The 72089-nt window shown below is 40.4% G+C and overlaps 1 protein-coding gene and 1 non-coding gene across 2 annotated transcripts; one reads left to right on the top strand and one right to left on the bottom strand.

Annotated features, from left to right (window-relative positions):
* Positions 1-57785: 57785 nt before the first annotated feature.
* LOC133085198 (high mobility group protein B1-like) lies at positions 57786-58550 on the top strand. The gene has a single exon (XM_061182129.1). The coding sequence runs from the start codon at positions 57799-57801 to the stop codon at positions 58444-58446; it is 648 nt and encodes a 215-aa protein (XP_061038112.1). The 5' UTR covers positions 57786-57798; the 3' UTR covers positions 58447-58550.
* Positions 58551-65829: 7279 nt separating this feature from the next.
* On the bottom strand, positions 65830-65936 carry LOC133086288 (U6 spliceosomal RNA). Its single transcript, XR_009700047.1, has one exon. It is a non-coding gene; the product is annotated as a U6 spliceosomal RNA (small nuclear RNA).
* Between the last annotated feature and the right edge of the window lie 6153 nt (positions 65937-72089).

Raw genomic sequence — 72089 nt, 5'->3', positions numbered from 1 at the left:
ACGGTAGCGGATGCAAAGTATGCTCCTGAGTCGACAGCTATCCCAATGGTAAACATATGATGGGCCCACAAGAGAAATCCTAAAAAGCCAGTGGACATGACTCATACTAGTCCCAAATAGCTGAAAGGCACTTTTTGTCCTAAGTAGTATGTAATGATATGTGAGTTTATAACAAACCCTGGTAGGCCATGAATACAGACTTCAGGGTGACCAAAGAATCAAAATAGGTGTTGGTATAGGATTCGGTCTCCTCCTGCAGGGTCAAAGAAAGTAGTGTTTAGATTTCTGTCTCTTAACAGTATGGCAATTCTGGCTGCTCAGACTGAGAGTGATAATTATAATAATATGGCTATAGTTGGGGAAGATTAACCAAATACTGGTGTTTGGTATTGGGATATGACTGCTGGTTTTGTATTAAAGACTATGGTAATAAAAGTAATAATACCAAGAATTGAAGAGACACCTGCTAAATGTATGGAGAAAACTGTTAGGTCGACAGAGGCTCCTGCGTGGGCCAGATTGCAGGCTAGAGCTGAATACACGGTTCCACTGGTACCAGAACCAGCTTCTACTATTGGTGATATGAGTAGGAGTAAGAATGATGGGGGAAGTAGTCAAAAGTATATATGATTTATTTGGGGAAATGCTACCTCAGGTGTCAGTGGCCCAACTCTGCTACCTCAGAGTTATTAGTGGCCCAAGTCAGTTTTCAAAGCCTGCAATCATAATGGGTACAACTATAAAGAAAATTATTACAAGTGCAGGGACTGTTATGACTACCTTACAGATTTGGGCATCTCCAAGTAGCGCTCCAGGTCAGCATAGCTCAGCCTGGATTAATATACTTAAGGTGCTGCCTGCTACTCCAGCTCAAGCACAAAATAGTAAAGATAAAATGCCGATATCTTTGTGATTTTTTGAAAATAATCAGCAGTGTATGAGCAGAGGTAAAATGACTGAGTTAGCATTAGACTGTAAATCTAAAGACAGAGATTGAGCCCTCTTTCTGGCAAACCCTGTGGTGAATCAACAAATTGAATTGTAACTTCAGAGAAGCAGCTTCATTTCTGCCAGTGATTTTCCTGCCTTTTTTTTTCTTTTTTTCTTTCTCAAATGAAGGAGAAGTAGACTGAAGCCAGTTGACTAGAGGATTTGCCTGTTAACTAAAGTTTCCTGGGGTTAAATCTCATCAACCTCGTAAAGATTTGGCTTAATTACAATGTTTGCTTTACATTCAATTGATGTAGGATAAAGTCTTGCAATGCTTATTTTTAGGAATTAAGTAAATTTTACTTGTTTAGGGTTTTGAAAGCTCTTGGTCTGAACTAACCTAAATTCCTAGTCCAGCACCAATAGAATGGGTGTTATGTGTAGTAATCGTGTGGGTATTATGATTAGTAATGATAGGAAGGTTATTTGTTTGTATGTTCAAATTGTTTTGTTTTTGTGTTGTTTAATGAAGGGAATACAGTTAGTGATGTGGAGTGTATTAGCTGCAAGTAGAAATATATGCTGAGGACTGCTATGATGGCTATTAGTGTTGGTAGAATGATGTTGTCATTTTTGTTATCTCTTGGATAATTATTCATTTGGGTAAAAACCCTGATAGTGATGGGTGATGTCCTAATGATACTATAATGGTGAGGAAAAGGATTGTGATGGGAGGTGTTTTATCTCATGTGTGTGATAATGATACTCTTGTAGTACATGATCTGGGCATAAATAAGAAGAAGATAGTGTTGTTATGATATAAATTAGTATGTTTAGGATTGTTATAATCTGAATATACATTATAATAGCTGTTATTCATCCTATATGGGCAATTGATGAGGAGGGTGTAATTTTTTCCAGGTGAGCATGACTAAGTCTGCCTCAGCCTCCAGCTATGATTTATAGTATCACTATGATTAATAGTATATTTAGGTTGATGGATGGTGACATGTGGTATAAAACGGATAGGGGTGCAATTTTGTCATGTTGATAGCATCAGGTCTGCTGTTCATGGGATGCCTTGTGTGACTTCAGGCACTCAGAAGTGAAATGGGGAAAGTCCTACTTTTGTGACTATTAAGGGCGATTGTCATGAGGGTGGATGCTGCTGGATTAAAGATTTTTGTTATTCATTGTGTTCTTTGACCAGAGTATATTAGATTAATGATAATAGCCATTATAAGTAGTATTGATGTGGTGGATTGTTTTAGGAAATATTTGTTGGATGCTTCTGTAGCTTATGGGGATACCATTAACCAGTGTAAACTTGTTATACAATTATATTTCCTGAGATAATGGTCAGTAGAATGATAGTAAAAACAATGAGAGTTTATTAGTACAGGAAGGATATACAAAAACATTTTGGGGGTATGGGCCTGAAGTTTACTTAGAGAACCTTACTCTATAGTATGTGGTGTAATGTGGTAGCATGGAGAATGTAAAATTCTTAGGAAGAATTCAATTCCAGGAATAAGAGCATTGAAACCTCTATCATTTACTCTATCAAAGTAACTCTTTTGTCAGACATATTTCTTAAATTTGTGCTGGGTTGCCTGGTATGATGACAGGTAGTAAAAACTCTCATATACATAGGGCTAATGGTAGTATTAAAAAAACTTTTTATAAGAGATGTATACTTTGATCATATCAAAATTGTGGGTAGGATGCTCAAATTCATAGAAAGGAGATTGTTAGATGTGTTTTAATGATGACTTGGGCTGTATATAATTCTGGAACCTAGGGATTGTCGAATGCTCCTAAAAATAGATTGCTGTGGAAATGTTTATTGTAAGGAAATTGACATATTCTCTAGGAAGGACGGGGTGAATGGGCCTGCTACATTTTCTACATTGAAGACATATACTGGTTTTGATTCTACTTCTGTTAAATCAAGTGCGGCTTCATTGGATTTCTGCTACTGCGGAGATACATTCTGGGTAGGGGTCAGGAGAAAATTAGTCATAGGTGTTCTTGTGTAATAATTACTGTTGAAAGTGTAAATGATCCATTTATCAGTAAGACTGAGAATAGAATAACTGGTAAATTACTTCATATGAGATTGTGTGTGCTACTGTCCCTAGAGCGCCAGTGAGTGAGTATTTTGAATGTGAAGCTCATCCAGATCTGAGGATGGAATAAATGGCTAGGTATGATATGGCTAATATAAATAATATGCCTACATTTATATTAATTAGTGGATAAGATATGGGAAGAGGAATTCATGTTGTGAGAGCCAGGGTTAAGGCTAGCATTGGGACAATAATATATATATTGATGATGTTGATGGACATAGTGGTTCTTTAATAAGTAATTTGAATGCTTCAGCAACGGGTTGTAATAATCCATGGGGGCTGATGATTTTTGGCCCTTTCTGGATTTGTATATAGCCTAGGATTTTCCATTTAGTTAATATGAGGAATGCTATAGTGAATTAAATTGGGTAATTTGTAAAAGAATGTTGATTATAAACATATTCTTAGGAAGAGGACTTGAACCAGTGCAGATAAAGGTTTTAGTTTTACGTAATTACCGGGCTCTGCCACCGTAACAAACCCTGTTCTACAGTAGGGTATGTATAAATTAATTGAATGTAGATTATGTCATCATTTACTTTGAAGATATTTTGTAAAGTAAGCCATATTGCTCTTGTCCTTTCATACTGGAAGAAATCTGCAATAGACAGAAACCAACCAGGATGACTCCAGTCTGAACTCAGATCACGTGAGACTTTAATCGTTGAAGAAACAGACAATTAATAGCAGTTATACCATTGAAATGTCGTGATCCAGCATCAAGGTCATAAACCATATTGCCGATATGAACTCCAGAATACAATTACACTGTTATCCCTAGTAAAACTTGTTCCGTTGATCAGTGTTTTAGAAGAACAGGTGATAAAGCATTTTGACTAGCTGGTCTAAACATTAATCATTCAGAGGTGGTTTTATTCTCCAAAAAGTAAATGGCACACGGGCTCAGGGCACACCGGCTTCAGTAGTTGTGGTGCACAGGCTCAGTAGTTGTGGCCCACTGGCTTAGTTGCTCTGTGGCACGTGGGATCTTCCCGGACCGGGGATCGAACCCCTGCATTGGCAGGTGAATTCTTAACCACTGCATCACCAGGGAAGTCCCAGAATTGCAGTCTCCCTTTTAATATACCTTAAGCCCAAATAATCCATGGAAAATTGTTACAGAAAATAAGACAATAAAATATTGTAAGGACTATAACAGAAGCATATAGTACACAGTTCATATAGACACATCCCAAGCAGTTACAAAGTATATTAAAATGGAGGCTGCAATTTTAAAAGAATAAGATAAATTATACCCACAAACTCCCCATCTTTCCTGAAATGTTGCAATCTGAAACCCTATTGTAGGAAGCAGAAGATTCCAGGAGACATTCTACAAATGAAGGACTCTAAACCCTGTGGTTGGATAAGGAATACTGGAAGGAAGGTATCCTCACCCAAGGAGAGCAGGTTCTTATACTTCTCTAACATCACATCCCTGTACAACTCCCATTGATCTTGGTCCAGGCATTCTCACTCCTCTTGAGAGAAATCTATGGCCACATCTTGGAATGTCCGCAGTCCCTGAAATTAAAAGTACACATGCCATGTGGCCACAGGAAGAATTCATAATGTGACCCAAGCAGAAAACAGAAAGTTAAGAGAACTGGTTTTAATTTAGAAGTGTCTTCAATTATCCACGAATATATATACATATATATATATATACATATACATATATTTTTTATTTTTTATTTTTTTACAAAGTAACTTTCTCTACCTTATTTCTAACTACAAGAAAAGAGTATGGCATGTGATCCACAAAACCAGTATAGAGACTATACTTATCTGGAAAAGAAATGATAAAATGATGGTTTCAACACAGGCATATGCATTTTTGAGTGTTTTATTTATATCAAACTGGATAAAATGTGTGTATTTCTCAGACAGAAAAGAGATGTCGAGGTAGAAATGTACCTTTCAACTATTCGTGGGTACACAAGTACACTGGGGAGATTGTAAAAGTTCAGATTGTGATTCAGTAGGTCCGGTAGGCCTGAGTTCTATTTTTTTAACAAGCTCATTTTAACTAGTGATGCCACAGTCTCTGATTCATTAACCTCAATTGTGAATAGCAGAGACATAATTAGAAAGGTAAAAATTCATATTTAATTTTGAACTTAAACTGTTTTATGGATTGTACACCTTTAATAGAATAGTAAGCACAGCAGCAACAATCATTTGTGAATATTTACTATAGACCGTGTATCTTTCTAACTTTTTTGTGTAGGATTCCAGGAAAAAGGCCTGGGCTGCAGTTGCAGTGGATGGGGCCCCCAGGCCGGGCCGCCCCTCCAGGACCCCCGTTGAGACCTTGCGCTCCTGGCGGCTCCCTCCCCCTGCGCCGCCCACCCTCCCGGAAGGCCTCAGGGCAGAGCGGTCCCACCTCCTCGCCCAGAACCGAGCCCGCGTTTCCACAGAGCTGGAACTCCCGGCTCGGGGTCTCTTCCCTCCGCCGTCACGGAACTGCCCCGGAGCCCGAGGGGAGGGCGTTCTCACTGAGGCTGCCGGCTCTGGAGGGGCCCAGGCGGCCGAAGCCGCGACAGTCGTGGGGACGGCGGTCTGGGTAAGTGGGAGCCGACCCTCCACCTGGTCCGGTGTCCGGGCGGCAGCGCAAGACCAGCTTCTGAGGGGCAGGGGTTCGCTGCCACCCGCCGCTGCTGTGTAGAAAGAGCGGCCCCCTGCGTCTGGTCCTGGGGAACTTCGGTCCCTCCTTTCGCCACTGCCCTCGGCCTGGCTCGCGGGGCCTGGGGGGCCTGGGGAGGGGGTCGGCCTGAGCGTTCTGAGGGGAAACGGGGCAAGGGAGGCACAGGGTCCTGCTGCAGCGTCAGCGCCCCTCCTCCCGACTGCGGGGAAAGTGGCTGAAAATTCCTCCCAAGGCTCGCAGGCCCCTTATTCACTGAGTCCCTCTGCGCTCCTTCCTCCCTGAGCTAAAGTACCGGGGAGAGGGGACAGGGCAGGGGACTGGCGCAGGTAATGGGGAACATCAAAAGGTGATTGTTAACTAAGGAAAACCAGCTCTCCCAAGGTGAGGAATGTAGCACTTTTCTTTGTATGGGAAGATGCAACAGTCTGGGCTCACTGGAATCCTTCCTTTAATATGCACCTCAGCTCTCTGGGGCCTACATTCTGTATCTGCATATCCTGAGTTCCTCAGGGCCTGCCGGCTCACATTGGAGGGCTGCAAGTGCTGATGTCTGTGACATCCTTTGTTTACTGATATGGCAAGAAATATTCCATTTCTCACAGGTTTGAGGGGCAGACAGTGAAAAAGAGTAGAAGAATCTCACTCGGCATGTACTTTGGTTTACGTATAGATAATATTTATACTTAACTGTGGTAATAGAGGTTCTCAAGTCCAATCAGCTTGTACTATTGCCCTCTATGTATTAATTTCATCAATATCATAAGATAAATGCCTATAGAATTGACTTAATCCATTTAAATAGGATAATGATTTTTAAAGGAAACATAATAGAAATATAACAACTAAACCTTTACCACTAAAGGCTGGGTCTGGAACAACCTAAATAAATGTTCCATTGTTAAAATATTGAAAGATGTATTCAATAGAAATATCAACAAAAATGACAAATAATAAGGGCAGCAGAATGTTGAAATGTTCTATCTTTATCATTAAAGTGGCAGAAAATCATTTATTAGTAGGCACTGGGGGCAGAAGATGCCTGATTTTATATCTTTGTCATATTTGTACAGTTGTTTCAACAAGTAACTTAAAGACAAAATGGAAAAACAAGGTTTGTGCCTGAGATCATGTTGATGTGAAACCAGGGATGGCCACCTTGTGCCAGGTGAGTTAAGTTTACCTGGCAGGTAGACCGCAGAGGTCCTGAGAAGCAATGGTTGGAATTTTTCTGCTTGATGCCCCTTAGGTTCTGTGACTTGATTGATTGTGAGTCATGTTGGGGGAAAGACCTGATCACAGGAAAAGGGTGGGAATACAGTGATTTGGGGAGCAGCTAACAACATTCATCACAGCTCATGGCCTGAATGAGTTTTAAAGAATCAGGAAAACAAATGCTTCTTATGGAATCAGAGAATGTGAGGGCTGGACAATCCCAGAAAATGAGGAACACCCATCCCATTTTCCAGATGAGAAAACAGAGGCCCAACAAGGTGAAATCCCTCACCCAAGTTGCACCTATCTCTCCTCCCCACTACATGGTTCATGAAAGCAGGACTCTTCCTGTCTTGATCACTGATGAACCCCAAAATGGGCCAGGCATCTAGCAGCTGCTCCAAAATTTTGGTTGACTGTAGGAACAATGCTATTTCTTTCTTTCTCACTCTTATTCAGGATTGTGCCAAGAACTCCCCAGGTTGCAATGTAATTCGATAAATGTAAATATTAATTGAGTGTTGTTGTGATGAGGACTTAGGCTTTGAAGGTAACAGACTTGGTTCAGATCTTGGTTCTGCCACTCAATAGTTGTTTGGCTTTGGGAAAATTACTAAACCTCGCTGAGCTTATTTCCTCCTTTGTAAAGTGGGGATAAATCTATCTGAGCCAGCGGAGCACCTGCATGAGAGATGTGCTCTAAATATTGGTCTTTCTCACTCTCCCATGCCATCTCTCTGTTCTTCCCAGAGAAGTTGTACAGAAGGATATAGTACGTTTTTAAAATAATTAATTAATTAATTAATTAATTTTTGGCTGCGTTGGGTCTTCGTTGTTATGCGCGGGCTTTATTTAGTTGCTGAGATCAGAGGCTACTCTTTGTTGCGGTGCCCGGGCTTCTCATTGCGGTGGCTTCTCTTGCTGCCCTTGTTGTGGAGCACCGGCTCTAGGCGCGCGGGCTTCAGTAGTTGTGGCCTGCAGGCTCAGTAGTTGTGGCGTATGGGCTTAGCTGCTCTGCGGCATATGGGATCTTCCCTGACCAGGGCTCGAACCCATATCCCCTAACTTGGCAGGCAGATTCTTAACCACTGGGCCACCAGGGAAATCCAATACAGTACTTTTTAAAGAGGGGTTTTAATTTACTTCAGATAGTGTACATTTTTTTTGTAGAAAAGATTATTCCACTATAGAAACAGAAACACGCAAAACCACTACAAATGCTGTATCTTATGGGTTAGATATTATCAGTCACATTTTATAAGTAATTGGGCAAATGCCAAAGCACTAGGTACTAGGGAGTAAGGAGACTCAAATCTGCGGTGACCCCCACCCCAATTTCAAGAGCAGCGTGTGTTTTTCAAATCCATATTTCATCTGGTGTTTGTTTCTCATCCATCCTCTGTGTCTGCCTTTCTCAAGAAGGCTCAGGTCCTCCGCTTTCACGCCTTCCCGGCTGGCTGTGCCCCAGCTCCCGTCCTGGAACCTGTAAATGCCTGGGTGTGCCTGCTCCCCCTTTGCATCACCAGCTTTGCCACGGAGCTGCTGCATCGTGCACTGCTTGCTGTACCCCAGAGTACCTAGACCCTTCTTGTACATGAAGTACACCCTCATCACCATGTGTGCACGCCCATCCCCTTATCTTATATCCTGCCTCTAAGCCAGGCTTGGGGGTGACTACAGTGTGCATTCAGCTGTGTGAGGTGCTGAGATCAAAGTGAAGTTCCCAACTTTTGAAGTTGCAGGCTTGAGGGGCACACAGTGATTTAAAGTCGGGTCACCTGACTTAAAGGGAGGGCTGATTGATTTAAAGCCAAGGTAGCTGACTTAAAGCCTGTGTCCCTCAGCTGCAGGACGATACCAAATTTGGCGGTGCACGGGTTCGCCCCAAGCCAGCACTGCTGTTCAGGAAGAGCTTCCAGCGACGCCTTAGTCCACGGGGACTTGGTCCGTTGTCTTGCCCCTGCCCTCAGAGGGGGGCCACCTGCTCTTCTGGAGGAGAATCAGGGAGGGGGAAGTGCAGAGTCCCGGCTGGAGTTGCAGCACCCCTTGTCTGATGGCCGGGAAGGGCGGCGGGGCAGTGTGGTGTCCTGGGGCTGGACTCACCAGGTCGACTCAGCCTCTCAGCCTCCTAACCTCCCCCCACACACCCCACAAGAGTTTCCAATAATGTGTAATTGAACCTTAGGTTCTCGGTCTTCAAACTCATACCCAGGCTCCCAGGTCCCTTGATTCAGCCAATTCCTCTGTGCTCTTTCTTCTATTAGATACAGTCCCAGAGGGAGGGGCTGGGGGATGGGACTGGAGGGACCCTGGCAGCACTGGCTCAGCTGACTGAAGAGATCTGGGACCTGCGCTATCACACATGTGTGAGGACCCTTAAGGTGGAATCGAGCGGCCAGTTAGAGTCAGTCCTTGCTGCCTCAAGTGAGTATGGATCACCGTCGGGTTGGGAGCACGCTGACCCCTGAGAAGTACTGTTAGGAGGATGTGTTCCTCCCTCGGCTTCAAGGACTTGGGTGGGCTTCAGGACTCCAGTTCCCCTCCAGGCCTCCAGGTCTGAATGCACCCCAGCGGCCTTGCAGATCTGCCTTCCTGTCCCAGAACTTGCCAGGCTCCAGGAAGAATCCAGACTGCAGAGATGGTGCCTGAGCGATCCAGCTTAAGAAGTGCTGTCCCTGGGGACCCAACAGTGGAGGGAGGAAGGGTGAAGGGAGTTGGGGGGTGGGGTAGGGAGGGGTGGCTGCCCTGGGAGATGTTGAGAGAGAAATATCACCCCCCACAACTGCTGCCCCTGCAACTGACCCATTGATGCCATAGGATCTCAGGGCCTTTTAGTCAGAGATGCCTCTGCTTCTTTACTCCTGTGTTCAAAACTATGCAAAACCAACTCTTCATCCTCTTGCTGCCTTGCCAGTACTTTTAAAGCACTCTTCTTTTGAAGCACTCGTTCCCTAAACTGCAGTTTGGAGCTGCCCCAGCTATTTAAAAGTGTTCTCCTTAAACCGATACTAAATCCTACTCTTTTGGAAAAAGACCTTCACTTCATTGGAGATCATCTTTTCTGCCCATTCCTTCCTTCTACTGCCCTCTTAAGAACCCCTGTGCTCAAAGAGCTTGGTGATTTATTTTTTGCTTGATGTCAAAAAGAAACCTTCCCCATGCACCCTAAAAAGTTTTCCTGGATCATAGTTGTTTCACAACCATGACAGTGTTTTGCAGTTAGTATACACTGGGTAGACTGCCTAGCAATCCCTCCAAGAGCCAGAGGTGAGCAACACCTTTACTTATTTGATTGGATGTCCTTCAAGTTTAGGAAGGTCCCATTCTTATGACCCAGCAGAGAAGACAGAGCCCTGGATGGCTGTGGCTGTGATTAGATAACTTCTGATGATTTTATTTCCCTTACTGAGCTGCTGCTTCTAGGTTAAATTCATTTTATTACCTGTCCATTTTTAAAGAAAGACTGACAAAGTCACTGGAATAGGTCAGGAGTCTGAGCTCAGGGTTGGTCAAAGGTACTCACAGGGAGGAAGGTGGATAAAAATAGGTGGGTAAAATAGGAGGGTTGGCAAGTACAGCCAGGACACCCGTGTTCATCGTGCATACTAATAAAGGCCAGAATCTCCTCTTTTATCTCTGGTGGGAAGTTCTGATTGTTTCACAGGATCAAACGCAAATCATATTCAAACTAGGGGATTTCCCTGAGCATAAAAGGAAGTATCCATCCCTAGCAGGAGTCGCTGAAGAGGAATAAAGATGCAGACGTAGAGAATGGACTTGAGGACACGGGGAGGGTGAAGGGTAAGCTGGGATGAAGTGAGAGAGTGGCATGGACATATATACACTACCAAAGGTGATATAGATAGCTATTGGGAAGCAGCTGCATATAGCACAGGGAGATCAGCTCAGTGCTTTGTGACCACCTAGAGGGGTGGGATAAAGAGGGTGGGAGGGAGACGCAAGAGGGAGGGGATATGGGGATATATGTATAGGAATATCTGATTCACTTTGTTATACAGCAGAAGCTAACACAACATGGTAAAGCAATTACACTCCAATAAAGATGTTAACAACAACAACAAAAACCCAATAAAACTAAGTCAATCAAGCCAATGGAGATATTGTATGTGTTTACTTTTCAAGAAATCCACAAAAGAATCCTTTATTGTGTATGCAATGAATGGCTGTCAATTTGAAAAGAAAAAAACATTCTAAAATGTTGTTTTTCCATTTATTGTTCAGAACATTATTTTTATACCTCTGCATTTCTTACTATTCAAAGCCAAGTCACGTGAGTTAAAGGGAAGTAGCTGATTGATTTAAATTTGGGTCATGTTATTTAAAAACCAGTGGCAGCTGATTGATTTAAATCCTGGTCATATGTCATGAGGAGGGAGTGCTAAAAACTGCTTTTTCATCTCTGGGTCAGAATATCATATTTATAACTTGGTTTTTCTTATTATTTAGAAAACTTGAGTTGTCTCTCCTTGAAATCATCAGGAGAAAAATACAGTATTTCAGGTTCATTCTTGAAACCGACTTCTCATGGTTAAGGTGTATTGACTAAAAGAACTTCCTTCTGGGCTTCCCTGGTGGCGCAGTGGTTGAGAGTCTGCCTGCCAATGCAGGGGACACGCGTTCGAGCCCTGGTCTGGGAGGATCCCCCATGCCGCGGAGCGACTAGGCCCGTGAGCCACAACTACTGAGCCTGCGCGTCTGGAGCCTGTGCTCCGCAACAAGAGAGGCCGCGATAGTGAGAGGCCCGCGCACCGCAATGAAGAGTGGCCCCCGCTTGCCGCAACTGGAGAAAGCCCTCGCACAGAAATGAAGACCCAACACAGCCAAAAATAAATAAATAAATAAATAAAATTTTTTTAAAAATGCCAACATTGCCATCAAGTTTCCTTTAAAAAAAAAAAGAACTTCCTTCTTCAAGAGATTCCAAACCTCTGTAAGACTCTTCATTGTAATTGGAGGAAAAAGAAGAATGGAATCAGGCCAGCAGGTGCAGGAGGCCAAGGCAGCCCCCAGGACTAGGGAAGGAGGAGGAGGAAGGGCTGAGAGTTGCCATTAGAACAGACAACCTCCAGAGGGCGCTGAAGCACCGGCAGAGCCCACCTGCCACTCCCAGTTTGGCGCTCCAGGGTCAGATTTGGGTTTGGAGATGGGGTTGCTGTAACCCCAAGGAGGTAAGCAGAGAGGAGGAGTTGATTATCGGTCTCCTCTGACTCTGTGACCCAAATTGCCTGGCTTCACAGGGGGGACAGAGTTTTGCTTTCAGCAGCTGATGGGGCACTTCCAGGCTGGTCGGGTTGCCCAGTGGCCTGACATCTTGACAGGCTGACTGCGGTGTGACCGCCCTTTGTTTCTCCAGAATCTGTACATCAGGAGGTGCATGGTTGTGGGAGCCCATTCACCGCCACCCTCCCCCAAGTGGGATGACACCTTCCCTGGCTGTACCCTATGATCACCAGGTGCTTGAAATGAATGCAAGTTTTTTGAATTCAAGGAAAAGCTCACATAACTGCTTCTGCCTCATAATGTGTGGGATTTACTATAATGGAAGGACATTATAAAGAACAGGTAGAAAACTCACCTGTTGGTCTCCATGTAGGAGTTTATTTTGCATGAATCCCTCCTACATGAGTAGATAGCAGAGGTTTATTTTTGTTCCTGTGTGTGTAGTTGTGGCAGAGAATGTAGGTATGGTGATTTGAAGCCCTCAAAGAAATATTCTCAGAACTCTCAAGACTGTTGATTGGAACCGAAAGAGACGTGGAAAAGGAGGAAAAGAAAAGGAGGAGGGAGAACGAATGACTGTTTCTCAGTAAGTTCACCTTCCTGGTTGATTGTTCTGTCTTCTCATTTCTTTTAACTTCTATGTATGTCTAATGGAATAATGTAGAAAGGCTGATTTTTATGCTTTGAAAGATTTTACATCACAAAGAAACTAGAAGTGGCTAACAGAACTTATTCAAATCAATTTTACATAGAGACTTTGATATTAAATTTGTATACTAAAATGGGTTAATCCAAATTTTCTCTTTCTTTTTTAGTGAATATTTGTAACATATTTTTGTAGATAATAATTTATCCTAGATGTACAAAATTGTGAGAATGGGTACCATTTTTTACCACTTAAATGACTTCTTTTAAATGAATAGATTGTACACTTCAAACGACAATGTTATCTCTTACATGTTGTTTTTTAATTCCTTGATTTCCAAAACTTGTGTGTTATTTAATTGATTTCTATCTAATAATCTGTCTCCCCTTTATTGTTTCTTACTTTATATTTTATTGATCTATAGTTAATTTACATTATTATATTTATTTCAAAGGTACAACATAGTGATTCATAAATGTTAAGGTTCTTCTCCATTTATAGTTATTATAAAAGAGTGGCTATATTCCCCATGCTATACAGTACATCACTGTAAATTATTGATTTTATACATAGTGAATTATACCTCAAAATCTCCTACCACTCTTTTGCTCCTCCACCCTATCTCTCCCTGCTGGTAACCACTAGCCTGTTCTTTAATCTGTGAGTCTGTTTTTTTGTTGTTGTTGTTGTATTCAATTTTTTAGATGCCACGTGTAAGTGATAACATACCATGCTTGTTTTCTCTGTGGCTTATTTTACTAAGCATAATACCCTCCACGTCCATCCATGTTCTTGCAAATGGCAAAATTTCATTTTTTGCTGAAGTCATAAAAAATCTTTTTTATCCACTAACCTATTGATGAACACTTAGTTTGACTCTATATCTTAGCTATGGCAAATAACACTGTTATGAACATTGGTGTGCAGTTATTTTTTTGAAATAGTGTTTTTGTTTTCTTCTGATATACCCAACAGTGAAACTGCTGGACATTATGCTAGTTCTATCTTTAGTTTTTTGTGGAACCTCCATTCTGCTTTCCACACTAGCTGCACTAATTCACATTCACATCAAGAGTGTACAAGAGTTTCCCTTTCTCCACATCCTCACTAACCTTTGTTATTTGTGATCTTTTTGATGACAGCCATTCTGACAAGATATATCTCATAGTTTTGATTTGCATTTTACTGCCGATTAGCTATGTTTAGCATCTATGTGAGTTCTGGCTGTCTATCTGTATTTTTTCCTTGGAAGAATGTCTATTTAGGTCTTCTCATTTTTTAAAAAAAGATTTTGGCTGTTTTTTTGATATTGAGTTGTATGTGCTGTTTCTGTAGTTTAGATATGAACCCATGCTTGGTCATCTTTTTGGTGTTAACCTCTTATCATGTGCAAATATTTTCTCTCCTTCAGCAGGTTGTCTTTGGTTTCCTTTGCTGTGCAAAATCTTTTAAGTTTAGTGAAGTCCCATTTGTTTATTTTTGATTTTGTTTCATTTGCCTTAGTAGACTGAACCTAAAACTGTTGATATCATTTATGTTGAAGAATGTTTGATATTTTCCTCTAGGGGTTTTATGGTTTCTGGTCCTACATTTAGGTCTTTATTCAGTTTTGTGTTTATTTTATATATGGTGTGCTGAAATAAGAGAATTTTATTCTTTTCCATGTAGCTGACCAGTTTTCCCGGTACCACTTATTGAAGAGACAGTTTTTTCTCCATATTGCCTGCTTTGTCATAAATCAATTAAATATAAGTGTTTGGGCTCATTTCTGGGATCTCTATTCTATTCCAGTGATCTTTGTGCCTGTTTTTGCTCCGGTATGATTCTCTTTGATTACTGTCTCTTTGCAGTATAGTCTGAAGTCAAGGTGTATGATGCCTCCAGCTCTATTCTTTCTCAAGATTGTTTGACTATTTGGGGTCTTTGTGTTTCTATACAAATTTTAAAATTACTTTTTCAAGTTCTGTGCAAATGCTTTGGTATTCTGATAGGGATTGCATTAAATCTGTAGATTGTCTTTGGCAGTATGGTTATTTTAACAGTATTAATTCTTCCTAGTCCATGCACATGCTATATTTTTCCATCTTTTTTTGTTGCCTTCAACTTCTTTCACCAATGGCTGATAGATTTCTGAGCACATGTCTTTTACCTGCTTAGGTGTGTTTATTCCTAGGTATCTTTTTTTTTTTTTTGATGTGACTGCATCTGGTATAGTTTTCTTAATTTTTCTTTCTGACGGCTTTGAGTTTTGTTTTTTCTTCTTTTTCTAATTCCTTCAGGTGTAATGTTAGGTTGTTTATTTGATATTTTTCTTGTTTCCTAAGAATAAGCTTGTATTACTATAACTTCCCCCTGTGAACTGTGTTGGCTATGTCCCATAGATTTTGGATAGTTGTGTGTTCATTTTCATTTGTCTTGGGTATTTTTAGAATCCCTCTTTAATTTCTTCAGTGTTCCTTTCTTCCCCTTTAATTCCCTTCATCTGTGATGTGAGGACTATCTTTAATATTATGTTTGGATTTCTTTTAGTTGTGTGTGTGTGTGTGTGTGTGTGTGTGATTATTTAAGTTGCTGAGCTCTTAATTTCACATGGACACTACCAACCCTGCATTGTTACTCTGCTCCCCCACAGTTACTGAATTTGACCTTATATTTTACATCTACTTGTTTTGTGTGTCCCTTAACTTCTTATTGTAAATTTAGATGATTTTATTACTGTTTTCTTTCATCCTTCCTATTAGCTGTGTCCATGGTTGATTTACTACCTTTGTTGAATATTTGCCTTAACCAATGAGGTTTTTCCTTTAGTAAGTTTCCTTTCCTAATTTTTATGTTTCAGTCGTGGCTTTTCTTTTTCACTTAGAAAAGCCCCTTTAAGATTTCTCATAAAGCTGGTTTGGCGATGCTGAGCTCTTTTAGTTTTGCTTCTCTGTAAAACTTTAGCTCTCTCCATCAAATCTGAAGGAGAGCCTTGCTGAGTACAGTATTTTTGGTTATGGGCTTTTCCCTTTCATGACTTTAAATATACCATGCCACTCCCTTCTGGCATGCAGAGGTTATCCTGAAAAGTCAGCTGATAACTTTATGCAAGTTCCCATGTTTGTAACTTGTTGCTTTTCCTTTGCTCCTTTTAATAGTGTCTTTTTATCTTTATTTTTTTGCCATTTTAATTACAATGAGTCTTGGTGTGGTCCTCTTTGCTTGATCCTGTTTTGGCCTTACTGTGTTTACTGGACTCAGATGTCTGTTTTCTTTCCCAGGTTAGGGAAGTTTTCAGCTCTTATATCTTCAGGTATATTTTACACTGCTTTCTCTTTCCTTTTTGCTTCTGGGACAAGTATAATGCAAATATTAGTACACTTGATGTTGTTTCACAAGTCTGTTCAACTTTCCTCATTTCATTTTAATCTATTGTTTTACTGTTCAGCTTCAGTGATTGCCAGTACTCTGTCCTTCAGTTTTCTGATTCATTCCTTTGTATCATTTAGTCTACAGTAGTTTCCTTTAATGTATTCTTCATTTCAGTTATTGCATTCCTCATCTCTGTTTTGTTGTTCTTTAATGGTCTAACTCTTTTTTAAAAACTTCTAACTTCTTGCTCTGGTCGTCCATTCTTCTCCTGAGTTCTTTCATCATCTTTACAGTCATTACCTTGAACTCTTTGTTGAGGAGATTGGCTATCTCCACTTCACTTGGATCTTCTGAGTTCTTATCTTGTTCCTTCATTTAGATCGTGTTTCTGTGTCACCTCATTTTCCTTAACTGCTGTTTTTATTGCTATGTGTGTAGTAGGTTCGTTACATTTCCTGACCTTGGAGAAGTGACCTTTTGTAGGAGAGGTCCTATGTGTCCCAGCAGCCCACTGTCCCCTGGTCACTAGAACTATATGTTCTAGGTGTACCCCCTATGTGGGCTGCTTGGGCTCTTCTGTTGTGGTGGACTGACTACTGTGGGTGGTCTGGTAGGCTTGGCTGCCCCCAGACTGCTTGTTTGCCAGGCTCTGCCTTGTATGGAGGCTGTCTGTGCTGCTTGGTGAGACTAAATCATAAGGCAGCTGGCTGCACAACTCTGGGGGACACCAAATCTAGTGCTGGTTCACTTATGGGTAGAATTGCAGTCCAGGTGATATCAGAACTAGTGCCCAGTCACTGGTCCTGGGGCTATGCTGGCTACTGGGAGGAAGAGACAGGTCCTGAGTTCTGGCTGCAGGGCCCAGGAGTCGCAGAGTTGGTGTTGGATCACTGTTCCTGACACAGCTATCTGCAGCGTCTGGGGTATCCCTAATCTTGTGTTGGCATTCTGATGGGCAGGGTCAGGACCCAGCTGAGTCTGTGGCTGCTTCTGGCCTGTAAGTGAGTGTTCTGGTCACACAGGCTGCTGCGCTGTGGTATTCCTGGAGCTGGTGTGTGCTTGTTGGTGTAAGAGGTTGATCCCATTGCTAGAGCAGGTTTGCTGTTGGGTAGGTCCAAGCTCCATCCAGTCCCTGTGCAGTTATCACCTGCCAATGGTGAGGCTGACTCCAAGGCCAGAGTAGGCTCACTTGTCAGAGGGGCCAGGGACTCTGGGGCTGGTGCCTGTCCACTGAGTTGTGGAGGCTGGACCTGGGGCTTTTGGTGGCTGGGCCCATGTCCAGGGGCAGCTGTGCCTTGAGAGGGTCTGAAGGCAGCCTGTTTGCTGGTGGATGGGGCTATGCCCCTGCTCAGTTAGTTGCTTGGCCTGCAGCATCCTAGTACTTGTGTCTCTAGTCTGGTGGAAATGGTTAGGGCTAGGTCCTGAGGCTAAAAAGATAGAGGGAGGATTCTGAAATTATGTTTGCTGATAGCAGTGTCCATGAGGTAGAAGGAGCTCCCCCAAATGGCTGCTGCCAGTGTCTATATCCCTGAGGCTGTGCTGTAGTTGCCTCTTGCCTCTCTGGGAGACTCTCCAAGATCAGGAGGTAGGTGTGACCCAGGATCCTTTCAAACGACTGCTTCTGTTCTGATTATCGGATCATGTGGGATTTTGTGAGCATCTTTTAAGAGTGGAATCTCTATTTCCCACAACCCTCTGGCTCTCTGGAAAATAAGCACTACTGGTCTTCAAAGCCCAACTTTCTAGGAACTCTTCTTTCCAGCACAGGATCCCTGGGTTTGGGAGCCTGATGTTGGGTTCATACCCCTTGCTACCTGGGAGCACCTCTGACATTGTAATTATTCTCCTATTTGTGGGCCACCCACCTGGTGGTATGGGTCTTGACTATATTGAGATTTTGCCCTTCTTTCCTGTCTTGTCGTGGTGCCTTCCTTATGTCTTTAGCTGTAAAACATCTTTTATGGTAGGTCCCGGCCTTTTTCATCTATTGCTGTTCTGTAAACCGTTGTGACTCTGGTGTGCCCATGAGAGGTTTCAAGCTCTGGGTCTTTGAATGCTACCATCTTGGACAATCTCTCCACTTCATTCTTAAATCATATTATTTAATTTTTCTTAGTATTTTATTTGATTAGTGACAGTTTGAAATTTATTATCACTCATGTTTACTTCACCTGTTTTAAAAAATTGTATAGTGCATTCATTCATTTTGAAATGAAGGTAGTGACCTGTGAATTTCCATACCTCAAAAATCAAGGATAGGACAAAAGCCTTTTCTACCTGTGTTACCCTCAAACTCTGCACCCCACCCCAGCCTGGAGATTAACCTCTTGTACCCATACTCACCTTCTGTTTTTGGACCGTTAACCATTACTGCATCTGTATGTGTGTTGACAAACTGAACTCTAGTCTTTGCAGTTTTTGTGTTTTGTTTTTTGGTTTAGGGAACAGTCTTACTATGAATGTACATTTACTGCTCTGCTGAAGTTCATATATAAACCTGTCAAACACATTACCAGAATTGAAATTGCTTGTATATACACTTTGATAAATTTTAGAGAGAATGGTAGAACAGAAGTAAATTGTATTTCAAATCCCACAATATTCTCACACCATGAAAACCCTTCCCTTTTTAATATATTTGTGTGTAGTTTATCTTTATGCCCATACTGTATTTCCCAGAGATGGGTAAGTGTTATGTTTCTTGCTAGCACATTTACCATATTGTTCAAAGTCAGGCGTTTAGTGGTTTTAGCATGATCATATTTCCATGAACTCGCAAATACAAGATCTTCTCTCACAGTCTTTTACTCCCTTCTGTTTTATATTGCACTTCTAATTCTCAGTCCTGGTCTTTCTCTATGTTTTTCATCAACCTGGTTAGGTTATACTATTTTCTCCCTTATTCAAGACCAGAAGAATAGAATAGAACACGCAGAAATAAACCCTGATATATGGCCAAATGATTTTTGACAAGTTGCCAAGACTTTTCAAAGTAGAAAGGATAGTATTTTCAACAAATGGTGCTAAGTCTTGTTGTCAACATGCAAAAGAAGGAAGATGGTCCCTTACCTAACATCATATGCAAAAATTAATGAAAACGTATCAGGAAACTAAATATAACACCTAATAAAATAAAAAAGTCTTAGAAGAAGACACAGGACAAGAGTTCCTTAATGACATTGCATTTGGCAGTGTTTTCCTCAATATGAAATGAAGGAACAACAAAGGTACAGCTAACAAAAAAAATAATTTGCAGTACATAATTTTAAAAAATGTGTATCAAAGAAATGTAAACAGAATAAAATGGCAACCCACAAGATGAGAGAAAATATTTGAAAGCCATCTATCTGACAAGAGATTTCTATTCAGAATATACAGAGAACTCCTACAACTCAACAAAAAGCAAACACCCTGATTCAAAAATGGATAAAAGACTTGAATAGATGGTTCTTCACAAAGACGTACAAATGACTAAGAACTTGAATAGATGCTCCATACCACTAAATGAATATTTATATATTTGTGTGCATGCATACACGCACAAGCACACACACACATACACAAGCAGAAAAGAAGTATTGGTGAGGATGTGAGGGAGATGGAACCATTGTGCTATGTCAGTGGGAATGTAGAATGATACAGCTGCTTTGCAAAAGAGTATGGCAATTTTTCAGATATTGAAAAATAGAATTACTACATGATCCAGGAATTTTACTATGAGGTATACCCAAAGTAATTGAAATCAGGGTCTTAAAGAAATATTTGTACTCCGGTGTATAGAGCAGTAATAATCAGAGTAGCTAAAATATGAAAGCAACCTAAGTGTTCATCCACTAGTTCCTGGATAGGCAAAGTGTGGTATACCCATATAATACAATATTATTCAGTGTTAAGAAGGAAAAGATCTAGGAATATGCTACAACATGGATGAATCTTGAGGAAATTTAGCTACCAAAAATGCCATTTTTGTGACTTTTAGTGAGTCATAACAATACAACTACTTATTTCAATTATATGGGGTACTTAGTGTAGTCAAAACCATAGAAATGGGGAGGGTAATGATGTTTTTCAGGTGGTTATGGAACAAAAAGGAAAGTTATGTTTAAAGGATATAGAGTTACAGTTTTAAAACGTAGAAAAGAATTAGATAAATGGTGATGTTGATCACCCAATAATATGAATGTATTTGATATCACTGAATGGTGCACTTTATAATAATTAACATGTTATATTTTATGTTATTTGATTTTACCAACATACACAATTGGGAAAGAATGTAATATCAGGGAAGGGAGTGGACCTGGGATAGAGCAGAGAGTAATCAGAAGGGTGAGACACTGCATATGTTGAAGAAGAAGAGCTGAGAGTCTTCATTGGCCAGAAGAGACTTTATAAAAAAGAAAAGAAAATTACTCTGAGGGTGTATTAGATAGATATCTGTGGGTGTACTGCTATCTCCCATGGGTTATCTTAAAGAGTTTTTAATAAAGTCCATAAGGCTTGCTGAGGCTTTTTTAAAAACTGGATTCCCTAGGAGATAATTAGAGGGTGGTACTTAAGTCTGTGTCTAGGTTGATGGATTTTGCAGGGAAGACGAACCTGAGAACAGTGGAAGTCTTAAGAGCGTACGTACATGGAAATTAGAAAAAAAATAATAAAGGGAATTAGGAAAACTTTGGACTTCGAAGGTCATGTATTATTACTGAGTCAGACCTGAGGTTTCTAAGGAGTTATATACACAGTTGCTATTTGGATTACTTGTTGATAAAGATAAGTGGAACAACTAGAGTCGTTCCCAAGTGTAGGTAAGATATAATGAGAGGATGGAGGTGGACAGGAGGGAGGCCCAGAGAGAAGTGGGAAGGTCATATTGGGCCAAGATGGTGGTAATATCCAGCAGAACAGATGGTAAGGTAGACTATGGATTCATCTTTTTTATTTCGGCTCCCCACCTCATCCTTAATAATTCTTTGGGAATATTTCATTGCTCTGTGATGCAGGTACAGAATTCGAGTGAGGAGACTACACCCTCAGTGTCCAGCTGTCTGAGTCCTCAGTGTGCTTCAAGTGATGGAGAACTATTGCTTCTTTATGAGAAGAGTTAGTACCTCGTAGCTAAGCTTAAGCTGGAGCTTATGCAATATTGATTCCATTTTATATATACTGTTGGAATGCAGGTTCCTCCTCCTCTTTTCTTGAACATTATGAAATGAATCTATATTTATCAATATTTGGGTATATCAGATATATACATTAAGTAAAGATATCTTATATATTGCTCCCTGCATAGTTTGCTCTTTCTTGTTTCTCTTTTACCTTTACTAAATTAGCACAGGGAGAGACCTTGAAATGTTCTAACCAGGAGAGATTAGAACATCATATTTCTAGAGAGGTTGGTTGGACAGAGCAGGGGTCCCAGTGAGAATCCAAGCTTCTGTTTCTACTTGGAAGTGTACCTGTGTAGAATAGAGGGCTCCAGGAAATATCCTAGTATATTCCAATGTCCCTCCGGGAGATCATTAAGAGAGGCAGGATCTGGTACCAGATCAGTGTACTATGACATGTTTGTCAGTCATCTGATGTGAGATTCTCAGAGCCAATCCCCTATGGTAGGGCTGAGTGCAGAGTGATGAAGAACCTGTGAAAGCCTTTGATTGCATGTTAAAGATGAAGCTCTGATTTCGGGGAGAATTTTCTTACCTGACTGAATGTCACCCTTCTGTGAGGATGAGATTCTGTGCTTTTCCTCTGTTGATGACCACTGACTGAAAATCATTAGAGGATCATGTCTAGAAAGCATTCTTTATTTAATTTCTTAAAGAAGAAAACATAGAAAATATTTTTATCCACTTTCAAATTGAGGATCAAGGGGAATGACATCAGTGAAAATGTCAGAGTAGGGAGCTCTGGCTTGTGTCCATCCCCAGAAACACTGACATACGTGGTAAAACATGTCAAAATGATCTTATCAACACATGTAATTTTTCTTTTCGCCCTGTAGATTTATCTTTCATTGAAACTTTACTTACTACAGGATGTGGAGAATAAACAAGGAAGTAGAAACTATATTTCCTGATGAGAGAATCACTAAGTCACATTAGCTGTTCTGAGCTATGTCTTGCTGACCGTAACTGTAATTAAAACAAACAAACAAAACACTTTTTTTTTTGTAAGTCAGTTCTGACATTTCCTCGTTAAAGACATGGTAACATATACAGACTTAGATCTACCAGAATTAAGCAAAATTTTTATTGTACCTGTGTTGAATATATGAGCATGACCTGCTACAAAACTTCATTATACTTATTGCCACAACTGACAAATTCCCTTTTTCCACTCCTGATATGTTGCATGTAAGGAATGCATAGGTCACTAACCACAGCTGGTCACAGGTAAACTCTGCCACATGGATTACTGCATGTTTTCCTGCGAGAAGACCATACATTCTCGAGTATCATGCCTGCAGAGTATCTGGGCTCTTCTTGATACGATTTCAATTTTCTTAAATTTACCAAGGCTTGATTTGTGGCCCAAGATATGATCTATCCTGGAGAATGTTCCATGAGCACTTGAGAAAAATGTTTATTCTGTTGTTTTTGGGTGGAATGTCCTATAAATATCAATTAAGTCCATCTTGTTTAATGTATCATTTAAAGCTTGTGTTTCCTTATTTATTTTCATTTTGGATGATCTGTCCATTGGTGAAAGTGGGGTGTTAAAGTCCCCTACTATGATTGTGTTGTTGTCAATTTCCCCTTTTATGGCTGTTAGTATTTGCCTTATGTATTGAGGTGCTCCTATGTTGGGTGCATAAATATTTACAATTGTTATACCTTCCCCTTGGATCGATCCCTTGATCATTATATAGTGTCCTTCTTTGTCTCTTGTAATAGTCTTTATTTTAAAGTCTATTTTGTCTGATATGAGAATTGCTACTCCAGCTTTCTTTTGATTTCCATTTGCATGGAATATCTTTTTTCATCCCCTCACTTTCAGTCTGTTTGTGTCTCTAGGTCTGAAGTGGGTCTCTTGTAGACATCATATATATGGGTCTTGTTTTTGTATCCATTCAGCCAGTCTGTGTCTTTTGGTGGGAGCATTTAATCCATTTACATTTAAGGTAATTATCGATATGTATGTTCCTATTCCCATTTTCTTAAATGTTTTGGGTTTGTTATTGTAGGTGTTTTCCTTCTCTTGTGTTTCTTGCCTAGAGAAGTTCCTTTAGCATTTGTTGTAAAGGTGGTTTGGTGGTGCTGAACTCTCTCAGCTTTTGCTTGTCTGTAAAGGTTTTAATTTCTCCATCAAATCTGAATGAGATCCTTGCTGGGTAGAGTAATCTTGGTTGTAGGTTTTTCTCCTTCATCACTTTAAGTATATCCTGCCTCTCCCTTCTGGCTTGCAGAGTTTCTGCTGAAAGATCAGCTGTTAACCTTATGGGGATTCCCTTGTGTGTTATTTGTTGTTTTTCCCTTGCTGCTTTTAATATGTTTTCTTTATATTTAATTTTTGACAGTTTGATTAATATGTGTCTTAGCGTGTTTATCCTTGGATTTATCCTGTATGGGACTCTCTGTGCTTCCAGGACTTGATTAACTATTTCCTTTCACATATTAGGGAAGTTTTCAACTATAATGTCTTCAAATATTTTCTCAGTCCCTTTCTTTTTCTCTTCTTCTTCTGGGACCCCTATAATTCGAATGTTGGTGCGTTTAATGTTGTCCCAGAGGTCTCTGAGCCTGTCCTCAGTTCTTTTCATTCTTTTTTCTTTATTCTGGTCTGCAGTAGTTATTTCCACCATTTTATCTTCCAGGTCACTTATCCGTTCTTCTGCCTCAGTTATTCTGCTATTGATCCCATCTAGAGTATTTTTAATTTCATTTATTGTGTTTTTCATCATTGCTTGGTTCCTCTTTAGTTCTTCTACGTCCTTGCTAAATGTTTCTTGCATTTTGTCTATTCTATTTCCAAGATTTTGGATCATCCTTACTATCATTTTTCTGAATTCTTTTTCAAGTAAACTACCTATTTCCTCTTCATTTGTTAGGTCTGGTGTGTTTTGACCCTGCTCCTTCATCTGCTGTGTGTTTTTCTGTTGTCTCATTTTGCTTATCTTACTGTGTTTGGGGTCTCCTTTTCACAGGCTGCAGGTTCGTAGTTCCCGTTGTTTTGGGTATCTGTCCCCAGTGGCTAAGGTTGGTTCAGTGGGTTGTGTAGGTTTCCTGGTGGAGGGAACTAGTGCCTGTGTTCTGGTGGATGAGGCTGGATCTTGTCTTTCTGGTGGGCACGTCCACGTCTGGTGGTGTATTTTGGGGTGTCTGTGGCCTTATTATGATTTTAGGCAGCCTCTCTGCTAATGGATGGGGCTGTGTTCCTCTCTTGCTAGTTGTTTGGCATAGGGTGTCCAGCACTGTAGCTTGCTGGTCGTTGAGTGAAGCTGGGTCTTGATGTTGAGATGGAGATCTCTGAGAGATTTTCGCCATTTGGTATTACGTGGAGCTGGGAGGTCTCTTGTGGACCAGTGCCCTGAACTTGGCTCTCCCACCTCAGAGGCACAGCCCTGATGCCTGGCTGGAGCACCAAGAGCCTTTCATCCACACGGCTCAGAGTAAAAGGGAGAAAAAATAGAAAGAAAGAAAGAAAGAGGATAAAATATAGTGAAGTAAAATAAAGCTATTATAAAGCAAAGCTATACAGACAAAATCTCACCCAGAAGCATACACATATACACTCACAAAAAAAGGAAAAGGGGAAAAATTAGTATATCCTACTCCCAAAGTCCATCTCCTGAATTTGGGATGATTCGTGGTCTATTCAGGTATTCAACAGATGTAAGCGCATCAAGTTGTTTGTGGAGTTTTAATCCGCTGCTTCTGAGGCTGCTGGGAGAGATTTCCCTTTCTCTTCTTTGTTTGCACAGCTCCCGGGGTTCAGCTTTGGATTTGGACCCGCCTCTCCGTGTAGGTCGCCTGAGGGCGTCTGTTCCCCACCCAGACAGAACGGGGTTACAGGAGCAGCTGCTTCGGGGGCTCTGGCTCACTCGGGCGGGGGGGAGGGAAGGATATGGATGCGGGGTGAGCCTGCGGCGGCAGAGGCCGGCGTGACGTTGCACCAGCCCGAGGCGCGCCGTGTGTTTTCCCGGGGAAGTTGTCCCCGGATCACGGGAGCCTGGCCGTGGAGGGCTGCACCGGCTCCCAGGAGGGGCGGTGTGGAGAGTGACCTGTGCTCGCACACAGGCTTTTTGGTGGCGGCAGCAGCAGCCTTAGCGTCTCATGCCCGTCTCTGTGGTCCGCGCTGATCATCGCGGCTCGCGCCTGTCTCTGGAGTTCGTTTAGGTGGCGCTCTGAATCCCCTCTCCTTGCGCGCCGCGAAACAAAGAGGCAAGAAAAAGTCTCTTGCCTCTTCGGCAGCTGCAGACTTTTTCTCGGGCTCCCTCCTGGCTAGCTGTGGTGCGCTAGCCCCTTCAGGCTGTGTTCACGCCGCCAACCCCAGTCCTCTCCCTGTGATCCGACCGAAGCCCGAGCCTCAGCTCCCAGCCCCCGCCCGCCCCGGCGGGAGAGCAGACAAGCCTCTCGGGCTGGTGAGTGCTGGTCGGCACCGCTCCTCTGTGCAGGAATCTCTCCGCTTTGCCCTCTGCGCCCCTGTTGCTGTGGGGTCCGCGCTGATAGCCGCGGCTCGCGCCCGTCTCTGGAGTTCGTTTAGGCGGCGCTCTGAACCCCTTCTCCTTGCGCACCAGGAAACAAAGAGGGAAGAAAAAGTCTCTTGCCTCTTCGGCAGCTGCAGACTTTTTCCCGGACTCCCTCCTGGCTAGCTGTGGTGCACTAACCCCTTCAGGCTGTGTTCATGCCACCAACCCCAGTCCTCTCCCTGCGATCCGACCGAAGCCCGAGCCTCAGCTCCCAGCCCCCGCCCGCCCCGGCGGGAGAGCAGACAAGCCTCTCGGGCTGGTGAGTGCTGCTCGATGCCAAGCCTCTGTGCAGGAATCTCTCCGCTTTGCCCTCCGCACCCCTGTGGCTGCGCTCTCCTCCGTGGCTCCGAAGCTTACCCCCTCTGCCACCCTCAGTCTCCACCCACGAAGGGGCTTCCTAGTGCGTGGAAACCTTTCCTCCTTCACAGCTCCCTCCCACTGGTGCAGGTCCCGTCCCAATTCTTTTGTCTCTGTTATTTCTTTTTTCTTTTGCCCTACCCAAGTACGTGGGGAGTTTCTTGCCTTTTGGGAGGTCTGACGTCTTCTGCCAGCGTTCAGTGGATGTTCTGTAGGAGCAGTTCCACGTGTAGATGTATTTCTAATGTATCTGTGGGAAGGAAGGTGATCTCCGCGTCTTACTCTTCCGCCATCTTGCCCTATCCCCGCCTGGGCTCTTCTTTTTTCTGGATAAAGGTTAGATAATCACCTAATTTTATGAGAAATATATAAATTGTATTTGCATATTATTCAGGTTTTTATTTATCCATTCTGTTTCAAGTCCTAAGTGTAAATATTAAGTGATTTCCAAGAGCACGGTAAATAAGACAGCTACATTTATGCTCCAAAATTAGCAATAAATCATAATACAATTGTAAATGCATTAATGTATGATTAATGTGTAGATACTTATGTAAATGCAATTTTAGTAATGCTTTGTGGATAGCTTCAGAATCTAGGTATTAAAAAAGAAGAAGAAGAAGGAGTTCTTGAAACTCTCAGGGAATTATAGATAAGTCTTTGTGTCTATAAATATCAACCTGAAATAATGCACATTCTCAGAAATAAACTAGGCATAAAATTGTAGGAAAAAACTTCATGAAATGAAAGAGCATGTGAGATGGCCATACAAGGAAAAGAATATTCTCAGAGAATAATGAACAGTGTGGAGTTCAGCAGAAGGGTAATACAGATTCAGAGAGTAAAACTTTGGAGAGCCTAATTATGAGTTCCTCATATTTCATCTTTGGGGAGACGGTAGTCATTTGAAATATGATGTTATAAGATGACGTTAACATACTTAAATACTTTCGTTTAGAAATGAGCACTTAGAACCAGAATAAATGAAAGAGAAAACAAAATAAAGTTCTTTTTGATTTTTAAAGACCTCAGGTGAGTGCTGATAATTTAAAAATACATGATGTCTTTCACTGCAAAGTAAAGGAGCTGTTACAGTGGAGGATTACTGGACTGAATGTAAATATTATGACATAGTATGAGTGTGTTTCATGTTTCCTAATTGCAATCATTGTTGCTTTTGTTGTGGTCATCCATTTACAATGCTTGGTGTCAGTTGATTTATCTCTTGTAAAAATAAAATACAGTGTGTTTGTGTGAAAAAAAAATACATGATGTCTTGAGTAAAGTTGTATGGAATTTGAGATCTGGAAAAAAGCATTTCTTTTCTGTAATGCTAGGATGCTAATTGGACATTTTTGCAAGAAAGAGATTTCAGGATGCAAATCTCGTGTCTATACGGTGGGAAGTCAGTTCATGGTGGAACATTCTATTAAACTTGTGTGAGTGGAGAAATATTTCTTTGGAAGGAAGAGGTCACGAATCCCTTTTTAATAAAGTTAGTGGTTTATAGTATACCGAATGAGCAAAATGGCTATTTCTGAACTTTAGAAAAAAATAATATAGGATTTCTGCATTTATATTATGAAGCTGATGTAAAATATCAAAAATTCTTTATTTTGAAAAATAGTGTAATCAATTTGACATAATTCATATATATTGAACCTGTGGTACACACACGTGATAAAACTTACATTCAAAAAATTTTTTGCACTTAAGAAATATTTTCAAGTGTAGTTGATTTACAATGTTGTGGATTTTTTATATACACATTTATTGGAGTATAATTGCTTTATAACATTGTATTAGTTTCTGCTTTACAACAAAGTGACTCAGCTATATGTATACATATATTCCCCATATCCCCCCCTCTTGAGCCTCCCTCCCACACTCCCTATCCCACCTCTCTGGGAGATATAAAGCACCGAGCTGATCTCCCTGTGCTATGCGGCAGCTTACCACTAGCTATTTTACATTTGGTAGTGTATATATGTCAGTGCTACTCTCTCACTACGTCCCTGTCTCCCCTTCCCCCCGTGTCCTTAAGTCCGTTCTCTGCATCTGTGTCTTTATTCCTGCCCTGTCACTAGGTTCGTCAGTACCATTTTTCTAGATTCCATATATACGTGTTAGCATACAGTATTTGTTTTTCTCTTTCTGACTTACTTCACTCTGTATGACAGACTCTAGGTCCAACCACCTCACTACAAATAGCTCAATTTTGTTCCTTTCTTTGGCTGAGTAATACTCCACTGTATATATGTGCCACATCTTCTTTATATATTCATCTGTCGATGGACATTTAGGTTGCTTGAGTGTCCTGTGTATTGTAAATAGTGCTACAGTGATCATTGTGGTACATGTCTCTTTTTGAATTATGGTTTTCTCCAGGTATATGCCCAGTAGTGGGATTGCTGGGTCATATGGTAGTTTTATTTTTAGCTCTTAAGGAATTTCCATACTGTTCTCGATAGTGGCTGTATCAGTTTACATTCCCACCAACAGTGCAGGAGGGTTCCCTTTTCTCCACACCTTCTGCAGCCTTTATACATTGTTGTATTAATTTCTGCTGTGCAGCAAAGTGATTCAGTTTTATATATATATATATTCTTTTCCATTATGGTTTATCACAGGATAATGAATATAGTTTCCTCTGCTATACAGTAGGTCTTTGTGGTTTGTCCATCCTATGTAGAATAGTTTTCTTCTGCTATTCCAAAACTCCCAATCTTTCCTTCACTCTCTCCTTGGCAACCACAACTCTGTTTTCTATATTTGTGTGTTTGTTTCTGTGTCACTGACATGTTCATTTGTGTTCTGTTTTCGATTCCACATATAAGTGATATTATATGGTGTTTGTCTTTCTCTTTCTGACTTACTTCACTTAGTGTCATTATCTCTAGGTCCATCCATGTTGCTGCAAATGGCATTATTTCATTCTTTTTTATGTCTGAGTAATATCTATTGTATACGTATAACACACCTTCTTTATACATTAATTTTTCAATGAACATTTAGGTTGTTTCCATGTCTTGGCTGTTATAAATAGTGCTGCTATGAACATAGGGTTTCATGTATCTTTTTGAATTATAGTTTTGTCTAGATATATGACCACAAGTGGGATTGCTAGATCATATGGTAACTCTCTTTATAGTTTTTTTGAGGAACCTCCATACTGTTTTCCATAGTGGCTGCACCAACTTACATGGCCACCGACGGTGTAGAAGGGTTCCCTTTTCTCCATACCCCCTCCAGCATTTGTTAATTGTAGATTTTTTAAATGATGGCCATTCTGATCAGTGTGAAGTGATACCTCATTGTAATTTGGATTTGCATTTCTCTAATAATCAGTGATGATGAGCATCTTTTCATGTGCCTATTGGCTATCTGTATGTCTTCTTTGGAGAAATGTTTATTTAGATTTTCTACGCATTTTTTTATTGAGCTATTTGTTATTTTGTTATTGAGTTGTATGAGCTGTTTATATAGTTTGGAAATTAAGCCCTTGTCAGTCTCATCATTTCCTAATATTTTCTCCCAGTCCATAGGTTGTGTTTTCGTTTTGATTATGGTTTCCTTTGCTGTGCAAAAGCTTATAAGTTTGATTAGTTCCTGTTTCTTTTTTGCTTTTACAGTAAGTCCCCTACATATGAACAAGTTCTGTTCCAAGAGTGCATTTGTAAGTCCAATTTGTTTGTAAGTCCAACAAAGTTAGCCTAGGTACCCAACTTACACACTTGGCTATATGGTATTGTATCGTAATAAGATTAAAATACTTTTCACACAAACAATACATAAAAAACAAACACAAAAACAAAGAAAACATTTTTAATCTTACAGTACAGTAACTTGACAAGTACAGTAATACAGTACAACAGCTGGGGTACTTGGGCTGGCATCGAGGGAACAGGCGAGAAGAGTTACTGATTGGAGGAGGGAGAGGAGGTGGGAGATGGTAGAGGTGAAAGATTATCAGCAGTAGGAGACAGAGGGCAAGCTGCAATTTCACTCATACCTGACGTTGATGGCACAGGTTCTGGTTCCTTGCTGTAGTTAATTCTATCTACCTTCTTGAAAAAATGATCCATTGAAGTCTGGGTAGTAGGTCTTTTTTTCTCATCATAGATGACAAGGTAGCACTGGATTGCATTCTGAATGGCTGCTGCCACCTTTGGGTCCCATTGTAGGTTCGGGTCCTGTGCCTCAAAAACTAACAGTGCTTCCTCAAATAAAGAAGATTCCCTTGCCATTTTCTGTGTCGTGAATCTCTTCAGTTTTTCAGTTTCTTCTTCCTCCTCCTGTCCCTCTTCATCCTTTCTCTGGGCCTCCAATTCCATCAGTAAGCTTCTCATGTTGCACAGCAAGGAGTTCAATGAAATCGTCCTCTTGCAGATCTAGCTCCAGCTTCTCGCTGAGGGTCACTACATTGCTGAAGACCTCTTTGGACTTCTGATCTACCTTCTCAAATCCACAAAAATCATGAACAAACTGTGGGCAAAGGTTCTTCCAAACCCCATTCATGGTGACCGCCATACCCTCACACCATGCAAAGTCAATGTATTTTATGGTCTTGTAGATGTTATAGTCCTTCCAAAGTTGTCTCTAGGTTGTTTCTGATTTGTCACTTACCTTTACTGCCTGACAAAAAGTGTGACATAAATAATATTTCTTGAAAGTCACTCTAACTCTCTGGTCCATAGGTTGGATGAGCAACATAGTATTCGGTGACAGATGCACTACTTTGACGTTGGGATGAAAGTCATCCATGAATGGGGGGTGGCCCAGAGCATTGTCGAGCAGCAAAAGAATGTTTTGCTGGGACGTCCTTCTCCAAGCAATATTTCTCTACATCTTGGATAAAGCGGTGGCAAAACCAGTCCTGGAACGTGGCCTGTGTAATCCAGGATTTGGGGTTACGCCTCCACACAACAGGAAGAGAGCCCGTGGCTATGTTTTTAAGGGTTCTTGGGTTCTCTGAATGATAAACTAAGGAGGCTTCAGCTTAATATCACCGGAAGCATTGCCACCAAACAACAGTTAGCCTATCCTTTGCTGCTTTATAACCCTGCGTCAACTCTTCCTCCTTACTGATGTAACTTCGGTCTGGCATCCTCTTCCAGTACAGTTGTGTCTCATCCACATTAAAAACCTGGTTGGGTAAATACACACCATCATCAGTAATTTCTCAAAGTGTTTCAGGAAGTTCCTAGACAGCTACACTATCTGCACCTGCTGCCTCTCCACTTACTTTTTCATTGTGAAGGTTGGCTCTAGCCTTGAACCGATGAAACCAGCCATGGCTGGCATTAAAAGATGTGCCCTCTGATTCTTTGCCGTGTTTCTTCTTCAAGTCTTCATAAAGGATTTTAGCTTTCTCTTGAACCAGCATTAAGCTGAGCAGGACTCAGCGCTGATGTTGATCCTGCATCCGCACACTGAGAAGATTCTCCATCTCCTCCATCACTTTTCCATGCTTCTTTGATATTTTGTCAACATCGTCGGCACAGCAGACTTCACATGTTCCATGATCTTGTCCTTGTTCTTTAGATTCGTGCCAATGATTGAATGATTCATGTTATAAGAATGAGGGATGTCTAACATCTTTTTGCCTCGCTGCACTCTCTCAATTATTTTCACTTTTGTTTCCATCAGTATCTCTTGGCGCTTCTTAAGAGTACCAGCTACATCACCACTGCTTTTACGCTTGCTTCCAGACATCTTGGGCTTGAAATAAAGGTACTGTACTACTGTACTCTATACAGTACTGTAAAGTACACAGAAGCACAACCACTTATAGAGGATGCATGCACGTGACAATGTATGCCAGACACGTGACCTAAGTTACATGTTCGGATATGCAAATGGACGTTTGTATCTTTGAACGTCTGCAACTTGAAGTTTCGTATGTGGGTGACTTACTGTATTTGTGCTGCCTAGGGAGAACTACCTAGGAAATCTTTGGTATGATTTATGTCAGAGAATGTTTTGCTTATGTTCTCTTCTAGGAGTTTTAAGGTGTCATATCTTATATTTAAGCATATAAGCCGTTTTGAGTTTATTTTTGTGTATGGTGTGAGGGTATGTTATGAGTTCACTGATTCGCATACAGCTGTCCAAGTTTCAAAACACACTTGCTGAAGAGACTGTCTTTTTACCATTGTATATTCTTGCTTCCATTTTCAAAAGTTAATTGAGCATAAGTGTGTGGGTTTATTTCTGGGCTCTCTATTCCATTCCATTGATCCATGTATCTCTTTCTGTGCCAATACCATGTGGTTTTGATTACTGTAACTTTGTAGTATTGTCTGAAGTTTAGGAGGGTTATGCCTCCTGCTTTGTTCTTTTTCCTGCGGATTGTGTTGACAGTTCTGACTTTTTTTATGGTTCCAGATACATTTTAGGATTATTTGTTCTAGTTCTGGGGAAAATGTCATGGATAATTTGATAGGGATCGCATTAAATCTGTAGATTGCTTTGGGTAGTATGGCCATTTTAACACTATTAATTATTCCCGTCCAAGAGCATGGGATGTCGTTCCATTTCTTTGAATCATCTTCAGTTTCCTTTACTAATGTTTTGTAGTTCTCAGCATATAAGTCTTTCACCTCCTTGGTGAGGTTTATTCTTATGTATTTTATTTTTTTGATGCCATTTTAAAAAGGATTGCTTGTTTACATTCCCTTTCTGATATTTCACTGTTATTGTAAAGATATGCAACCAGGGACTTCCCTCGTGGCTCCGTGGTTGAGAATCCACCTGCCAATACAGGGGACACGGGTTTGAGCCCTGGTACAGGAAGATCTCACATGCTGTGGAGCAACTAAACCTGTGCTCCACAACTACTTAGACTGCACTCTAGAACCCGTGAGCCACAACTACTGAGCACGTGTGCCACAACTACTTAAGCCTGCTTGCCTAGAGCCCATGGTCCACAACAAGAGAATCCACTGCAATGAGAAGCCTGCACACCACAACGAAGACTAGTCTCCACTTGCCACAACTAGAGAAAGCCTGTGCACAGCAAGGAAGACCCAGTGCAGCCAAAATAAATTAAAAAAAAAAAGAAATGCAACCAATTTATGTATGTTAATCTTGTGTCCTCTTACTTTGCTGAATTTGTTTATCAGTTCTAGTAGTTTTCGTGTGGAATTTTTAGGGTTTCCTTTATATATATTATCATGTCATCTGCATATAATGACAACTTTACCTCTTCCCTTCCAATTTGGTTAGACTTTATTTCTTTTTCTTGTATGATTGTTGTGGCTAGGACTTCCAATACTATGAAGAGAAGAGAAGAGGTGAAGAGGTTGAAGAGAAAAGGTGAGAGTGGGCATCCTTGTCTTGTTTTAGATTTTAGCTGGAAGGCTTTCAGCTTATGAACATTGAGTATTATGTTGGCTGTGGGTTTGTCATAAATAGCTTTTGTTATGTTGAGATATGTTTCTTCTATACCCACTTTGGTAAGTGTTTTTATCATGAATGGATGTTGAAGTTTTTCAAATGCTTTTTCGGCATCTATTGAGATGATCGTTTGTTTCGTGTTTTTCCTTTGTTGATGGGGTGTATCATGTTGATTGATTTGCATATGTTGAAACAACTTTGTGACACTGGGGTGAATCAAATTTGGTCATGGTGTATGATCCTCTTATGTGTTGTCAGACTCGGTTTTCTAATCTTCAGTTGAGAATTTTTCCATCTATATTTATTAAAGATATTGGCCTGCAATTTTCTTTTTTGGTAGTATCTTTCTCTGTGTGTTTTTTTTAAGTCTTTATTGAATTTGTTACAATATTGCGTCTGTTTTATGTTTTGCTTTCTTGTTTGTGAGGCATTTGGGATCTTAGCTCCCCGACCAGGGATCGAACCCACACCCCCTGCACTGGAAGGTGAAATCTTAACTGCTGGACCACCAGAAAAGTCCCCATCTGTTTTTTTTGTTTTAGTAAATTTCTTTCGCTCTTTATTTTTGGATGCATTGGGTGTTCATTGCTGTGCACGGGCTCTCTCTAGTTGTGGTGAGTGGGGGATACTCTTCATTGTGGTGTGCGGGCTGCTCATTGTGATGGCTTCTTTTGTTGCAGAGCATGGGCTCTAGGTGTGCGGGCTTCAGTAGTTGTGGCTATCAGGCTCAGTAGTTGTGGCTCATGGGCTGTAGAGCGCAGGCTCAGTAGTTGTGGAACACAGGCTTAGTTGCTCCACGGCATGTGGGATCTTCCCAGACCAGCGCTTGAACCTGTGTCCCCTGCATTGGCAGATGGATTCTTAACCACTGTGCCACCAGGGAAGTCCCCCTCATCTGGTTTTTATATCAGGGTGATGGTGGCTTCATAGAATGTCTTTGGAAGTATTCCTTACTCTTCAATCTTTTCAAAGAGTTTGAGAAGAATCAGTGTAAGTTCTGCTTTGTGTATTTGTTAGAATTTGCCTGTGAAACCGCCTGATTCTGGACTTTTGTTGGTAGGGAGGTTTTTTAAATTACAGATTCTATTTTGCTTTTAGTGATCAGTCTGTTCAAGTTATCTATTTCTTCTTGATTCAGTTTTGTTCGGCTGTAAGAAAACAACATATATTTTTAGGTTATGTTAGCACCTAAATACTTACCATATATCAGACCACAAAAGAGCAAAGAAAAAAATATTAAAATATTTTTTCAAATAGAAAAGGTATTGAAATATTTTTAAGAAATTGGGATAATAATACTAATTACAATAATGACAAATTGTTCTGAACTTAAAGACTACTTTATTTAAGATGCATATTATGTGTTTATCATTTTATTGTTTTTAAATACATGGAATTTTTTCTCCTTTCTAATGTAATTCTTTTATTTTACCTGTATATTGGGAAAAAAATTTCATTGCACATAATATAAAAAATTACACTTTAATAGGAGATATTAATCCATTTACATTTACTGTAGTACTGAAAATAGGTTAAGAGTTACCATGTTATTGAGTGCTCTTGTTTATTTATTTATTTTTTAAAAAGATTTAATTTGGGGGAAGTATGAATTATTTATTTATTTATTTATTTATAACACCTTTATTGGACTATAATTGCTTTACAATGGTGTGTTAGTTTCTGCTTTATAACAAAGTGTATCAGCTATACATATACATATATCCCCATATCACCTCCTTCTTGTGTCTCCCTCCCACCTCTGTAAGTGGTCACAAAGCACTGAGTTGATCTCCCTGTGCCATGCGGCTGTTTCCTACTAGCTATCTATTTTACATTTGGTAGTATATATAAGTCCATGCCACTCTCTCACTTCATCCCAACTTACCCTTCCACCTCCTCATATGTTCAAGTCCATTCTCTACATCTGCATCTTTATTCCTGTCCTGCCCCTAGGCTCTTCCCAACTATTTTTTTCTTTTTTTTTATATTCCATATATATGTGTTAGCATATAGTATTTGTTTTTCTCTTTTTGACTTACTTCACTCTGTATGACAGACTCTAGGTCCATCCACCTCACTATAAATAACTCAGTTTCATTTCTTTTTATGAGTAATATTCCATTTTATATTGAACATGTGCAACATATTCTTTATCCATTCATCAGTTGATAGACACTTAGGTTGCTTCCATGTCCTGGCTATTGCAAATAGAGCTGCAATGAACATTGTGGAACATGACTCTTTTTGAATTATGGTTTTCTCCAGGTATATGTCCAGTAGTGGGATTGCTGTGTCATATGTTAGTTCTATTTTTAGTTTTTTAAGGAACCTCCATACTGTTCTCCATAGTGGCTGTATCAATTTACATTCCCACCATCTGGGCAAGAGGGTTTCCTTTTCTCCACACCTCTGCATCATTTATTGTTTGTAGATTTTTTTGGATGATGGCCATTCTTACCTGTTTGTGGTGATACCTCATTGTAATTTTGATTTGCATTTCTCTAATGATCAGTGATGTTGAGCATTCTTTCATGTGTTTCCTGGCAATCTGTATATCTTCTTTGGAGAAATGTCTATTTAGGTCTTCTGCCCATTTATGGATTGGGTTGTTTGTTTCTTTGATATTGAGCTGCATGGGCTGCTTGTAAAATTTGGAGATTAATCCTCTGTCAGTTGCTTCGTTGGCAAATATTTTCTCCCATTCTGAGGGTTGCCTTTTCATCTTGTTTACGTTTTCCTTTGCTGTGCAAAAGCTTTTAAGTCTCATTAGGTCCCATTTGTTTATTTTTGTTTTTATTTCCATTTCTCTAGGAGGTGGGTCAAAAAGGATCTTGCTGTGATTGATGTCATAGGGTGTTCTGCCTATGTTTTCCTCTAAGAGTTTTATAGTGTCTGGCCTTACATTTAGGTCTTTAATCCATTTTGAGTTTATTTTTGTGTATGGTGTTAGGGAGTCTTCTAATTTCATTCTTTTCCCTGTAGCTGTCCAGTTTTCCCAGCACCACTTATTGAAGAGGCTGTGATTTCTCCATTGTATATTCTTGCCTCCTTTATCAAAGATAAGGTGACCATATGTGTATGGGTTTATCTCTGGGCTTTCTCTCCTGTTCCATTGATCTATATTTCTGTTTTTGTGCCAGTACCATACTCTCTTGATTACTGTAGCTTTGTAGTATAGTCTGAAGTCAGGGAGCCTGATTCCTCCAGCTCTGTTTTTCTTCTCAAGATTGCTTTGGCTGTTCGGGGTCTTTTGTGTTTCCATACACATTGTGAAATCTTTTGTTCTACTTTTCTGAAAAATGCCATTGGTAGTTTGATAAGGATTGCATTGAATCTATAGATTGCTTTGGGTAGTATAGTCATTTTCACAATGTTGATTCTTCCAATCCAAGAACATGGTATATCTCTCTGTTTGTGTCATCTTTGATTTCTTTCATCAGTATCTTATAGTTTGTTGAGTAAACATCTTTTGTCTCCTTAGGTAGGTTTATCCCTAGGTATTTTATTCTTTTTGTTGCAGTGGTAAATGGGAGTGTTTCCTTAATTTCTCTTTCAGATTTTTCATCTTTAGTGTATAGGAATGAAAGAGATATCTGTACATTAATTTTGTATCCTGCAAACTTACCAAATTCATTGATTAACCCTAGTAGGTTTCTGGTAGCATCTTTAGGATTCTCTATGTATAGTATCATGTCATCTGCAAACAATGACAGCTTAACTTCTTCTTTTCCGATTTGGATTTCTTTTATTTCTTTTTCTTCTCTGATTGCTGTAGCTAAAATTACCACAAGTGTGTTGAATAATAGTGGTGAGAGTGGGCCACCTTGTCTTGTTCCTGATCTTGGTGGAAATGGTTTCAATTTTTCACCATTGAGAACGATGTTGGCTGTGGGTTGTCATATATGGCCTTTATTATGATGAGGAAAGTTCCCTCTATGCCTACTTTCTGGAGGGCTTTTATCATAAATCGATGTTTAATATTGTCAAAAGCATTTTCTGCATCTATTGAGATGATCATATGTATTTTATCCTTCAGGTTTTTAATATGGTGTACCACATTGATTTGCATGTATTGAAGAATCCTTGCATCCCTGGGATAAACCCCACTTGATCATGGTGTATGATCCTTTTAAGGCGCTGTTGGATTCTGTTTGCTAGTATTGTGCCATGGATTTTTGCAGCTGTGCTCATCAGTGATATTGGCCTGTAGTTTTCTTTCTTTGTGACACCTTTGTCTGGTTTTGGTATCAGGGAGATGGTGGTTTCATAGAATAAGTTTGGGAGAGTTCCTCCCTGTGTTAAATTTTGGAAGAGTTTGAGAAAGATAGGTGTTAACTCTTCTCTAAATGTTTGATAGAATTTGCCTGTGAAGCCATCTGGTCCTGGACTTTTGTTTGTTGGAAGATTTTAAATCACAGTCTCAATTTCAGTGCTTGGGATTGGTCTGTTTATAGTTTCTATTTCTTCCTGGTTCAGTCTTGGAAGGTTTTGCCTTTCTAGGAATTTGTCCATTTCTTCCAGGTTGTCCACTTTATTGGCATATAGTTGCTTGTAGTAATCTCTCATGATCCTTTGTATTTCTGCAGTGTCAGTTGTTACTTCTCCTTTTTCATTTGTAATTCTATTGATTTGAGTCTTCTCCCTTTTTTTCTTGATGAGTCTGGCTAATAATTTATCAGTTTTGTTTATCTTCTCAAAGAACCAGCTTTTAGTTGTTTTGATCTTTGCTGTAGTTTCCTTCATTTCTTTTTCATTTATTTCTGATCTGATCTTTCTGATTTCTTTCCTCTGTTGAATTTGGTTTTTTTTTTCTTTCTTTCTCTAATTGCTTTAAGTGTACAGTTAGGTTGTTCATTTGAGATTTTTCTTGTTTCTTGAGGTAGGATTGTATTGCTATAAACTTCCCTCTTAGAACTGCTTTTGCTGCATCCCATAGGTTTTGGGTCATCATGTTTTCATTGTCATCTGTTTCTAGGTATTTTTTAATTTACTTTTTGATTTCTTCAGTGATCTCTTGTTTATTAAGTAATGTATTGTTTAGCATCCATGTGTTTGTATTTTTTTACAGATTTTTTCCTATAATTGATATCTAGTCTGATAGCGTTGTGGTGGGAAAAGATACTTGATACGATTTTAATTTTCTTAAATTTACCAAGGCTTGATTTGTGACCCAAGATATGATCTATCCTGGAGAATGTTTCACGAGCATTTGAGAAAAAGTGTATTCTGTTGTTTTTGGATGGAATGTCCTATAAATATCAATTAAGTCCATCTTGTTTAATGTATCATTTAAAGCTTGTGTTTCCTTATTTATTTTCATTTTGGATGATCTGTTCATTGGTGAAAGAGGGGTTCTAAAGTCCCCTAATTTGATCTGTTCATTGGTGAAAGAGGGGTTCTAAAGTCCCCTACTTTGATTGTGTTACTGTCGATTTCCCCTTTTATGGCTGTTAGCATTTGCCTTATGTATTGAGCTTCTTCTGTGTTGGGCACATGTATATTTATAATTGTTATATCTTCTTCTTGGATTGATCCCTTGATCATTATATAGTGTCCTTCCTTGTCTCTTGTAACATTGTTTATTTTAAAGTCATTTTATCTCATATGAGTATTGCTACTCTAGCTTTCTTTTGATTTCCATTTGCATGGCATATCTTATTCCATCCCCTCACTTTCAGTCTGTATGTGTCCCTAGGTCTGAAGTGGGTCTCTTGTAGACCGCATATATACCAGTCGTGTTTTAAGATCCATTCAGCCAGCCTATGACTTTTGGTTGGAGCATTTAATCCATTTACATTTAAGGTAATTATTGATATGTATGTTCTTATTACCATTTTCTTAATTGTTTTGGGTTTGTTATTGTATGTCTTTTCCTTCTCTTGTGTTTCCTGCCTAGAGAAGTTCCTTTAGCATTTGTTGTAAAGCTGGTTTGGTGGTGCTGAATTCTCTTAGCTTTTGCTTGTCTGTAAAGTTTTTAATTTCTCTGTTGAATCTGACTGAGATCCTTGCTGGGTCGAGTAATCTTGGTTTTAGCTTTTTCCCTTTCATCACTGTAAATATGTCCTGCCAGTCCCTTCTGGCTTGCAGAGTTTCTGCTGAAAGATCAGCTGTTAACCTTATGGGGATTCCATTGTATGTTATTTGTTGTTTTTCCCTTGCTGCTTTTAATATTTTTTCTTTGTATTTAATTTTTGATAGTTTGATTAATATGTGTCTTGGTCTGTTTCTCCTTGGATTTATCCTGTACGGGACTCTCTGTGCTTCCAGGAGTTGATTAACTACTTCCTTTCCCATATTAGGGAAGTTTTCAACTATAATCTCTTCAAATATTTTTTCAGTCTCTTTCTTTTTCTCTTCTACTTCTGGGACCCCTATATTCGAATGTTGTGCCTTTAATGTTGTCCCAGAGGTGTCTCAGATTGTCTTCAATTCTTTTCATTCTTTTTTCTTTATTCTGCTCTGCGGTAGTTATTTCCACTATTTTGTCTTCCAGGTCATTCATCCATTCTTCTGCCTCAGTTATTCTGCTATTGTTTCCTTCTAGAGAATTTTTAATTCCATTTATTGTGTTGTTCATCATTGCTTGTTTGCTCTTTAGTTCTTCAACGTCCTTGTTAAACGTTTCTTTTATATTCTCCATTCCAGTTCCAAGATTTCGGATCATCTTTACTATCATTACTCTGAATTCTTTTTCAGGTAGACTTCCTATTTCCTCTACATTTTTTTGGTCTGGTGGATTTTTACCTTGCTCCTTCATCTGCTGTGTGTTTCTCTGTCTTCTCATTTGGCTTTGGGGACTGTGTTTGGGGTCTCCTTTTTGCTGGCTGCAGATTTGTAGTTCTTGTTGTTTTTCGTGTCTGTCCCCAGTGGCTAAGGTTGGTTCAGTGGGTTGTGTAGGCTTTCTGGTGGAGGGAACTGGTGCCTGTGTTCTGGTGTGTGTGTCTGGATCTTGTCTTTCTGGTGGGCAGGTCCGCATCTGGTGGTGTGTTTTGGGGTGTCTGTGACCTTATTATGATTTTAGGCAGCCTCTCTGCTAATGGTGGGCGTGCATTCCTGTCTTGCTAGTTGTTTGGCATGGGGTGTCCAGCACTGGATCTTACTGGTCTTTGAGTGGAGCTGGGTCTTAGCATTGAGACGGATGTCTCTGAGAGAGCTTTCACCATTTTATATTACAAGGTGCCAGAGGTCTCTGGTAGACCAATGTCCTGAACTTGGGTCTCCCACCTCAGAGGCACAGTCTTGACACCCGGCTGGAGCACCAAGACCCTGTCAGCTGCGCAGCTGGGGGTGAGAGCAAGAGGTAGCTTTGGTACAACGACCACCAATGGGCTTCACTGACCATTTTCTCTCCAGAAGTGAAGAAAACAAAATTCAGTCTTCAGCGAGACAGACACTTTGGTAGCCAGCCTCCAAGGTGGCCCTAATTATCACCCTAATTATCTCCCAGTCTTCATGTACCTGTGTGGCTCCTCGCCCTTGAAAAGGTCTGACTGTTTAACTAATAGGAAATTGCAGAAATGACAAAGTGCAGCTCCCAAAGGTATAAAAGACATTGCAGCTTCTGCTTTGGTTTCTGCTAGATCACTCATCCTGGGTTAAGCCAGCTACCGTGTCATGAGGACACTCAAGCAGCCTTAAGGAGAGATCCATGTGGCAAGGAACTGAGACCACTTACCTACAACCACGTGAGTGAGTCATCTCAGAAGTCAAAAGATTTAATTTTATTTATTTTTGGTTGCATTGGGTCTTTGTTGCTGCACAGTGTTTCTCTAGTTGTGTCAAGCAGGGGTACTCATTGTTGTGGTGCACAGGCTTCTCCTTGCAGTGGTTTCTCTTTTTGTGGAGTATGGGCTCTAGGTGCATGGGCTTCAGTAGTTGTGTCATGCAGGCTCAATAGTTGTTGCTTGCAGGCTCTAGAGCGCAGGCTCAGTCGTTGTGGTACACGGGCTTAGTTGTTCTGTGACATGTGGGATCTTCACAGACCAGGGATTGAACCCCTGTCCCCTGCATTGGCAGGCAAATTCTTACCCACTCTTGCACCAGGGAAGTTCAGTGTGCTCTTTTTTAAACTTAGTCTGTTTTCATTATTTTCTATCTTAATGATTCTGTATTAAATAAAAAAAATAATACTCCTTTCTACCCCTCCTCTTTAAGGATTATATGTGAAGAAGTATGTCTTATTTATTAATCTCAAATTTTCACTTTACATTTAAGAAGTAATCACAATGTCAAGTATTTAATACCTTTCACTTCCACCTTGAAAAGCATGGATATTAAAGTGCTAATATAATTACCTTCCCTAGTCTATCTTTTTTACTTTTGGTTATGTATAAAAAACAACTAAAAACATGCATGGTTTGTAAGGAAATGACAAATTTCAGAAAATTCAGCATCTGAATACACTCTATACATAGCTTCTAGATAAAGACACAGAAAATTGCCAGATACTCAGAGGCCCCCTGGTCCCATTCTAGTGACTCCCCTTAAGGATTAATATTGTTGTGATATCTCACAAAAAGATCACTTTACCTGTATTTTGTATTTTATATAAATGTTATGGCACAGTAAAGTCACTTTTGGGTTGGGCTTTTTTATTTTATGTTGTTTGTGAATATGCCTATATGGCTGCCTGTTGTTGTGATCATGCATTGCCACTGTTGCATAGGATTCCATAGGGTAATATTTAACTATTAATTAATTTATTCTAATGTGTATTACAATATTAGTGATTTTCAGTTTGTGTCTATTGAGAATAGCACTGGTTTATAAATCTAGGGCTTGAGCTTTGGTGATGTGTGTATAAATTATTGTTCAGTATACATGTAGTAGTAAAATATTTGAGTCATAGCTTTCATGTGTTTATCTTTTTAGATATTTCTAAATATTTGCAAAACATTTGTATGACTTTTCATCCTCGGCAGCAGTGAATGAGATTCAAGGATTATACACATTCTTTTCAAACTTGATAATACCTATCATTTTCATTTGAACTTTCCGGTTGGTGAGTGATAATTCCAGATATCACTTTTTTTCTTTAACTGACTACTAAGAAGCCCAGCATCTTTTGATATGTTTACTTAACATTCTGTACTCTCTTTTTTGAAATATCTTTTGGTATATTTTCCCCATTTTTGCTATTATATTATCTTGTTATTGAAGACTTCTTTTTTTTTTAACATCTGAAGACTTCTTATTTAGGAGTTTTTTATATATGCTTGATATGAGTTCTTCTCTCTTTCTGTCTCTCCTTCTCTTTCTTTAGATGAGTGTCACTTTTTAATGTTAATAACATCTAATTTGCTATTTTCCTCTTTATTTATTTATTTAGTCTTATTTCTATTTATTTATGTAGTCTTCTTATCTGTAGCAGAACACATTATTTATTCTAAACCACAAATATGTTTTCCTTTCTTCAATAAATCTAATTATTAAGCTTTAAATTTTACTAAATATGTTGTATAAGAGTGACTATTAATTTTTCTGTGACAGCTGAAAGGTTACATCTATTCAGAAAATGTTGTATTCAGCTTTCTTTTCATTTGCTCCTACTTCTCATTGATTCACAGAGGTAAACATCACTTCATCCATGGATCTGACTTTTCTCTGATTTCTCATGGTCATTGTCACTAATTCGTCTTGCCTCCTGAAATCTTTAGCAATCCCATTATTCCACAGGAGCAAAAACCTTCCTTGGGCCTTTTTTCTCAGAAGATTGATTATTCCCACATTTTAAATAGGAGACTGCAATAAGTTAGGCGAAAATGCCACAAGGGTCTCTCATTTTTTTTTCACATCTTGTATCAGCCTCTGCTTGCACTCTCTGTTCAAAGATTTTTGTACAACACATTGATGGAAGATGTCAGTTGGTTCTCTCCTTGGGGCAAAAGACAGATTAATTACTTGACAAATAAAATAAAGACAGTGTCTTGCTCTGTTCAAATGTTGGACAGGATTGCTTGCATCCCAAATTAAAAGTTTCAGGTGACTGAAGCTTAAGATTCCTAAGCTTTAATCCATACTTGCACCATGCACAGCACCCAACAGGACTGCTTTACATAACCCCATGAGACTTTTGTGTGCAAGTAGAGCAAATAAAAATATAAAACTATTGCTGTCTTTTTGTGTCATAAAAATGATTTTTTGTCTCATTTAAAATATTTTTTTCTAAAATCCAAAAACGTGTCAGGCTAAAATATTGGAATTTCAAATATGGTAAAATCTAAGACCCTTCAAATTTCTTTCCAGTTTTGGTGATGATGGGATGCAGTCAGAGATATGACTTCATTAAACACAATAGGTAAGATTCCTTCATAGGCCTGATTGGGGAATATGAAAATAATCTCTGGAAAAATCTGGACATTCTCTAGTTCTCCAGTATTGGTTAAGATGGTAGTAAGGGCCCTTCATTGTCCTATATGTGAATGCAGATCAATTGTGTGAGGTGGTGATAAAAGAAGCAGCCTATATATCCTTTATGTTTGTTTGTTGTACTACTTCTAGAAAGAGGAAGGGTCAACATGTCACCATGGTTGATATAGCAAATAAGCTGCTTGAAACTATACAGAAATGTACCTGCTTGTATTTTCTGTGCAGTTACCCTCTCTTTTGGTGTGCCTTGATACCTCCCTCAACTTATGTACCAACACCAGCAGCATTAAGCAGAAATCCAAAGAAATCTATTCTTTGGAATTATGAGGAAGAGAAGAGTCAAAAATTTTATAGCATGCTTTATACAAGTATACAAGTCACCATCCTTATCTATGTGATACCATGCATGGAAGGTCAGTAGGTTCAGGGGATTCTGGAAGCACCAAGGTCTGTGGGGTTAATCACAGCTGCATTCATGAGCAGTAAATGAGAAGGGCCTTATCTTGGTCACTTTCTCAATGCTAGTAGCTACAAAAAGAAGAGGGCAACAGACATCTTAGGGAGAAGAGCCAACATTAAATGAAATGTCCTAATTACTCTAGGCAACCTCTCATGATAGCCTGCCATAGCTCCTCAAATCCCTACATACTTGCACAAGGGATAGTGTAATATTACTGGAGCATGCGACTGCAGATTAACATTATTTTTGTTGAAAAAAATAAAAGTAGGTTCAAGTGATAGGGTTTGAAAAGGGTTCACAGTGCGAGGGAAACTATTGTAACAATGTGGACAGAACCCTTGGGATGGATTCATCATGTTTTTGTTTTGTTTTGTTTTTTTACTGCTTCAGAGTCTGTAGTAGAGATTGGTGTGTTCCATGATGAATTACTGCTTCTTTTAAGTTTTAGGTGGAATATATCATTAGGAAGAAGTGCACGTAAGGAAGATTAGTGAGTCAAACTCCTCTGCCCTCTATCAGCAGTGGGTGCAAAGGGATTTAGACCAAGTGCTTTCATCCTTTGATGTGCAACGTTTTCACTATATGAATGATGTTTTGTTTGTTTGCAGGTCAGGAGCCTTGGTCTCAATATCCCTGTTTAAAAAGTGTTATCACGTGTCTGCCAGAAAGAATTGCTGATGATACTGGAAAAAAGTTGAGAGTTATCCTTCATAATTAAGGGTTTTGTAGCAACATGGATGGACCTAGAGATTGTTATACTGAATGAAGCAAGTCAGACACAGAAAGACAGATATCATATGTTATTGCTTATATGAGGAATCTAAAAAAAAATAAAAGGTACAAATGAACTTATTTACACAACAGAAATAGAGTCATGGATATAGAAAACAAACTTATGGTTACCAGGGGATAAGTGGGGAAGGGATAAATTGGGAGATTGGGACTGACATATACACACTACTATATATAAAATAGATAAGTATTGATAAGGACCTGCTTTATAGCACAGGGAACTCTTTTCAGTGGTCTGTACTGTCCTATACGGGAAAGGAATTTAAAAAAACCCAAGGGTTTGGGGATTATTTAATAAATATAAATGTGCAAACCTTTAACCTGAAAGGAAAAATCAATTAACTCTGTGGTCCCTGTTATGGTGTAAACGTTTTGTACCTCTAATTTTAAAATTGTGAAACCCAGCTGCGATGTTGATGATATTAGGAGATGGGGCTTTTTGGAGGTCATTAGATCATGAGGCCAGAGATCTCAAACATGGGATTAGTGACCTAATAAATGTAGCACACCAAAGATCTTATGCTCATTACATGATTTCATTGCCAAGCCAGAAGCCCCACATTATGAACCAGAACTTGGTCCCTCACCAGATGCTAAGTCAGCTGGCAACTTGTTCGTTTTTTTAAATTAATTAATTAATTTTTTGGCTGCGTTGGGTCTTTGTTGTGGTGCACGGGCTTCTCACTGGGTGGCTTCTCTTGTTGCAGAGCACGGGCTCTAGACGTGCTTGTTTCAGTAGTTGTGGCACACGGGTTCAGTAGTTGTGGCCTGTGGGCTCTAGAGCACAGGCTCAGTATTTGTGGTGCCCAGGCTTAGTTGTTCCATGGCATGTGGGATCTTCCCGGACCAGGGATCGAACCCGTGTCCCCTGCATTGGTAGGCGGATTCTTAACCACTGCACCACCAGGGAAGCCCCTGGTAACTTGTTCTTGAACTTTTCAGCCTCAACAGTTATGAGAAAAAAAATATTCTGTTGTTTATAAATTACCAAGTCTCTCGTATTTTGTTATAGCAGTCAAAGAGCTGCCTGAGGAGAAATATCTTTGGGCTTGAAGACATATCTAGAGAAACCTTTAAATCTCAAAAGAAAAGAGAAAATGGGCAGGAAAGAAATCAACAGAACAGAGTAATCAGTAATTGTGGAACAATGAAAAATGCTGTGACCTATACATAATGGGTAAAGCTGGAGGAGAATAAAGATAACAAAGAACAGAAAGTATTTTTTAAAAATGATTGAGAATCTCCCCAAATGAATGTTTGACACTAAAACCACAACATCCAAAGTTAGAGGAACATATGAATAGTAAAGAAAACTGACCAATATCTCTCAGGAACATCAATGCAAAAATCCTCAACAAAATATTAACAAACTGAATCCAATAATATTTTGAGAGAATTTTATATCATGAATGAGAGGGGATAATCCCAGGTATGCAAGGCTCGTTCAACATTCTAAAATCAAATAATTATATCCATCATATCAACACCCAAAAGACAATCATTAACATATCAGTAGATTCAGAAGACCTTTGAAAAAATCTAACCCCCATTCTTCATAAAAACTCTCAGTTAAAGAAATATACTGGAGCTTTCTCAAGTTGATAACAAAGATCTGCAGGAAACTTTTGTCCTATATCATGATTAATGGTCAAAAACGTGAAGCTTTTCCACTACGTTCAGGTAAAAGCAAGGATGTCCCCTTTCATGACTCCTTTTCCATATTTTACTCCAAGTCCTTGCTAATGCAACAAGGCACGAAAATAAATAAAATAAATACAGATTGGGTAGAAAAAAATGAAAGCAGCCTAAATAAAATGTGGACCAATATACTTTATGGACACCTCACCAAAGAAAATAGACACTATGCATATAAGTATACAGAAGAATAATCCAGATTACATACTACCATGAAAAAACAAATTAAAAATACAATTACATACCACTATGTAACACTTAGAATGGCTAAAATGTGAATAATGACAAGAACAAATTCTGTAGGGGATGTGGAACAATAGGAAATGTCATTTGTTATTGGTGGAAATGAAAAATAATACAGCTACTTTGGTGGTCTGATTGACACTTGCTATAATACTGAACATTACTGTACAATCCAGCAAGTGTTCTCATGGATATTTACTGAAAGTAGTTTAAAACATACGTCCAGATGAAAACCTGCATATGGGTATTTATAGCACCTAATTCAATATTGCCAAAATGTGAATGAAACTAAGGTGTCCTCCAATAGGTGAATGAAATGATATAGTATTAATATATTCTGGGAATGGGATAATATTGAGCACTAAAGAAGTAAGCTATCAAGCCATAAAAATAGATGGGAATTCTTTTGAAATATAGGTGATTTTCTTTATTTTTTAATTTAAATTTTATTGGAGTATAGGTGATTTACAATGTTGTGTTCATTTCAACTGCACAGCAAGTGACTCAGTTACACATATGCATTTATTCATTCTTTTTCAGATTCTTTTCTGATAAAGGTATTCCCAGAATATTGAGTAGAGTTCCCTGTGCTATACAGTAGGTCCTTGTTGCTTATCTATGTTATATAGAGTAGTATTCATATGTTTACCCCAAGTTCCTGATTTATCCCTACCCCCCACCTTTCCCCTTTGGTAACCATAAGTTTGTATTCCAAGTCTGTGAGTCTGCCTCTGTTTTTTAATTTATTTCATTTGTATCAATTTTTAGGTTCCACCTAGAAGTGATATCATACAATATTTGTCTTACTCTGTCTGACTTACTTCACTTAGTACAATCATCTCTAGGTCCATCCATGTTACTGCAATTGGCATTATTTTCTTCTATTTAATGGCTGAGTCATATTCCATTATATATATGTACCACATATTCTTTACCTATATTCATATGTTGATGGACATTTTGGTTGCTTCCATGTCTTCGCTATTGTAAAGAGTGTTGCAGGGAACATTGGGGAAGATGTGTCTTCGATTTTTGCTTTCCTCCAGATATGCGCACAGGAGTGAACTTGCTGAATCATCTGGTAGCTCTATTTTATTTTATTTTATTTCATTTCATTTCAATTTCAATTTTTTTGGAGTATAGTTGATTTACAATGTTGTGTTACTTTCTGCTGCACAGCAGAGTGAATCAGTTATACATATACCCAATCCTTTTGGGATTCCTTTCCCATACAGGTCATTACAGAGTATTGAGTAGAGTTCACTGTGCTATACAGTAGGCCCTTATTTGTTATCTCTTTTATATATAGTGGTGTGTATATGTCAATCCCAATTTCCAATTTATCCTTCCCGCTTCCCCTTACTCTGGTAACCTCCATTCTGTGCTCCATAGTGGCTGTTACCAATTGGCATTGCCACCAATAGCATAGTATTGGTGGCGCAGTGGTTAAGAATCCACCTGCCAGTGCAGGGGACACAGGTTCGAGCCCTGGCCCGGGAAGATCCCACGCGCTGCAGAGCAACTAAGCCCGTGCGCCACAACTACTGAGTCTGCACTTTAGAGCTCATGAGCCACAACTACTGAGCTCACGTGCCACAACTACTGAAGTCTGTGTGCCTAGATCCTGTGCTCCACAACAAGAGAAGCCACCACAAAGAGAAAGCTGCGTACCACAACGATGAGTAGCCTCCGCTTGCTGCATCTATAGAAAAGCCACGCGCAGCAATGAAGACCCAAGGCAGATTAAAAAAAAAAAGTAGTAGGTGTCTCTTTTTTCCATACCCTCGGAAGCATTTCTTGTTTGTAGACATTGTGATGATGGCTATTCTGAGTGGTTCCAGGTGATACTTCTTTGTACATCTGATTTGCATGTGTCTAAAATAAAGCAATGGTGAGCATCTTCATATGTGCTTTTTTTTTGAACAGTGTGAGTAAAATTTACCCCTTGAAAAAGGGTTATTGAAAGGTTGCCTTGTTTTCAAGTCTATTTCGATTACCTACCCCAAGACATTTTTTGAGGGCTGTTGTCATTTACAGCTCCACAGACATTGTGAATATGAAGTGCCTATAAGGTCCAGTTTTAGAGTTTTTGTTATGGGAAACAGAAGGCGGCAGGATTTCTACTGTCCCTCTCTAGTTACTGACACAACCTTAGATGTAGGGAAAGTCCTGTTCCTGGGTTTTAAATTAGAGTGGAATGTGCCTGACCAAACATGTAAGGGTTTCTGTCCCATTCCTTCTTCCCCCTTACCCTTCATCCCCAGAACAAGTATAAACCCCTGCAAAATCACCTGTTGAGGGTGCTGTGTTGCAGAGTGGGATGACCCTAACGAAGGAGTTTGGAGGTCGGAACCCAAACAGCAGGATATGTTTAGACCAGGTGATTTTCTAAATGTCATCCAGCCCATAGAGTCCACCATCCTTTAGGTGTCAGAGGGTTGGTTTAGTAGTATGAGGGCACACTTAGATCTGGAGATTGTGGTCTCATGCAGAGGGAACCAGGTACTACATGTTCAAGGGGGGTGAATTAGCTGGCATATCCTCCCGAGGTCCTCAGGCCCACAACAGTCCAGCCTTGAGACCAAATTGGGTCTGTGTCCAGGGATGTGACACTTGCACGTTCACAGCGACTAACGAATTTAGTGATCATTTTTCTTTTCTGTAATTTAATTTTAAATTTATAATGGACTATAGTTGATTTACCATGTTGTGTTCATTTTTGATATACACCGACATGATTCATTTATACAGAGATGACTATATATTTTTTTAGAATTATTTTCCCATTGAGGTTACTACAGGGTGTTGAGAAGAGTTGCAAGTGCTCTACAGCAGGTCCATGTTGATTACAAGTTTTCTCTCTGTAAATATGTATATACTAACTCCAACCTCATGATTTTTGCCTCCAACACACCTTTCCAGTTTGGTAACCATAAGTTTGTGTTCTAAGTCTAGGACTCTGTTTCTGTGTTGTAAGATAGTACCTTCGTATCAATTTTTAGATTCCAGTGATAAGTAATATCATATGTTATTTATCATTGTCTGATTTATGACACTTAGTATGAATGTATCTAGGTCCTTCCAAGTGGCTGCAAATGGCCTTATTTTATTCATTTCATGGCTGAGTAATATTCCATTGTACATATCTACCATAATTTCTTTATCCATTCTTCCTTCCAAGGACTTTTAGGTAGCTTCCAAGTAGAAGCTCTTGTAAACAGGGCTGCATAAATTTTGGAGTGCCTGGGTCCTGTCAATTTAAGTTTTTTCCAAGATACAGGCCCAGGAGTGGAAGCACCATATGCTCTGAAGCTCTGGTTTTTAGATTTTTAAGGACTCACCACCCACTTCTCCAGAGTGGCTGTTAGCAATTTACATTCCCACCATCCGCTTGTCAGGGTTCCCTTTTCTCCATGCCCTGTCCTGCATTTCAGGTTTTACACTTTGTGAGGTTGGCCATTCTGACTGGTGCGAAGTGATACCTCTTTGTAGTATTAATTTACATTGCCCGCCTGTTTTGTTAACCAAAAATGGAGTAAGGGTTTTTCCTGAATATATTAAAGAATAACACATACGGCCTTTTTGGCAAACTGCATCATTGGCGATGTTCAGCAGCTTTGCATGTGCTTTGATGGCGAGTGCAAACTACCTCTTGAAATCCCTTTCCTGCAGTTCTGCCTTGCTTACAAGGCCTTTACGAATACTTGGCTCAAGAAATGACTCCATTAGAGATGTCAATTACAACCCGGCATGTTTGTGAATTGCAGTGTCCCTGAGCACCAGTTTTCAACTTGTTGTTTAGGGAAGCAGCCACAAAGGGGCAGGATTTCTACAGACCCATTCCCGTTACTGGGGCACCTGAAGGATAGGGAAATTCTTCCAGATTAGGAAACTGGAGTTGCATATGCCTGTCCAAACGTCTAGGGCTTGTGTCTCATTCCATCCCCTCATTCCCCTTCTTCACCCAGAAAATTCCAAGCTGTGCAAAACCGGCTGTTGAGTGTGCTGCCTTCCCAAAGTGGGGAGACTGTAATGAAAGGAGCTGGAGGGGGAAACCCGAATACCAGGAGAAGTGGAGATGAGGTGACTTTTCCAAACTCTTCCCGAACAGACGGTGTACCATCCTCTGGATGTCCCATTCATGTTTTAGCTGTAGGAAGGGTCCCCTGCAACTGGAGATATGGGACCCACGGAATGGGGGCCAGGCAGTATTACTCTAAAAGGGCTGCATTTGCTGTCCCATCCTCAAGAAGCCTCTCAGACCAACGAGTGTAGAGCCTTAGGTCCCATCCAGCTTTCTGTCTAGATGTGGTCAGTCTAGGTTGCATCACAGCCCTTGAACAAATTTTGTAAGAATTTATCTCTCTCTCACTGTCTTTTTTTGTTGTTGTTGTTGTTGTTATTTAATTTTATAATGGGGTATACCTGATTTTCAATACTGTGTTTCTTCCTGCTCTACATCTATTCACTTGATTCACTTAAAGAGAGACATCAATATATTCTTTTACACATTCTTACCAGTCTTATATATCCTTTTCCGGTGACAACAGTGTGCTGAGTCCAGCTCTTTGAGCTATACAGTAGGTCCTGTCGATTACCTATTTTGTTTATGGAACCGTATCTATGCTAACTTCAACCTGCTGGTTTATTCATCACCCCACCCCACCTTTCTCCTTTAGCAGCCATAAGTGTGTTTTCTAAATGTGTGACTCTGTTTCTGTTTTGTAATTGAGTTAATGTGTAGCCATTTTTAGATACCATCTATAAGTGATACCTTATGATAAGTCTCTTTTTATGTCTGACTTATGTCACTTAGAATGATCGTACCTCAGTCTCAACGAGTTGCTGCAACCGGCCTTATTTCATTGATTTAATTGCTGAGTAATATTCCATTGTATATAAGTACCACATCTTCTTTATCCATTTTTTCCTTCCAAGGACATGTAAGCGGTACCCAAGTTGAGGCATTTCTAAACAGAATAGCACTAAACGTAGGGGTGCCTGTGTCCTGTCGAGTTTTGGTTTTCCCAAGATATATGCCCATGAGTGGAAGTGCCGTATGCTCTGTAGCTCTGTTTTTTAGATGTTTTAGGAAACACCATACACTTCACCAGAGTGGCCGTTGCCAATTTATATCCTGCCCATCCGTGTAACAAGGCTCCGTTTTCTCCATGGCCTGTCATGCATTTCTGGTTTTTACACTTTTTCAGGATGGGCCTCTTGACCGATGCGAAGTGAGACTTCTTTGTAGTGCTGATTTGCATTGCCCGCTTGTTTGGTTGGCCAAAAAGGGCGTATGCGTTTTTTCCTGAATATATTCAGGAAAAAACGCATACGCCCTTTTTGGACAACTGCATCATTGTCGACGTTCTGACGCTTTTCAGGTAGTTTAAAGGTGAGTCCAATCTACCTCTTGAAAACTGTTTCCTGCAATTCTGCCTTGCTTTCAAATCCTCTTGGTTGCCTTCCCTCAATATATTTTTGGACGACAGTTATCATTTATAACCCTGCAGGTTTGTGAATTGCAGTGCCCCTGAAGTCCATTTTTCAACTCGGTTTTTTGGGAGCTGGCCGCAAAACCGCAGGATTGCTTCAGGCCCTATTCTGGTTCCGGGGGGCAGGCTGAGCCTGTGTTTAATTCTTCTTCCTGATTGAAAATTACAGTGGCATGTTCCTGTCCCAACACCTAGAGCTACTCTCTCATTGGTTCCCCCTCTTCCCGTTCATACTCCAGACAAATTGCAACCTGTACGAAACAGGAGGTTAAAGGTGCTGATGCTCCAAGTGGGCAGACTCTTAGTAAAGAGGCTGAAATGGCGAACCCAAGCACCAGGAGATGAAAAATGAGGTGCGTTTTAGAAACCTTTCCCGATCACACGGTGTACCATCCTCTGGGTTTCCCATGCATGTTTTACCTGCAGGAAGATTCCCTTGAACCTGGAGATTTGGGACCCATGGAATGGGTACCACGCAGTATTACTTTCAAGGGTCTGCATTTGCTCACCCAACCTCACCAAACCTCGCAGCCCCAAGAGTGTCCAGCCTTATGTCTCATTCAGCTGTGGGTCTAGATATGGTCAATCCAGGTTGCATCACAGCCCCTGAAAGAATTTTGTAAGAATTTCTCTTTCTTTCACTGTCTTTATTTTTTTTTTGTAATTTATTTTTATAATGGGGTTTAGCTGATTTTCACTGCTGTGTTTATGCCGCTTTACACCCACTTCATTCACTTACAGAGAGATATCAATACATAGGTTTTAAGACTCTTACTAGTCAGATATATTCTTGTGCGGTGAATAAGGTGTGTTGAGTCCAGTTCACTGAGCAAGGAGTAGGTGTTGTCTATTACATATTTGGTTTATGGAACGGTATCTGTGCTAATTTCAAACCCTTGATTTATGCATCGCCCCACCTCACCTTTCCCATTAAGCAGCCATAGTGTGTTTTCTACATGTGTGACTCTGTTCTGTTTTGTAATTCAGTTCATGTGTAGCGATTTTTACATTCCCTCTATAAGTGATATCTTAAGATAAGTGTCTTTTCTGTGTGACTTATTTCACTTAGAATCATCGTACCTAACTCCACTGATCATGCTGCTACTAGCCTTATGACATTGATTTCATGGCTGAGTGATATTCCATTGTACATAAGTACCACAACTTCTTTATCCATTTTTCTCTTTCCTGGGATATTTAAGGTGTACTGAAGTGGAGGTTCTTGTAAACAGAGCAGCCCTAAACTTTGGGGTGCCTGTGTCTTGTTGATTTTTAGTTTTCCCAATTTATACACCCATGAGTGGAAGTGCCCTATGCTCTCTAGCTGTGTTTTTTAGATGTTTTGGGAAACACCATACACTTCTCCAGAGTGGCCGTTGGCAATTTACATCCCCCACATTAGCGTAAAAATGCTCCCTTTTCTCCATGGCCTGTCCTGAAATTCTGGTTTTTACACTTTTCCAAGATGGCCCTTTTGACGGATGCAAAGTGAGATTTCTTTGTAGTGCTGATTTGCATTGCTCACTTGTTCGGTTGGCCAGAAAGGGCGTATGCGTTTTTCCTGAATGTATTTCCTGAATATATATTTTTGGCCAACTGCATCATTGGAGAAGTTCTGCCTCTTTTCATGTGCTTTAAAGGCGAGTCCACTCTACCCCTTGAAAAGTGTTTCCTGCAATTCTGCCTTGCTTTCAAATCCTTTTTGTTGCCTTATCTCAATATATTTTTGGACGATAGTTATCATTTATAGCCTTGCAATTTTGTGAATAGCAGTGCCCCTTAGCTCCATTTTTCAACTCGGTTTTTTGGGAGCTGCCCGCAAAAGCGCAGGATTTCCTCAGGCCCTATTTTGGTTCCAGGGAGCAAGCTGAGCCTTTGGTTGATTCTTCTTCCTGATTGGAAATTAGAGTGACATGTTCGTGTCCAAACACCTAGAGCTGGTCTCTCTTTCGTTGCCTGTCTTCCCTTTCATCCTCCGGACAAGTTGCAAACTGTACGAAACAGGAGGTGAAGGGTGCTGATTCTCCAAGTGGGGAGATTGTTAGTAAAGCAATTGCAGTGGCGAACTTGAGCACCAGGAGATGAATAAATGAGGTGCCTTTTAGAAACCTTTCCTGATCACACAGTGTACCATATTCTGGGTTTCCCATGCGTGTTTTAGCTGTAGGAAGATTCCCCTGAATACGGAGATTTGGGACCTATGGAATGGGTACCACACAGTATTACTTTAAAGGTTCTGCATTTGGTCACCCAACCTCCCCAATCCTCTCAGCCTGAACAGTGTCCAGCCTTATGTCTCATCCTCCTGTAGGTGTAGATATGTTCAATCCAGGTTGCATCACAGCCCCTGAGCAAAAGTTGTAAGAATTTCTCTCTCTCTCACTGTCTTTTTTTTTTTTTTAGTTTATTATTATATTGGTTACAGCGGATTTTCAATGCTCTGTTTCTTTCTGCTGTACATCCACTTGATTCACTTACAGAGAGACATCAATAAATTCTTTTACAGATTCTTACCAGTCGTATATATTCTTTTCCATTGAGTAGAGTGTGCTGAGTACAGTTCTTTGAGGTATAGTGTAGGCCTTGTTGATTATCTATTTGTTGTTTGGAACGGTATCTCTGCTAATTTCAACCTCCTGGATAATGCCTCAACCCTTCCCACCTTTCCCCTTTAGCAGCCTTAAGTGTGTTTTACACATATTTGACTATGTTTCTGTTTTGTAATTTAGTTCCTGTGTAACCATTTTTGATTCCACCTGTAAGTGATATCTTATGATATGTGTCTTTTTTTTTCTGACTTATGTCACTTAGAATGATCGTACATAACTCCTCCGAGTTGTTGCAACTGGCCTTATTTCATTGATTTCCTGGCTGAGTAATATTCCACTCTACATAAGTACCACATCTTCTTTATCCATTTTTTTCTTCCAAGGACATTTAGGTTGTATCAAAGTCGAGGCTCTTTTAAACAGAGAGGCGGTAAACATTGGGGTGCCTGTGTCCTGTCGATTTTTGTTTTTCCTAAGATATATGCCCATGAGTGGAAGTGCCCTTTGCTCTGTAGCTCATTTTTTTAGATGTTTTAGTAAACACAATACACTTCTCCAGAGTGGCCGTTGGCAATTTACATTTCTACTATCAGCCTCACAGGGCTCCCTTTTCTCCTCGCCCAGTCCTGCATTTCTGGTTTTTACACTTTATGAGGATCACTGATGCGAAGTGATACATCTTTGTAGTGTTGATTTGCAATGCCCACCTGTTTCGTTGGCTGAAAAGGGCGTATGCCCTTTTCTTGAATATATTCAGAAAAAACGCATACGCCCTTTTTGGCCAACTGCATCGTTGGTGATGTTCAGCCCCTTTTCATGTGCTTTAATGGCGAGTCCTTTCTACCACTTCAAATCCCTTTCCTGCAATTCTCCCTTGATTACAAGTTCTTTTCGGTGACTTACCTCAAGACATTTTTCGACGATAGATATTTTCAACTGTGCAGTTTCGTGAATTTTAGTGCCCGAGTTCCATTTTTTAACTTGCTTTTTTTGGAACTTGCCACAAAACAGCGGGATTTCCTCAAGCCCTATTCTGTTTCCGTGGGCAATCTTAGCCTTTGGTCAATTCGTCTTCCTGATGGGAAAATAGAGTGGCATGTGCCTGTCCGAACACCTAGGGCTTGTCTCTCATTGTTTCTCCTCCTTCCGCTTCATCCTCTGGACAAATTCCAAACTGTGTGCAACAGGATGTTGAAGGTGCTGACATCCCCAAGTCGGGAGATTGTTAGGAAAAAGGCTGGAGGTGTGAACCTGACTACCCAGAGATGAGGAGATGACGTGTCTTTTCCAAACTCTTCCCGATCAAACGATGTACCATCTTCTGGATGTCACAGGCATGTTTTAGCTGTAGGTAGAGTCCCTTTCATGTAAGGAGAACACCAGGGATTTTTCCTAAATCAGTGTCTCCCCGAACCCCAAACTGGGAAATTTTAAGCTATGGGTACATGTATGTTCATTAAGGGCCTTGGGCAGTATGCAGAGTCTGAGCTTTAGATGATTGAAATCTTCAGGGTCAGAAGCGCTCACCATCGGCCTCCTTTAGGTTACATTTTATCTGTCGTTGATAGATGATGTAGATATAGATATCTATTCTTTTCCAGATTATTTCCCCTTATAGGTTATTAGAAAATATTGAGTGTAGTTCCCTGTGCTATACAGTAGTTCCTTGTTGAGGATCTATTTTATACATAGCAGTGTGTATGTGTTAATCCTAACCTGTTAATTTATCCCTCCTCCTGCGTTTCCCCTTTGGTAATAATAAGTTATAAGATTTTATCCTTCTCAGAAATGGGGGAGCTGAAAGAGAGGTATCATTTTCAATGGAAAAACATTGGGGAAGCTTCAAAACAAGATTGAAGTTTCAGCCAAGATTATTAGATGTACATTGCTGGAAAGAAATCACGTCATTTCTCTAATGTCGACCTGACAAATAAGACAAACCCCTCCACTGAACTTGCTTATAATAAAGTGATGGAAATATCAAATGGAAGTGTTAGAAACATCTTATTTTACGCGAGCCTTATACACTGCTCTATGTTAATTACAGGTTGGCTCACACATCTGTTCATTGAAGTTACAATGTTCTCAATTTCTGTTACTGATCCTCCAGAGTGGGCCCCAACAAGGGTCCCCCTGCCCAGTGTCATTGGAGCCAACAGATCGAGACTGAGTTTGGTTCAGAAGCAAAGGAAAACTTTATATTTTGATCAGAGAATGGAGAGGTGAGAGCGTGCGCTCCCCCGCGGGCTGTGGGCCGAGCTGCTGTGTATGGATCCCCTCAGCCTCAGCCGGAGGGAGCGGGCGGAGCTCTCGAGGGCCGGGTTGGCTGGGGCTCAGGCTCTATGTCGCGGAGTCTGCACAGGGCCCCGCGAGCTGAGGTGTCGGCCCAGCCATTTTGCACTAGGAAATCGGGTCTGAAGTGCCGGGTGTGGGACCTCTGCATGTGGAAACCTAGCAGCAAGTGAAATTAGACAAAGCACAAAGGAAAAAAAGGTTAGGCAGTACATTGAGCTCCATAGAGACAGCGCAGGGGCAAGTGAGAGCCGGACGGGCACTGGGCGACTCTGTGCCTCACGGAAGAAAAATAATTAAGCATGGGCAAAGGAGATCCTATGAAGCCGAGAGGCAAAATGTCATCATATGCATTCTTTGTGCAAACTTGCCGGGAGGAGCACAAGAAGAAGCATCCAGATGCTTCCGTCAACTTCTCAGAGTTTTCTAAGAAGTGCTCAGAGAGGTGGAAGACCATGTCTGCTAAAGAGAAAGGAAAGTTTGAAGACATGGCAAAGGCGGACAAGGCCCGTTATGAAAGAGAAATGAAAACTTATATCCCTCCTAAAGGGGAAACAAAAAAGAAGTTCAAGGATCCCAATGCACCCAGGAGGCCTCCTTCGGCCTTTTTCTTGTTTTGTTCTGAGTATCGTCCAAAAATCAAAGGAGAACATCCTGGCCTATCCATTGGTGATGTTGCAAAGAAACTGGGAGAGATGTGGAATAACACTGCTGTAGATGACAAGCAGCCTTATGAGAAGAAGGCTGCTAAGCTGAAGGAAAAGTACGAAAAGGATATTGCTGCATACCGAGCTAAAGGGAAGCCTGATGCAGCAAAAAAGGGAGTCGTCAAGGCTGAAAAAAGCAAGAAAAAGAAGGAAGAGGAGGAAGAGGAGGAAGATGAAGAGGATGAGGAGGAGGAGGAAGATGAAGAGGATGAAGAGGAAGAAGAAGATGATGATGATGAATAAGTTGGTTCTAGCGCAGTTTTTTTTTCTTGTCTATAAAGCATTTAACCCCCCTGTACACAACTCACTCCTTTTAAAGAAAAAAATTGAAATGTAAGGCTGTGTAAGATTTGTTTTTAAACTGTACAGTGTCTTTTTTTGTATAGTTAACACACTACCGAATGTGTCTTTAGATAGCCCTGTCCTGGTGGTATTTTCAATAGCCACTAACCTTGCCTGGTACAGTATGGGGGTTGTAAATTGGCATGGAAATTTAAAGCAGGTTCTTGTTCGTGCACAGCACAAATTAGTTATATATGGGGATGGTAGTTTTTTCATCTTCAGTTGTCTCTGATGCAGCTTATATGAAATAATTGTTGTTCTGTTAACTGAATACCACTCTGTAATTGCAAAAAAAAGAAAAAAAGTTGCAGCTGTTTTGTTGACATTCTGAATGCTTCTAAGTAAATACAATTTTTTTTATTAAAAAAAAAAGGTTAGACTTTATTTTATTGCCTAGATTATATTTTTATCTCCCAGGAATTTTTAATAGGCTTTGCCGGTGACAAACCCCTCCTCTGCCTTTAGTCACATTCCTCATTCTTGGGGTGCTGAGGATGCAGACCCCTCTTCTGTAAATGCTTCGTGCTGAGTTGGGAGTCCTCATACCCAGGGGGAGGGGCAGAACTTCTCCCCAGCAGCCTCCAGGTGAGGTTGATTGTCCCCAGGCCTCCTCTCTCACTGCTCGTTCGCCTGAGCACCAGCATTGGAAGTGTTATAGATTCTAATGACCTTTAAGGGTCCAGGAAAGAGATGCGCCAAGATGCTCAGGGGGCTGGTTTTACCCGGCCCCACATTTGTTCGGCCACCTTAGGCTGACGGTTTCTGCCAGCCTAGATGCTCTGACCAGTAGTCTGCGCTTTCTTCAATTAGGCCACTGAATTAACGTACAAACAGCACCAGGTGTCAGAGCCCTGCCTGCTCAACTCCCAGACAGTCCAGGGCTGGTGGTGATCCAGGACCATGACGGCCACTGAGTCAATGGCTTTTTGAAGTAGCCAGGAGTCCAGTCGGTCTCATTGGCCACCTTCACCGCGGTGTCTGTAGGCTTTTCTATGGTAACAGCCTTATTTACGGTTCCCCCGCCAAGCTTATTAGCTCCCCTCTGGGTGCAGTAAGTCCTGCAAGCAGTAGTCTGCTCTTTTAGGGCACACTCTTGTTGTTTTCTGAGAGAAGCTCCAGGTCAAGTGATGGTCACACAAGTCGTCATGGGGGCCCGTTGCCCCAGGTTGTCTTTCTGGAGGTTGGAGTTGGAGGGCCTCCTCACTCGAGGTCAGTGTGCCCACGGAGCATTCCCTGCAACTTCAGGGCATGGTGGGTGGTTAGGATCACCAAGTGGGGTCCTTTTCCCTTAGGAGGGAGCTGGCCTTGTGGGCTGCTGATTTCCAGGTTTTTAGATACCCCCAGTATCCTGGCTGGATGGGGTGGCTGGCCAAGCCCTTGGTGACCGTAGTTTCTCCTCCCTGGAGGGCATTCTTGCGTTGTTCCATTTCAAGTGGTCCCAGTTTTTGCACTGATACTCCAAGGGCGATTTACCTTCAACCGGGAATGTAAAGGTCAAAGGGTTTAGCTAAATTAGGGAGGTCCAGGGCAAGGGTTTGAACTGACTGATCTTTCCATTCTTGAAAGGCCGCTTCTGGATTCTATTCAAAAGGATCATCATCATTTCCTTTCAGTGTTTCATGTAGAGGCTCAGCTATTAGACTGTAGTTAGGGCTCCAGATGCAGCAAACCCCGGCCTCCCCAGGAACCCCTAAGCTGTCTTCTAGTTTTAGGAAGGGTAAGGCTGCAAATGGCTTCTTCCCTTTCCTGGGATGGGATTCTCCGACCTTCTGTGAGAATGAAGCCCAGGCAGGTCACCTTAGTCTGTGATATTTCAGTCTTTTTCTTGGACACCTTCTATCCTTTATTGACTAGGTAGTTCAGAGGCCTCCTTAGTAGGGCTGGCGATCAGAATGTCGTCTGCATATTGAAGGAGGGTTCCCTTCTCCAGAGGTAGATCTTTTAGGTCTTTAGCTAACGTTTCCCCAAAGATGGTGTGGGAATTTTTGAACCCTTGGGGCAGGATGGATCAGCAGTATTGTTTTTGTTGTATGATGAGTCCTGCCACTCAGAAGCCAAAATTTCTTGTGACTCTGGGACTAATGGAATACAGAAGAAAGCATCATTGAAGTCTAATACGGAATAGCATGCCCTAGTGGATGGTAGAATGATCAGCAGTGTGTAGGAATTAGGAACTACTGGATGTATATCCTCGGTGACTTCACTGAGTGTCCTGACGTCCTTTACCAGGTACCCAGCAGCCCACGGGGCTCTCGTGGTCAGGCCCCTCCCAGGATACGGAGCTCACCTGGGCAGGTACCCAGCAGCCCATGGGGCTCTCGTGGTCAGGCCCCTCCCAGGATACGGAGCTCACCTGAGTCAGTACCCCAGCAGGGCTGGGCACACAGGAACTGTGCACATAACCCTCATTGCAGAGCACCCGCAGCTCACCTGTCGGTCAGAGCTGACACAGAGCACCTCAGAGCATGACTTGAACTAACAAACAGCAGTTCCGACAGGTCTGTGACCCTGGGCTTCACTCTGTGCGGCCTCCCTCCTCCTGGTCTTCCAGAGACTTCCACTGCAGCCGGAGCACCAGGCCTGTCTCCACCCACCACCTCTTCTCTTCCTGACTCCTGGGTTCCTCTAATTAGGAGAGGATCTTCTTGAAGTTGTCTCCCACTCATGGGCCAGATAAAATGATTAGAAAACAAGCCAGGGCTGCAGCCCCTTGTCTATCCTGACTCTCAGGACCCTACACCTGTTCCTTGGACCTGGTCGGTGCAGCAAGGCCCATTTTCTGCAACTGTGAGCCCCTGAGGGGTGAGGATTGCCTGACCTGGGCAGCCTGACCCGGCCGGCCAGCCCTCCCCAGGTGTGCCTGGGTTGAGGTCAATATAAACACCCCTCCAGGCAGCAAGACTCCTTGCAGCTGTGCCTGAGGCCATATTCTCTGCCCCGTCAGCAGTCTCGGGGCTGGGCTGGTGGGAGGGAGTAGGGCCCACGGCTCTATGGGTGGCCCGGTGTGAGTGGGGCTCTGCTGGACTTTCCGCAGGAGTTGCCGGGCTGCCACCTGCTAAAGAAGAGGATGTGTCACCCATACCTGCTGCTGGAATTTCTCCCTGGGCAGAGGTGAGGAAGGAAAAAAACAGTGGGGGCCGGGACAGGAGGGGTACCTCAGGCAGGGAAATGGAAAGCTTCCAGAAGAGCGCCCGGGGCCAGGACCATTCTGGCTGGCCTGCAGGCACCAAGTCGGCCTGCGTGCTGTCGCTGGTGTGACTCCAATCCCCTTCCTCCAGGCTTTAAAGTCCTTGCACACATTCAGGTGTTTTACCTGGGAAGGGTGGGAACAGTTCAGCAGCAGCTGGCCTGGGGCTCAGCTCACGTTTACTAAGAGACGCCTCCTCACCGTCTCCCAGCTTTGCAATGAGGACGCTCCTTGCGGGGGTGCTGCTGGCTGCATGGGAGACGATTCTGAAGTCTGACCAACTTCAGAATTGTTTACCACTGGAGCAAGTGCCCTGATAGGGTTTTCCTCTGTATGACCAGTGGGTTCAGTTTTTTTTTTCTTTTATGGTTCAAGGTAGGTTTTATTTCTCTTTCTGTATTTATAGGTATAAGCATGGAAATCATTCATTCATATAAATACGTCTATGGGAAGGAAAGAACTTTTTTTCTGTTTTATTTTTTTAAATATTTATTTTTTCAATTTTTGAATTTTATTTTATTTATTTTTTTATACAGCAGGTTCTTATTGGTTACCTATTTTATACATATAATGTATATATGTCAATCCCAGTCTCCCAATTCATCCCACCACCACCACCCTGCCACTTTCCCCCCTTGGTGTCCATACATTTGTTCTCTACATTTGTGTCTCTATTTCTGCCTTGCAAACTGGTTCATCTGTACCATTTTTCTAGGTTCCACATGTACGCATTAATATGGGATATTTGTTTTTCTCTTTCTGACTTACTTCACTCTGTATGACAGTCTCTAGATCTATCCACGTCTCTACAAATGACCCAATTTCATTCTTTTTTATGGCTGAGTAATATTCCATTTTATATGTGTACCTCATCTTTTCCATTCTTCTGTCTATGGGCACTTAGGTTGCTTCCATGATGTGGCTATTGTAAATAGTGCTGCAATGAACATTGTGGTGAATGTGTCTTTTTGAATTATGGTTTTCTCTGGGTATATGCCCAGTAGTGGGATTGCTGGGTCATATGGTAATTCTATTTTTAGTTTTTTAAGGAACCTCCATAGTGTTCTCCATAGTGACTGTATCAATTTACATTCCCACAAATAGTGCAAGAGGGTTCCCTTTTCTCCACATCCTCTCCAGCATTTGTTTTTTGTAGATTTTCTGATGATGCCCATTCTAACTGGTGTGAGGTGATACCTCATTGTAGTTCTGGTTTATATTTTTCTAATAATTAGTGATTTTGAGCAGCTTTTCAGGTACTTCTTGGCCATCTGTATGTCTTCTTGGGACAAATGTCTATTTAGGTCATCTGCCCATTTTTGGATTGGGTTTTCTTTTTTTTACTGTTGAGCTGCATGAGCTGTTTATATATATTGGAGATTAATCCTTTGTCCGTTGATTCGTTTGCAAATATTTTCTCCCATTCTGAGGGTTGTCTTTTCATCTTGTTTGTAGTTTCCTTTGCTTTGCAAAAGCTTTTAAGTTTCATTTGGTCCCATTTGTTTATTTTTGTTTTTTATTCCATTTCTCTAGGAGATGGATCAAAAAAGATCTTGCTGTGATTTATGTCAAGGAGTCTTCTTCTTATGTTTTCCTCTAAAAGTTTTATAGTGTCCAGTCTTACATTTTGGTCTCTAATCCCTTTTTTTAAATTTATTTTTATTTATTTATTTTTTTATGGCTGTATTGGGTCTTCGTTTCTGTGCGAGGACTTTCTCTAGTTGTGGCAAGCGGGGGCCACTCTTCATCGCGGTGTGCGGGCCTCTCACTATTGCGGCCTCTCTTGTTGCGGAGCACAGGCTCCAGACGCACAGGCTCAGCAATTGTGGCTCATGGGCCCAGCTGCTCCGCAGCATGTGGGATCCTCCCAGACCAGGGCTCGAACCCGTGTCCTCTGCATTGGCAAGCAGATTCTCAACCACTGCGCCACCAGGGAAGCCCCCTCTAATCCATTTTGAGTTTATTTTTTGTGTATCGTGTTAGGGAGTGTTCTAATTGCAATCTTTTACATGTAGCTGTCCATTTTTCCCAGCCCCACTTATTGAAGAGACTGTGTTTTCTCCATTGTATATCCTTGCCTCCTTTTTCATAGATTAGTGGACCATAGGTGTGTAGGTTTATCTCTGGGCTTTCTTTTTTTTTTTTTTACGTCTTATTGGAGTATAAATGCTTTACAATTGTGTGTTAGTTTCTGCTGTATAAAAAAGTGAATCAGCTATATGTATACATATAACAGCATAGCCCCTCCCTCTTGCACCTCCCTCTCACCCCCTCATCCCACCCCTTTAGGTGGTCAAAAAGCACCGAGCTGATCTCCCTGTGCTATGTAGCTCCTTCCCAGTAGCTATCGATTTTACATTTGGTAGTATATATATGTCCATGCCACTCTCTCACTTTGTCCCAGCTTACCCTTCCCCCTCCCCGTGTCCTCAAGTCCTTTCTCTACGTCTGTGTCCTTAATCCTTTCCTGCCCCTAGGTTCTCCATAAACTTTTTTTTTTAGATTCCATATATATGTGTTAGCATATGGTATTTGTTTTTCTCTTTCTGACTTACTTCACTCTGTAGGACAGACTCTAGATCCATCCACCTCACTACAAATAACTCAATTTCGTTTCTTTTTATGGCTGAGTAATATTCCATTGTATATATGTGCCACATCTTCTTTATCCATTTAACTGTCGATGGACACTTAGGTTGCTTCCATGTCCTGGCTATTGTAAATAGAGCTACAATGAACATTGTGGTACATGACTCTTTTTGAATTATGGTTTTCTCAGGGTAAATGTCCAGTAGTGGGATTGCTGGGTCATACGGTAGTTCTACTTTAGTTTTTAAGGAACCCCCATACTGTTCTCCCTAGGGGCTATATCAATTTTCATTCCCACCAACAGTGCAAGAGGGTTCCCTTTTCTCCAATAAATGCCTCTCCAGCATTTATTGTTTGTAGATTTTTTGATGATGGCCATTCTGATTGGTGTGAGGTGATACCTCATTGTAGTTTTGATTTGCATTTCTCTAATGATTAGTGATGTTCAGCATCCTTTCATGTGTTTGTTCACAACCTGTATATCTTATTTGGAGAAATGTCTGTTTAGGTCTTCTGCCCATTTTTGGATTGGGTTGTTTGTTTTTGTGATATTGAGCTACATGAGTTGCTTATAAATTTTGGAGATTCATCCTTTGTCATTTGCTTCATTTGAAAATATTTTCTCCCATTCTGAGGGTTGTCTTTTTGTCCTGTTTATGTTTTCCTTTGCTGTGCAAAAGATTTAAGTTTCATTAGGTCCCATTTTTTAATTTTGGTTTTTATTTCCATTTCTCTAGGAGGTGAGTCAGAAAGGATCTTGCTGTGATTGATGTCATAGAGTGTTCTGTTTATGTTTTCCTCTAAGAGTTTTATAGTCTCTGGTCTTACATTTAGGTCTCTAATCCATTTTGAGTTTATTTTTGTGTATGGTGTTAGGGAGTGTTCTAATTTCATTCTTTTACATGTAGCTGTCCAGGTTTCCCAGCACCACTTACTGAAGACACTGTCTTTTCTCCATTGTATATCCTTGCCTCCTTTGTCATAGATTAGTTAACCATAGGTACGTGGGTTTATCTCTGGGCTTTCTATCCTGTTCTATTGATCTATATTTCTGTTTTTGTGCCAGTACCATATTGTCTTGATTACTGTAGCTTTGTAGTATAGTCTGAAGTCAGGAAGTCTGATTCCTCCACCTCTTTTTTTCTCCCTCAAGACTGCTTTGGATATCCGGGGTCTTTTGTGTCTCCCTACAAATTTTCAGATTTTTTGTTCTAGTTCTGTAGCAAATGACACTGGTAATTTGATAGGGATTGCAGTGAATCTGTAGATTGCTTTGGGTAGTATAGTCATTTTCACAATATGGATTCTTCTAATCCAAGAACATGGTATATGTCTCCATCTGTTTATATCATCTTTGATTTCTTTCATCAGTGTCTTATAGTTTTCTGAGTACAGGTCTTTTACTTCCTTAGGTAGGTTTATTCCTAGGTATTTTATTCTTTTTTTTTTTTTTTTTTTAAACATCTTTATTGAAGTATAATTGCTTTACAATGGTGTGCTAGCTTCTGAAAAATATGGAACGCTTCACGAATTTGCGTGTCATCCTTGCGCAGGGGCCATGCTAATCTTCTCTGTATCGTTCCAATTTTAGTATATGTGCTGCCGAAGCGAGCACGGTATTTTATTCTTTATGTTGCAGTGGTAGTGGGATTGTTTCCTTAATTTCTCTTTCTGATCTTTCATTGTTAGTGTATAGGAATGCAAGAGATTTCTGTGCATTAATTTTGTTTCCTGCAACTTTACCAAATTCATTGATTAGCTCTAGTAGTTTTCTGGTGGTATCTATAGGATTCTCTATCTATGGTATCATGTCATCTGCAAACAGTAACAATTTTACTTCTTTTTTTCCAATTTTTATTACTTTTATTTCTTTTTCTTCTCTGATTGCTGCGGTTAGGACTTCCAAAACTGTGTTGAATAATAGTGGCGAGAGTGGACATCCTCGTCTTCTTCCTAATCTTAGAGGAAATGCTTTCAGTGTTTCACCATTGAGAATGATGCTTGCTGTGGGTTTGTCATATATGGCCTTTATTATGTTGAGGTAGTTTCCCTCTATGCCCACACTCTGCAGAGTTTTTATCATAAATGAGTGTTGAATTTTCTCAAAATGTTTTCCTGCATCTATTGAGATGATCATATGGTTTTTATTCTACAATTTTTTAGTATGGTGTATCACATTGATTTATTTGTGTGTATTGAAGAATCCTTGCATCCCTGGGATAAACCCCACTTGATCATGGTGTATGATCCTTATAACGTGTTGTTCGATTCTGTTTGCTAGTATTTTGTTGAGGATTTTTACATCTATATTAATCAGTGATATTGGTCTATAAATTTCTTTCCTTGTAGTATCTTTGTCTGGTTTTGGTAACAGGGTGATGGTGGCCTCATAGAATGAGTTGGGAGTGTTCCTTCCCCTGCAATTTTTTTGAAGAGTTTGAGAAGGTTGGGTGTTAGCTCTTCTCTAAATGTTTGATAGAATTCACATGTGATACCATCTGGTTCTTTGCTTTTGTTTGTTGGAAAATATTTAATCACAGTTTCAATTTCATTGCTTGTGATAGGTTTGTTCATATTTTCTATTTCTTCCCGGTTCAGTCTTGGAAGGTTATCCTTTTCTAAGAATTTGTCCATTTCTTCCAGGTTATCCATTTTATTGGCATAGAGTTGATTGTAGTAGTCTCTTAGGATGCTTTGTATTCCTGTGGTGTCTGTTGTAACTTCTCCTTTTTCATTTCTAATTTTGTTGATTTGAGTCCTCTCCCTCTTTTTCTTGAGTCTGACTAAAAGTTTATCATTTTTGTTTATCTTCTCAGAGAACCAGCTTTTAGTTTTATTGATCTTTGCTATTGTTTTCTTTGATTCTATTTCATTTATTTATGCTCTGATCTTTATGATTTCTTTCCTTCTACTAACTTGGGGTTTTGTTCTTCTTTTTCTACTTCCTCTAGGTGTAAGGTTCGATTGTTTATTTGAGATTTTTCTTGTTTATTGAGGTAGGCTTGTATTGCGATAAACTTCCCTCTTAGAACTGCTTTTGCTGCATCCCATAGGTTTTGGATCATCGTGTTTTTGTTGTCATTTGTCTCTAGGTAGTTTTTGATTTCCTCTTTTATTTCTTCAGTGATCTCTTGGTTATTTAGTAACGTATTGTTTAGCCTTCATGTGTTTGTGTTTTTTACGTTTTTTTCCCTGTCATTGATTTCTAATCTCATAGCATTGTGGTCGGAACAGCTGCTTGATATGATTTCAGTTTTCTTAAATTTATTTGTGAGCCAAGATGTGATCTATCCTGGAGAATGTTCTGTGTGCGGTTGAGAAGAACGTGTAATCTGCTGTTTTTGGATGGAATGTCCTATAAATATCAATTAAATCTATCTGGTCTATTGTGTCATTTAAACTTGTGTTTCCTTATTAATTTTCTGTCTGGATGATCTCCATTGGTGTAAGTGAGCTGTTAAATTCCCCTGCTATTATTGTGTTACTGTCGATTTCCTCTTTTATAGCTGTTAGCAGTTGCATTATATATTGAGGTACTCCTATGTTGGGTACATATATATTTATAATTGTTATATCTTCTTCTTGGATTGATCCCTTGACCATTATGTAGTGTCCTTCCTTGTCTCTTGTAACATTCTTTATTTTAAAATCTATTTTATCTGATATGAGTATTGCTACTCCAGTTTTCTTTTGATTTTCATTTGCATGGAATATATTTTTCCATCCCCTCACTTTCAGTCTTTATGTGTCCCTAGGTCTGAAATGGGTCTCTTGTAGACAGCATATATGTGGGTCTTGCTTTTGTATCCATTCAGCGAGCCTGTGTCATTTGGTTGGAGCATTTAATCCTTTCACGTTTAAGGTAATTATCAATATGTACGTTCTTATTACTATTTTCTTTATTGTTATGGGTTTGTCTTGGTGGGTCCTTTTCTTCTCTTGTTTTTCCCACTTAGAGAAGTTCCTTTAGCATTTGTTGTAGAGCTGGTTTCATGGTGCTGAATCTCTTAGCTTTTGCTTGTCTGTAAAGCTTTTGATTTCTCCATCAAATCTGAATGAGATCCTTGCTGGGTGGAGTACTCTTGGTTGTAGGTTCTTCCCTTTCATCACTTTAAATTTATCATGCCACTCCCTTCTGGCTTGTAGATTTTCTGCTGAGAAATCAGCTGTTAACCTTATGGGAGTTCCCTTGTATGATATTTGTCATTTTTCCCTTGTTGCTTTCAATAATTTTTCTTTGTCTTTAATTTTTGTCAATTTGATTACTATTTGTCTCGGCAGTTTTCTCCTTTGGTTTATCCGGCCTGGGACTCTCTGCACTCCCTGGACTTCGGTGGCTATATCTTTTCCCATGCTAGGGAAGATTTCGACTATAATCTCTTCAATATTTTCTCGGGTCCTTTCTCTCTTCTCCTTCTGGGGACCCCTATAATGTGAAAGTTGTTGTGTTCAATGTTGTCCCAGAGGTCTCTTAAGGTGTCTTCATTTATTTTCATTCTTTTTCTTTATTCTGTTCCATGGCAGTGATTTCCACCTTTCTGTCTTCCAGGTCACTTATCCATTCTTCTGCCATAGTTATTCTGCTACTGATTCCTTCTAGTGTATTTTTCATTTCAGTTATTGTATTGTTCATTTCTGTTTGTTTGTTCTTTAATTCTTCTAGGTGTTTTTTCCTTAATTCTTCTAGGTCTTTGTTAAGCATTTCTTGCATCTTCTAGATCTTTGCCTCCATTCTTTTTCCAAGGTCTTGGATCATCTTCACTATCATTATTCTGAATTCTTTTTCTGGAAGGTTGCCTATCTCCACCTCATTTCGTTGTTTTTCTGGGGTTTTATCTTTTTCCTTGATCTGGTATAAAGTCCTCTGCTATTTCATTTTGTCTATCTTTCTGTGAATGTGGCTTTCCTTCCACAGGCTGCAGAATTGTAGTTCTTCTTGCTTCTGCTGTCTGCTCTCCGGTGGATGAGTCTATCTTAGAGGCTTGTGCAAGCTTCCTGATGGGAGGGACTGGTGGTGAGTAGAGCTGAGTGTTGCTCTGGTGGGCAGAGCTTTAATCCGCTTGTCTGTGGATTACATAAAACTTTAATAAAAATTTTAATCCACTTGTCTGCTGATGCATGGGGCTGGGTTCCCTCCCTGTTGGTTGTTTGGCTTGAGGCGACCCAGCACTGGAGCCTACTTTGCTCTTGGTGGGGCTAATGGCGGACTCTGGGTGGGCTCACGCCGAGGAGTATTTCCCAGAACTTCTGCTGCCAGTGTCGTTGTCCTCACAGTGAGCCACACCCACAGCCACCCCCCTGCCTCTGCAGGAGACCCTCTAAAACTAGCAGGTAGTTCTGGTCATTCTCCTATGGGGTCACTGCTCCTTCCCCTGGGTCCTGATGTGCACAATACTTTGTGTGTGCCCTCCAAGAGTGGAGTCTCTGTTGAGACTCTGAGTCTCTGAGGGAAGTTGAGACTCTGAGACTCTGCATGGAGTCGCACAGACTCTGGGTCCTGTGAAGCTTCGATGCTTTGTGGTTCTAGAAATCCTATATGAGACGGTCCACAGCAGGTGAAGCTAATGCTGTCAGTAGAGGTGGTGAAGCCAAAGATCTATAGTTCCGACTAGAGGTGCCGACGTACATACAAGACAAAATCAACTCGTGTGAATGTAGTTCAGGCATGTTTAAGATGAATGCAGTCATGTTAATGCCTAACATATTCGATCTTGTGCCTCTCTTCAGGGACCCCCTCCTCAGTTCCTGAGGCTCCTGTAAGTCATGTACAGGGGAATGGAGACTGGGCTTTGTCCAGTCTGAGCCCTGAGTTACCCTGTGTGTATCGTAGGATACTTTTCATTTTTGTGGTGTCTGTTGTAACATCATCTCTTCCATTTCAGATTTATTTGGGCCCTCTCTTTTTAAAAAAACATACTACTGTGGTCTTTTATTCTTTACAGAAGTTTAATAAGTGTTTGATCTACTATCCTTACTCTATGTATACTTTTTGCAGTGAGATTTTTACTTTTGTTTGTTTCTTGTTCCTATCAATAATTAGTGAGACTTCTTTTAAGTTACCTTTAACATTGATTATAAAGCTGCTTTATTAGTGATGACAGAACCTTAATGGAAGTCATCTTCTGGTTGTAAATTAGAATGCAATGTGCCAGCAAAAGGCCCTTAAGTATATGTCTCATTACTTGTTGTTCTATTTTTAATTGAATTTTTAGTTTTAATCAGAGCAAATTTGATTAAAATGTTTTGTTTCTTCTAGGTGTGCAAGATGTGGTTCTTTTAAACATATACATATATCTATTCTACTTTGGATCATTTTCCCATGTAGATTATGAAACAATGTTGAGTAATCTTCTGTTGGTATTTCATAGGTCTTTGGTTATTATATATTTCACATGTGTTTCTATATCTATGTTAAACCCAATATCCTAATGTATCCAATCCTCACACCTTTCCATTTGGTGAACCATAAGTTTTTAATGAATCTCTGATTGCCTTTCTCTGTGGAAATATCTTCGTTGGTATCAATTTTTAGGTAACACCTATAAGTGATATAATTGTGGATGTGCTTTTCGCTTCCTCACTTAGTACAAGTTGCGTGATTACTTCTAGACTCATCCATGGTGCTGCAAAGGGCATTGTTTCATTTTTTCACTAGCTACTATTCCATCTGTACCTGTAGCAGTTCTTCTTTGTCCACTCATCTGTCAGTGGACTTTTTGGTGACTTCCATATCTTGGCTATTGTAATACTGTGAAGTGCAGATTTGCCTGCCTGTGTCCTTCCAATTCTGTCTTCTGAGGTTATAGGTCCAGGAATGGGCCTGCTGGAACATATGGTAGCTCAATATTTACCTTTTAAAGGCACCTCCATTCAGTTCTCATTAGTGGCTCTTTCCAAGTTACGTGCCTCTTAAAGTTGAGCGTATGCATTTCTCCACAACACTTTCAGCATTTATTGTTTATAGTTTTCTTGCTGATGGTTATTCTGACTGGTGTGAGCTGATACCTCTTTGTGGTTGAATTTGCATGTGTCTCATAATCCGTTGAAATTGAGCTTTAAGGCACGTGCTTTTTATTTTTCAATCTGTGATTACAGCTTAGTTCTTCAAAGTGTTTTCTTAAAGTATGTGTCACATTTTGAAATGTTTTGGCCATTACCTCCCTCTAGACATTTTGAGGGCAGGTTTCATTTACAGCCCTGCAGTACTTGTTCATATGAAGTGAGCATTAGCACAGGTTTTAAACCTGCTTTTACAGGTAACGGCCAGAGGGTGGCAGCCTTTCTATGTTCCCCACTCCGGTAACTAGGGAAACAGACCTCCCGGCCAGTGGTGTTCCTCGGTTATAAATTACAGTGGAACGTGCCTGGATAAACCCACAAAAGCTGATGTCTCCTTACTTTTGTTTGTTTTATAAATTTAATTTATATTTTTTATTGGAGTAATATTCCATTGTGTACATAGACCACTTCTTCTTGGTGCATTCCTCGATTGATGGACATTTTCGTTGCTTCCAAGTGTTGGCTATCATAAATATTGCTGGAGTGCAGGATTGCCAGCCTGTGACTTTTTGATTCTCATTTTCTCAGGGGATAGGCCCAGCACTGGGTGTGATTGATTGACTGGTAGCTCAATGTTTCCCTTTTCAAAGCACCTCCATTGTGTTTTCATTAGTGGCTCTTACCACGTCCCCCTTAGAACAGAGGGTAAGCGTCTCTCCACAATCACTTCAGCATTTATTATTTGCAGCATTTTTGCTAATGGCCATTC

Source organism: Eubalaena glacialis, chromosome 2 (genome assembly GCF_028564815.1).
Source record: "Eubalaena glacialis isolate mEubGla1 chromosome 2, mEubGla1.1.hap2.+ XY, whole genome shotgun sequence".
NCBI lineage: Eukaryota > Metazoa > Chordata > Mammalia > Artiodactyla > Balaenidae > Eubalaena > Eubalaena glacialis.
The sequence above is the reverse complement of the archived record's forward strand: the minus strand, read 5'-3'. Positions and strand labels throughout refer to the sequence as shown.

What these genes read in the sequence shown, in the direction of transcription:
- LOC133085198 (XM_061182129.1), top strand. Translation starts at nt 57,799, where the DNA reads ATGGGCAAAGGAGATCCTATGAAGCCGAGAGGCAAAATGTCATCATAT.